General features: G+C 32.0%; 3 protein-coding genes across 4 annotated transcripts in view; all 3 read left to right on the top strand.

The window, feature by feature from the left end:
* The first annotated feature begins 16,476 nt into the window (after positions 1-16,476).
* Positions 16,477-47,515, top strand: LOC108905507 (glutamate receptor ionotropic, kainate 2-like). 2 transcript variants are annotated; one of them, XM_018708387.1, is made up of 12 exons: positions 16,477-16,628; positions 20,065-20,560; positions 27,446-27,644; positions 30,470-30,721; positions 31,044-31,271; positions 36,795-36,998; positions 39,019-39,103; positions 39,670-39,946; positions 40,023-40,230; positions 42,400-42,628; positions 43,519-43,634; positions 47,024-47,515. In XM_018708387.1, the coding sequence occupies exons 1-12, from the start codon at positions 16,538-16,540 to the stop codon at positions 47,438-47,440; spliced, it is 2,802 nt and encodes a 933-aa protein (XP_018563903.1). In that variant the 5' UTR covers positions 16,477-16,537; the 3' UTR covers positions 47,441-47,515. The 2 variants fall into 2 exon arrangements, with proteins under 2 accessions (XP_018563903.1, XP_018563904.1); XM_018708388.1 differs by lacking the exons at positions 16,477-16,628; positions 20,065-20,560 and adding an exon at positions 20,875-21,357.
* Positions 47,516-50,397: 2,882 nt separating this feature from the next.
* On the top strand, positions 50,398-66,961 carry LOC108905508 (glutamate receptor ionotropic, kainate 2-like). The gene is made up of 12 exons (XM_018708389.1): positions 50,398-50,547; positions 52,223-52,724; positions 53,321-53,519; positions 56,664-56,933; positions 58,604-58,822; positions 58,972-59,181; positions 64,502-64,586; positions 65,184-65,460; positions 65,689-65,896; positions 66,000-66,222; positions 66,294-66,409; positions 66,471-66,961. Exons 1-12 carry the CDS (start codon positions 50,481-50,483, stop codon positions 66,903-66,905), a joined length of 2,811 nt encoding a protein of 936 aa, XP_018563905.1. The 5' UTR covers positions 50,398-50,480; the 3' UTR covers positions 66,906-66,961.
* Positions 66,962-71,717: 4,756 nt separating this feature from the next.
* Positions 71,718-72,089, top strand: part of LOC108905503 (glutamate receptor ionotropic, kainate 2-like) — a 22,734-nt gene continuing 22,362 nt past the window's right edge. The window contains exon 1 of the mRNA XM_023454861.1: positions 71,718-71,983. Within this exon, the coding sequence (XP_023310629.1) occupies positions 71,893-71,983 (91 nt within the window). The 5' untranslated portion in view covers positions 71,718-71,892. The remainder of the gene's footprint in view (positions 71,984-72,089) is intronic.

Here is a 72,089-nt window from a genome sequence, read left to right as displayed (position 1 = left end):
ATAGGATTTTAAGAGAGCAAGTCCAAATCACATACAGGCTGAACAGCACCTTTTACCTATGGATACTGATCTAGGACTACGCTTTTGTCAGTTCATCAACGTCTGGTCATCACAAGATACAATTTTTCATACAATAATTTTGTTTACCAACGAGTGCGGTTAAACAAGAAGTGACATTATAAATGTTCGCTAATGATGCTCACGTAAACCCGCATGCAACAAAGGTTAAACACTATCAGCATACATTTAATATTAGTAGGTGGGCAGGCATAATTGACAATTTTATCCTTGGTCCTGTCAATCTACCGCTTTATTGAAATGGTCAACATTATCTAAAATACCTCCAAGACACTGTACCAGATTTAATGGACGAACTTCCTACAGCCATTCGCCACAATATGTGATTTATGAACGGAGCACCTCCACATTTTACTTTAAACGTCCATAACTGTTTAAATTTTATAAAGGAAATTAACCTCCTGCGGGTTGTCCACCACGCCCACCGGATCTAACACTGTTAGATTCTTGGAACTTTCTGTAATCTGTAAACACCATGGAAGAGTTGTAGGGGGAATACAAAAATGCTATTCATATTTAAGAATGGATGCAGAGATCATGAAAAGAGTTAGTTCAACTTTATTTCGACCAATTAACCTTTTAGAGAAAAATTTTTAGAATTAGTTTGGGCCAGTCCTGAGCCTGGATAAAATGGGAAGGTAGGCAATGCCGATTTTATGAAATAAAACCTTTAAATATAAATATCCAATAAACGGTTACCAAATGTATAGTTTTTTTAGAAATAACGTTGGACAATAAGATTTTTTTATTAAAAAAATACACCAGGCCAAAAAAATTACCTATGGCAATTTAAATGCACGTAAAGTACTGTATTCTACTCTAATAATTTACAGCAAATTCGAAAGCAGATTTCAATATCAGAAAACTTTCTATATCAAATTTTATAAGCACTTGCTACAAATTCATAATGAAGTTATTGAAGAAAAAGTAAAATAAAATTGTAACTCCAACACTAGGGTGGGTCAAAAAAATCGACTATTTTTTTTACCTTATACTCTGGAAAATAGGTTGCTAGGCACCTCTAGAAAATTCTCTCCAAACATGAGCTCTTAATTTTAATAGGAAGGTCCTCCGCTTTATAGTTATAGTATTAGAAAAAAAATTCATATCTCTCTATCAACTGTTCGTTAAAAATATTATTATACGTAGGAAATTGAACGCTACAAAAAAGGTTTCTTACAATTTTTTCGTAAACCTCACCGTTTAAAAGATATTAAAGGTTGAAGTTTGATTATTTTAAGACAAATTTCTGTTTTGCTTATGAATTGTATAACTCGTTAACAAAAATCATTATGAAATGCGCAATTCATAGTGTTGTAGGAAATTAACTGCTCTACAAAAATGGCCTCTTATGATTAGTCGATTAAATAAAGCGTTTAAAAGATATTCATCGTCAAACTTCAATGCACGCCAATTTCAACAGCTTTTGATTAATAATTCGAAAATTTTCAATTTACTTTATGAGTTTCAGGGAAATTTATACAAATTTGAGTTTCTATCGTAAAAGTAACCATTATAGAGAAGTCCTTTGTCGAAAATTTATTTGAAACTTTTATTCTGATATTTTTATAAATTTTGCCTCTAATAATTTAAAATCGCGATCGTGTTGTTATTTTTTTTGAAAGCGTGTGTTCAGAACGCATTTCAAAACTTTTTTCCACAAAATATACATACAATTTTTCGTTCTAGGGGATTTTTGTTTTGAATTTCATTACTTCTGTTTGTCTTGTGAAACTAACGCCATCGATGTGTTTTATTCTCAACTTATCTTTAGTATCAATACGTTTCGTACCGCATTTTCAGTGATTCTAAAACTCATGATCTCGTATACGTGATAAGATAGTTTATTACAAATAAGTCTTATAATCACTACATAAATTTATTTATTATTTATTAACCTATAATGGATAACGAAATTCGTTTGATCGGTGTACCTATGCAAAAAATTTTGGAACGTAAGTTACCAACAGTGAAAGAGGTTACGAGTGTGTTATTCTATCAACTGAAAGTCTTAAAGTGTTCAATCAAACAAAGTGCTAAAAATTCAGTTGACTAAGTTATTGAACTGAAGTCAAAAAAATTATTCGCTATCATACTCAATGGTTAAAATTACAACAGTTTAAAAAAAATCAGCACAAAACCAAAATGTTTGAAATTTTATAACTCACTTGATAATTAAATAAAAAAACTTTTTAATAACAAATTGAACATTTTTTTTCTTTAAGATTCAAGAATTAATGAATCATTGAGCCTCAGTCAGAAATAATGCACAAATTTTTTTCGATGTAACCAAACATGCTTACGACTGAAAAAAACTAGAAAAATAGTTTAAAACATTTCTCTGTTCATAGAAACTCAAATTTGTATAAATTTCCCTGAAACTCATAAACTAAATTGAAATATTCCGAATTATTAATCAAAAACTGTTAAAATTGGCGTGCATTGAAGTTTGACGATGAATATCTTTTAAACGCTTTANCCCTGAAACTCATAAACTAAATTGAAATATTCCGAATTATTAATCAAAAACTGTTAAAATTGGCGTGCATTGAAGTTCGACGATAAATATCTTTTAAACGCTTTATTTAATCGACTAATCATAAGAGACCATTTTTGTAGAGCAGTTAATTTCCTACAACACTATGAATTGCGCATTTCATAATGATTTTTTGTTAACGAAACAGAAATTTGTCTTAAAATAATCAAACTTCAACCTTTAATATCTTTTAAACGGTGAGGTTTACGAAAAAATTGTTAGAGGCCTTTTTTGTAGAGCGTTCAATTTTCTACAAGTATGAGAGGAGAGATATTTTTAACGAACGGTTGATAGAGAGATATGATTTTTTTTTTTCTAATACTGAGGAAAAAATGGAAAACTGTAAAGCGGAGGACCATCCTATTAAAATTAAGAGGTCATATTTGGAGAAAATTTTCTAGAGGTGTCTAGCAATCTATTTTTCAGGGTATAAAGTAAAAAAAAATTGTCGATTTTTTTGACCCGTCCTATTCAACACCCTGTATCTTGAAAGCTATCAAATTTTGGACTAGGGTGCTTGGATTGGATCTTCATATTTTGGTCCAGGATTATGTGGCAGAATTAGTCCAAAGCTTGCAAGGACACCTTGTACAATATTTTTTCTGGGAAATTGTATTTACTTCCTATTTCCAAAGTTTGTAATAAAGCTAGTGAATTATCCTGTATAAGTTAAAATTTTTTATGAATTCCGTGAAGACAACGTAAATTCAATACGTAATCACTTCACATTTCATTGAAGCGGATGTTTACTTGCCTCCGCTCAAAAAATGTATCGAAATTATTTTTACAGCGACTTGCGGCCGACCAACTTTCGTGCCAAATATTTGACTGTGAATGCCATGTTACCTGTCAGTACCGAGAATTGTTTTTTAATTTGATCTGCATATCGGACAAACAATAAGAGGTGTTCCATGTGCAGAGGAAAGGAAAATATATTAGTCAGCATAAATACGTATCATGGAATCGGCATTTCTGCGGGGCCATTCCACCTAAATCATAAAGGAATATTTAATAAGTCGTGGAACATCAAAGAGATAACCTATTTGGGACTTACGTGTATCTTTGTTGGTAATTAATGGGTGGAATTCTGAGATTCTCGTATGAATCAGAATAGAAAGCGCCTCCTCGGATTATTATCTAAATGACTAACCTTTCAGGTTCAATCTCCTCAATGAAACTTGATTTTTATTCATGAAATTGAGTTTTAATTATTTCCCTTTTCTTTATCTGCCGTATGTTCAATGAACTATAGAATGAATGAGAATTTTAAATTGACCATATGTCATCAAATTTAAATATAAAGCACAGTCCGTACAATATTTGTTTAGATAGAATTCCAAGAAAATTATCGGAACTACTGGAACAATTTACCACGGTAGGGGTGTGCCTTGAAATTTTCCGCCAATACCTTTCTCCTCGGGGGTCGAATGCGACTAATTCCAAAAAAGTTACGCAAGGGTCTTCTTGGAATTATTTCTCAACAAATTTTATACTGACTATAATTCGAGGTTGTTTTGATGTAGGAAAGTTGATCACACAACAAATAATTATGTTATGAAGGACCTTCTTCATTTAAATATATTTGAAATTCTAAGAAAGATTTGATTGAAAAAGTTTGACAGTACAATTTCATTCAAAGTGAGCGGTCATTACATTTAAAACGCATACTATTGCAATGTTTGTTGACTGGTTGTAGTAGTGTAACAACACTTTTGATTTATTATTGACGTAACGATGTAGATAAAAATATATCGTACAACCTTCTGACCATTTTTTAACTGCTTGTTAAATTTCATGAATTTGCAGAACGCTTATTATTAAAGACAACAATCGTTACATCATAAGAAAACCCATTACACCATGTTGGTTGACAATAACAAAATGAAAGTGAAGTTTTGCAGAACCCTACCCATAAAGTATCCTTAATTAAAATAATTGGTATTTTCATACGTGTACAGCAGTGTTTGGCAAAACAAGTCATTGGCACTGGGACAATGTAATATTAACGCAACGATTACTCTTCTAAACGGCGTATTTGTCACTTTCACCGGGGAAGTGCGATGGTGTCATCTTGTCACCATATTTTCGTACATCCGTATATATTCTAAAATAGTATTAAGTAATAGATAACAAAATTTGCAATATCGGTTTTAAATTCGAAATGTCTCGCGTCTTGCAGCCAATACAAGTAAGTAATTAGAAGAAATAATTTTCCATTACCAGACATTTTTTTTCACAAATCGACTACATATGTTATAGAACACCATTAATAATTTCCAGGAGCGTCCCATATAGTAACAAAATATGTTATTAATAATATAATTTAAGTTGCAAAAAATGCATTTTTATGTGTTCTTGAATATCTTGATTATATTGCGTTCTGCGAAGAAAATGTAAGAGATCTTCAGAATGCATTTTTGTTTTGAATGAAATTCTCTACTGGATAGTGTCATTACATTTTTTTTATTGCAAAAATAAATTTGCAATTTACAGGAAAAGGTAAAAGTAAATGTTCTTAAAATTATTGCCAATTTTCTAAAAATTAATTAGACCTTATGCAATTTTAGTANCTCCTCGGGGGTCGAATGCGACTAATTCCAAAAAAGTTACGCAAGGGTCTTCTTGGAATTATATCTCAACAAATTTTATACTGACTATAATTCGAGGTTGTTTTGATGTAGGAAAGTTGATCACACAACAAATAATTATGTTATGAAGGACCTTCTTCATTTAAATATATTTGAAATTCTAAGAAAGATTTGATTGAAAAAGTTTGACAGTACAATTTCATTCAAAGTGAGCGGTCATTACATTTAAAACGCATACTATTGCAATGTTTGTTGACTGGTTGTAGTAGTGTAACAACACTTTTGATTTATTATTGACGTAACGATGTAGATAAAAATATATCGTACAACCTTCTGACCATTTTTTAACTGCTTGTTAAATTTCATGAATTTGCAGAACGCTTATTATTAAAGACAACAATCGTTACATCATAAGAAAACCCATTACACCATGTTGGTTGACAATAACAAAATGAAAGTGAAGTTTTGCAGAACCCTACCCATAAAGTATCCTTAATTAAAATAATTGGTATTTTCATACGTGTACAGCAGTGTTTGGCAAAACAAGTCATTGGCACTGGGACAATGTAATATTAACGCAACGATTACTCTTCTAAACGGCGTATTTGTCACTTTCACCGGGGAAGTGCGATGGTGTCATCTTGTCACCATATTTTCGTACATCCGTATATATTCTAAAATAGTATTAAGTAATAGATAACAAAATTTGCAATATCGGTTTTAAATTCGAAATGTCTCGCGTCTTGCAGCCAATACAAGTAAGTAATTAGAAGAAATAATTTTCCATTACCAGACATTTTTTTTCACAAATCGACTACATATGTTATAGAACACCATTAATAATTTCCAGGAGCGTCCCATATAGTAACAAAATATGTTATTAATAATATAATTTAAGTTGCAAAAAATGCATTTTTATGTGTTCTTGAATATCTTGATTATATTGCGTTCTGCGAAGAAAATGTAAGAGATCTTCAGAATGCATTTTTGTTTTGAATGAAATTCTCTACTGGATAGTGTCATTACATTTTTTTTATTGCAAAAATAAATTTGCAATTTACAGGAAAAGGTAAAAGTAAATGTTCTTAAAATTATTGCCAATTTTCTAAAAATTAATTAGACCTTATGCAATTTTAGTAAAATGCTCTTCAATTCATATATAATAAGTAGACAACGGAAACTTTGTGGCGACTATTAAATAAATAAACAGTACTAATTTATATTAAGCTAGTAAGCGGCAATACGTATTGTATAGCAGAAGTAGAATATAATCTATGATCAAGGCGTATGCCGCTCTATACTCAAGATACACAATGCCGATTACATTAAAAATGAGATTCTTATTACTTACTTTGCTTAATCTCTATACTCAAGATACACAATGCCGATTACATTAAAAATGAGATTCTTATTACTTACTTTGCTTAATTTTTTAGTTTGTGCACAAATAGGCCAGTCATTATAGCTTTTTTTCGGGAAAAAATACTATTGGAAGTTTATCTGCGGAATATTGTTCAGAAACGTGTTATAAACAAAATATCAAAAAATCAACTAGAGATTAGTTGGGAAACTGTTAAAACAATGGTCAAAATTATGGAAAAGTGTTTTTTTGACTCGCGTAAAAAAAACTGTTATTCATAGAGAAAAACTGTTATTCATATACAAAAAAGGTAGGTATTAAATAAATCTGTAAAATAAGACAAGTCCGATTAAATTCCGATAATTTGTTTATGGGCAAGAACTCAAAAATGGTCGAAATTGTCCGCTATTTTCAATTGCTAATAATTAATGCAATTTTCATCGCAGACACTTGTAATTCAGGATTTTTGAGGCTTTTTGCACCCTTAATGAGTAGTAAAAATTTCAGCCCAAAAGCTTCATTAGCTTGGCGTTGGCGGAATTTGTTATCTAAGAAGATGCTATTTTCAATTCATTTTTCCCAAGCTCACATGCGTTGTAGGGTTTCGATCATTCGTTGTTTTTGTACCTAAATAGTTGTATTGACATATGCATTTACTGATAATTTAATTTTTCAATTTTAATTTGTTTAAAAATGACTGAAAAAATGTTAATATTTATTAAATTGTTAAGNTTAATTAAAATAATTGGTATTTTCATACGTGTACAGCAGTGTTTGGCAAAACAAGTCATTGGCACTGGGACAATGTAATATTAACGCAACGATTACTCTTCTAAACGGCGTATTTGTCACTTTCACCGGGGAAGTGCGATGGTGTCATCTTGTCACCATATTTTCGTACATCCGTATATATTTTAAAATAGTATTAAGTAATAGATAACAAAATTTGCAATATCGGTTTTAAATTCGAAATGTCTCGCGTCTTGCAGCCAATACAAGAAGTAATTTTCCATAACCAAACATTTTTTTTTTCACAAATCGACTACATATGTTATAGAACACCATTAATAATTTCCAGGAGCGTCCCATATAGTAACAAAATATGTTATTAATAATATAATTTAAGTTGCAAAAAATGCATTTTTATGTGTTCTTGAATATCTTGATTATATTGCGTTCTGCGAAGAAAATGTAAGAGATCTTCAGAATGCATTTTTGTTTTAAATGAAATTCTCTACTGGATAGTGTCATTACATTTTTTTTATTGCAAAAATAAATTTGCAATTAACAGAAAAAGGTAAAAGTAGATGTTCTTAAAATTATTGCCAATTTTCTAAAAATTAATTAGACCTTATGCAATTTTAGGAAAATGCTCCTCAATTCATATATAATAAGTAGGCAACGGAAACTTTGTGGCAACTATTAAATAAATAAACAGTAGTAATTTATATTAAGCTAGTAAGCGGCTATACGTGTTGTATAGCAGAAATAGAATATAATCTATGATAAAGGCCGCTCTATACTCACGATACACAATGCCGATTACATTAAAAATGAGATTCTTATTTCTTACTTTGCTTAATTTTTTAGTTTGTGCACAAACTAGTTTTATAATGAACTGAGAAAACAATGCATTTACTATTTCCGAACGTGTCGATTTGGTGTTAGTTTATAGTGCAGCCGGAGGAAATGCACTCGCGGCGACTAGGTTGTACCGGGAGCGATGGCCACAATGCCACCCCATGTGCAATGCCATCCTACAGTGCGTTCAGCGGCTTCGAGATACGGGAAGTGTTATTCCTCGAAGAAAAGGACGTGGTCAGCAAGTGAACCTTAATGTTGAAGATGCAGTATTGGAAAATCTTGACGAAGATCTCACAATAATTAGTACTCGACGACTATATGTTTTATCAATATTATACACCCTGTATACATATATTCTATATTGAACCCAGTCATTAAAATTTGAAATATGGTTGGTGATTTAAAAAAAAAGAATTGCTTTTTCGCATACCTAGATTTGGGGGCAAAAAAGATGTATGATTTTTTTTAAAGCTGATTCGAATTAGCCTTTAAAGAAAAGTGAATGCACCAAAGCTAATATTAAACACGAAAAATATGTAGGTACATAGAATTAAAGAACTGCAATTATGGCATGAGTAAAGAAAAACAAAGCATTAACTTTAATAGAAAGTGTTGGTAAAAAATTGATTAAGGATCGGTTTTTCCACTTTCTAGTATATGTACCTATTTGTCAATAAAATTTATGCCTGTTACTTCCTGCCACATGTTTTTGTGAACCAATTATAGATTTATTTGGTAAATAAATCTATTTATAAGGCGGAAAAATAACGGTCCAAATCTTTTACAGATCCTAGTTGAGTGTAAATTTTGTAAATAACTTTGCTTAAATTTTAGAAAAATAAATAAATTAGTATTAATTCGAATTATCTTACTTTTAAGATAAACTACAAGAGCTAATGATAAAAAAATGCATATTATTTTTACAAATATATTTAATATTTTAATATTTTACTTTGTAAATAAAATTTTATTTCGAAATGTATTAGTATGTCTCAGTTTCCTTGCTTTTCTATATCATATACTTCATTTCTGTCTCTGTGTGCGCCTTCAAGAACTTTTTTAAATTAAAAAAATGGTCAGATACATAAATATATTCCTCTATTCGCTCGACCTCACCCTCTTTAAAACAGTAATTTTTTCCTGCCAACAAATCTTCAAGGTCACTGATTTGACTACATAAATGTTATGTATATAAAAAGTCCATTACATCCAGTAACTTGAGATTAAGTTTCGCTCTTTAATTTTTTCAGCTTTAACTGATTTAACTAACATAGGTAATATGGACAAATATAATATAAAGCCACCCATGGCAAAGAAATTTAGGTTCCATCAATTAATAGACGTATATTAATATGTATTACATTTGAAGTGTTGTTGTGGCTGATATTTTTTACGGTTCTTACCTTTTACTTTCATATAAGTGATGCATTATTTATGACTGGTACTTGCTATGGCTAGGTAAATAAAGGAACCATTAAAATTGACATACTTTTTGTAAACACTGTGCTCAATTTTAATTGTACTTATTAAATAATCATCTTTTATGCATCAGAGGAAAACCAGCTTTTTTATTTTTTATGTTCAATAAAACTTAATTTCAAGTGAGTAGATGTTTCATATTCTTTATTTTATGTATCACATTTTTCAGAATTTATAAAGGTTCACGCACGAAGTAATTTTGACAAAAAACACAGGTTTTTAATTAAAAATTGTAAATTTTTTATTGGTTTATGAAGTATACAGTATAGGGTGATGTATGGAATAGGACATCAGGTAAATGGCCTCCATGGCTTTGCTGCCATATACACACTCTTTTGTCGAATTTTTCCATGATCGTTTTGCATAAATGCGGCAGAATTTAGTCGATACAACTCTCAATTTCCTCCTTCAAGGTGTGGGTGGTCGTGGACTTGTTAGCATAAACTTTAAACTTCAAAAAACTTCAAAGGCGTTAAATCGCATGATCTAGGTAGCCAATCAATAAAACGGGAAATTACACAACCAGGAAATGACTCATGCAGTAGTAGAATTGTTTCTGGAGCTGTATGGAACCGTTTTCTTGAAACCATATGTCGTCTACATCCATATGTTGCAATATGGACACAAAAAGTGGATTGTCACGTCGCGATAGCGAGTACCATTAACTGTTATTGCCTGTATATTCGAAGAAGAATTTTCCAATCATACCTCCAGCTCAAAATCCGCACCAAACAGTCACACGTTGTACATGCATTTATTTCTCAACAATCGTTCGTGGATTTTCTGAACTTCAAATGGGATAATTTTATCGATTAGCGAAGCCATCAACATGAAAATGAGCATCACTCTGTAGAGAGCTTCTCGAATTGTCCAATTCTTGACAACGGTCCCGAATTCTCAGCAATACTCTCACGAACATTATTAATTAATTTATTTACACGCGACAGCGTACTGAGAATCATAGCAAAATTTGGAAAAAACTTTATCCAATACTAAATTTAATTAATTAGCCCGAAACTCTAAAACTAAGTCGACTGCTCAATGTGGAACCTAAGGAAGAACTGACTTTTTCTCATAGAGCTCTCTTGAATTTGACACTTCGCTTCGACACGCCCATTTCTTGGGTCCAGACGTTTCTGTTCTTATCTTACTGGCGGGAATCCTGGATATCGGGACGCTTTGGCATAACTATGCCATGTTAATAATTACCTAATTGACTGGACTTACATTTATATAAATAATTTTGAGACTAAACTTACAAATAATCCTAGCCTTCCTCTAGTGACTCCGTGTAGCGATACGGGACGGATTAGTCCATTTCATTTAATTTATTCTTATAGCTTGGAAAATCCGTCAAAAAAACAGCTATTTTACTTATTACTTTCTTTTCCTCTCAACATTCTAACAACTTATTATTGGAATTCCTACGTTCTTTGGAATGCATTTTGCGCGTTATTTGAAATATCGATTTTTCTCTTTATACCTGCTCAACACATGGCCCAAACAGTTTAAGTGAACTTGTTAAAAAAATATTGCTAAATTTCTCCGAAGGACGACGCTAACCTACTTGAGAGCCCTTAACTTTGGATAATTTGTGTTGACTGAAATATTTTACTTTTTGGCCCATCCGTTCCCAGAACTAACAAATAAATTACTACGCGTTCCGGCTTTTGTTACAGAACTATAGCTGTCAAACCTTCATTATTTTTAATATTGCTCAGCAACGAAAGCGCGCTGTTCCTTTGTGTAGTGCTCCAATTTTAATAACTCTGAACTGTCAGCTGTCCCGCTGTCTTTTTTCCGTTGGCAATACTATAGCGTACAAATGGCGTAAAATTCAAATCCTGCCTGAATTTTGGGACACCTGATAAATTCACGATAAATATAGATCTGTTTTTAATGATGAAAACAAAAATATGGATTCCATTGTTGAATAACAAAAATATATTTTAATAACTTGAATCAGTTTATTTGACATGTGAACTTAGCTGACGTTAATAGGGTAAAAGTAAAAATTTTATATTTCATGTCTATATCCAGTTGAACTTTTCGGATACAATATTTAGTTGGAACGTTAAATTTTTAAAATATTTTTTTCAAAACAGTGCTGTTCGAATTTTTGAATGTCGCATGTTGTGGCATTTCGCCAGACATTGCCTTCGAGTATTTCGCTTAATGAATGATATATTTACACTTTTGAATCATTCCCAGACAAAACAGAATAAAAAATATGTGTAAAATAAGTATGCACACAGACGTTAAACACGTTTTACGATCAAATTTAATAATCTGTTCCTCGTGGCCCCATTGAAGGTACTTGAATAAATGTTCTACATGTACATTACAATTATTTTGATAAAAATATGTGTGACCCAATATTAAAGCTTCCGGAAAAATTATTTTATTTAACTTAAAATTTGAGCCAACTTAGCACATCAGCACACTGAAAATTCATAGTTTTCAACAAATCGTTATTTGGAGAGAAAGTAATATGACAATGCGGCAATTATTTCACATATTCCTGCAGAATTTGTAACAGCAAACAGTTTTGTTTGTGATTTGGGACAGTTGCCATATACAGACAAACACGAAAACGTTAAATAAATAACGTTAAAATTATTGTCAATAGGGTGACAAGAACTTTCTTCCGTGTCTATTTAAAAAATATACACTGTATTGAATGTCATTTTCTTAATATGGTAAAGTAAAATTAAGTAAATAAGTGCGGTTTCCACTTTTTAATTGCATTAAGTACAAGAACGTGTAAAATGTTTAGTTAACAAGATTTCATCATTTTTTATTTTAATTTGCGAATTCGAAAGACTATACAGGGTGTTAATTAACTTATGTCAAAAATTTAAAGGGGTGAAAAAGGAGCAAAAACTGAGTTAACTGATGTCACAAACTTGTATCGGAAGTTTAAGGTGAGAAAAAAGCTAATTAAAAATGTATTTAAAACTGTTGTGGAACTGCTGAAATACATGTATCATATCGCCGCGAGGACTTACACAAAAGTCTGTACCACTTCTTACATGTTTGTAGATTTCTTATAAAGCGGACTGTATTCGAAAGTTAGTTTGTAACACATTGTTGTAGTGATTGCTGTGCTGTTTTTCGAGAATACATTTAACTCTACGAGATTCAAATTTAAATTTAATTAAAATTAATTTTAATTAAAAGTTAATCATAGGGAGTCGTATAACACAGAGTTTGTTGGGTGAAACTAATATTAATTATTAGGCCAGGGCGGGCTTAGGGTTCTGATAGCAGTAGCAGTTCTGCCCCCACAGAGAATAACCCGAGAATAACATGGGCAAGTTAGAGATTCCTAAGTAGGCCAGTCAGTATAGGTTTTTTGTGTGACTTATGCCATTATTTAAAAGACAGTCCGTAGATATCTTCTGATATGTTTTCGAATCTCATTGATTAATTTGTTATTTGTTATTATTTGTTATTATTGTTATTTGTTATTATTGTTATGTTTATTAATTTATTAACATTTTAGTGCAAAAAACGCGCTTTTTTTAGTTTTTTGCTTATAAAACCAAAACTACTAGAGCAATCTCAATTCCGTGAAAGGGGAAGTTGTAGAAAATTAAATTTCGAAGAAAATGATTCGATCGGTCGATTAGAAAATCCGGAAAAACCGGAAAATTCCGCATTTTCTTAAAAAATTCATAACTTTGTCACTTATGAAGATTAAGAGCTGAAATTTGGCACAGAAGTAGATAATTATATCAACTTTAAGTATGCAAAAGGCAGGCGGTGTCGGACCATTAGTTTTTGCGTAATTGCAATTTCAAATAAATTTTTATGCATTTTTTTGTCGGGAGTTTGCTTGCGTTAAAAGTAGTCTGATTTTAATTCTAATACCGGCTTTCAAAATTAGAAGTAAAATACGATAAAATGTATATTTCAAGTTTTTGTTAAAATGCAGCGAAATGGATGAAACGTGCACCTGAACATCGGTATAAACGGCCGAGGGCGCGTGAGCGCGCGAGTAGTGGGGGAAGGAGGGGAAGCGCTAAGTATAACTGCTCCCATACTTTAGTCTGTGCTTTAGTGTTCAAACTAGTAATAAATAGTGTCATGTCACCCGTATATTATTTCGGTGCAGACAAACCAACTCCAATGTCTTCGACATAAATAAAAAAATCGTCGACCTTTTTTTAATTTTAGAGCCTAACCTAGACTGAAATCAAATTTAGTTATAATAGAATAAAAATTGTTTTCTTAGTAATTCTTTCGTGCTAAAATGTGAAAACGTTTTCATTTCAAATAAGAGGTATAATTCAAAAAAAACTAAATGAAAAGTGAAGTACAGGTACACTCGACGCAAGATAAAGGTTTCCAATCTGAATCGTATTTTGTTTGAAATATGACGGCTTAACCGCCTGTCTATATGGGGCGTTCCCATTAAACTCGTGTGACAATATCTTACCGTCATATCTGACATTTTACGAGTTTTGTACAAAAATGCTTTCCTGGTGGATTGGCATTTTTAAAATGGGACTAATCGGCAAACTCTTATAGTAGACCCCGTATGCATTTTTTATTATCTTGTTTCTATTAAAAGAGTTGCATTTACATTACAATAGAAAAATCGATTCATCCTAGTTAATAAATCTTGCGAAACATCTACTATCTACTTACGAATAGTTAGATTGAATGGATTTAAGAAAATAAAAAATTTTATTTTTTTTTTAATTTTGAAAACCCTGCAACTCGGAAACGGAGGCCTTAAGAGCCTACGTGTGTGTAACAAAATTTACTTAATTTTTGCCACATAATGGGCCTCTGGTTTTTCTGTACGCCATTAATGAACACTGCATAGGTGCCCGCAATGAAATCGGTTGAATTTCTTAAAAGTTGTAAAGCATACAATTCTACATAAAAATGGCCTCTTGACTTTTTCTTGTACTATTAAAATTAACAGAATTAGGGAGGCTGGAAGTTAAGGGACGATTTCAGAAATTTAAAAAAAATCATAACAAACAGAAAAATGATTGAATTTTGTAATTTTTTTTTTTCAATCTGCTCTAAAATATGTAACTTTTCTTTTCAGAGAAATAGATATATTTTTTAATTTTTAATAAGAAAGTTATAACAAAAAATCAAATTTTTAATCGTTAATTTTAATGATATAACAAAACTAAAACAATTTCTTTTCTATACTATTCGATTGATTATTTAAAATAATGAAAAGTTGCCTTCCAATTTTTTTACGTTTGTTTTTTAGACAGATACAAATTATTTACCTTTTTATATTTTGAATTTTATTTAGCTCCTACGACACTGCCAGGACAAAGATAAAAAATCACGTTCGCTCTGTCGCACTCATGGTAGCGAAGTTGTGAACAACTCGTATGCTTATAACAAAGATAGATTATTTCGTTCGCTATTGTCAATGCGCGTGCCGTCAGTAAACGAGTGTTTCTTAAAAATATTGTATGCTCAATATTCATTGTTAATCCCAAAAAGGTAAATACATATTAATAACGACTAATATTTTTTCTTTTAGCCTAAAACGGATGCAAACTAACCCTCATGTTCACCCCCAAAAAAAATATTTCCGTGATAACTCGTTTTGTTTTTTCATTGTTTATAAGATGATGTCACAATAAGTAAATAAGTTCATAACATTATGGGCCCGGAAATGCTTCCTTTCTGATAGATGTAAAGTTAAAAATAGTCCTGTTTTTCTAAATATTTAGAAAAAGATTTAAGATATTACACTGAGCTTTGGTGTATAGTACACTGGCAATGTAATATCTTAAATAGTTTTCGAGATACTTAGAAAAAACCGGATTTTAAATTTCTTTCGACATCTATCTCAGAAAGGAAACATTTCCGGACCCATAATGTCATGAACTTATTTACTTATTTTCACTTCCAGAACACGTCCTTAAAATATTTCCCTTTGCTCCCGAAACTGTATAAGTTATAATAAAACTGTAGTTTACAATATTTTTTGATTTTGTTGCCTTCATGACCTACCTACCTACTTTCTGCAGAATATGACACAAATTCTTATTTCAAAATAGTTATTAATTTTTTCAGGGACAAGAAAAATAATGTGGCAAGACAAAATAATTTCAAAACCTGTATACTCTTCTCTTTTTATAATGCATATACTTCAAGCCTGCAATTTTTTGTTATGTGTCGTTACACACGTGCCTACACAAAAAAAAATAATATGACACGCCCCTAATTATTGATGCCTCTCAAAATTCCTATTAATAGTCCACCGACTCGCCCCTATAAAAGTAGTATGCCTTTTAGGTCAGAAACCTTTATCTTGCGTCGACATACAGGACTGGACATCAAAAACATTTTTGTAGGTTATAGTCAACTGTTCTAATGTTTGCTTTATAAAATCCAGTTTTTACTTTAATCCTAATCTATCTAGCAGCGAAGTGGTTTCAAAAATGAATATAACCTTGTAACTCGATATTTAACAATTAAATTTGTGAGCCTCGAGAACATCCCGTATTTTTTTCTCATTTTTCAAAGCCATCAATTTGATTCCTTGCATACGTCTTTTAAAAATAGATAATACATTTTTGGATGAAAATAATTTTCTCAAATTTTATTAAAACGGTTTATTTAGATCTAGATAGTCCATTTAATATGTATTACATTCCCTGTTAACACATTTGAAAGTAGGTGATGCTGCAGCGGAATACCTTCTCGAAGAATCATCCAGACAAATTCGTTTGTCTGTGCCCAATCCGCAGCGGTTAAAATACTCCTGGAAATATAATGGAGCATTTTTGTCCCCAAAATAGCTCTCAACAACTAACGCGCCCGACTTCTACACATCGTTGATGCTGCGACAAACCATACGTTACACATCGGTCTCCTCCTTACCTAAGCCGCGAGCTGTGTTAAAAAGTCAATCATTAAATTAGCATGAAAATGCCATCAAACAGTGCATCTCTTGTGTCTGTGCTGCTTGTTTATCTTTCCTTTGGATACTGTCATGCAAACGTCTTTAAGATAGGTGAGGAAGTCTGTTTTCAAAGATTAGCGGTGTGTAAAAGTAAAAATAGATCCGTAGGTATAATTATTTTGACTACTGAGCTTGTATCAGAGAAAAGTGAATTTTGTTAGGTCTTGCCAACTTGCCTTAGGCATTTTTAATTGCTATAATTAATTGTTATTCATGTTTTGCCAAATGTCGATTAAAAGCGTGCGAAGAACATTGAGTGCTCGTTAAAAGTAAATAAAATGTCTGTCAAATTTAGTTTGTTGAAATTATTTATTATTATATTCCCAGAAGATTGCAAAGTCTTAGGTATATACGCAGTTAAAATTAGGAAGGAGTCAGTAGTGTAAAGATGTTAGGAAAATATTCAGTCGTAATGCCATTAATTTTAACCGCGTATTCGGTAGGTCTAATAAAGACCAATAAAGAAAGAAAACAATTTTACTCAATATTTAAAAAAAAGCAAATTAGTCCTTTACTCCCGTTAATTCGACGCCCTACTTCGCAACAGAGAACGCGTCGGCGGACTATAGAGCATCCGAACATTGTAGTGAAACAGCTGATTTCCCCAGTCGTTTTGAATTTTGCAATTGGCTTCAAAATTAAAGTGCAATGGATCCCAACTCTATTAACAAAATGATATGGAAAGATGATTGAGTGTTTTTTAGTCGTACTGTAATTTTATATAGGTAGGTCCGTACTACTCTTTGAAAAGCAATGTATTACACAATAAGGCATACATACGTACTTCAAACTGAGTAATTAATTGAAAATAATACTAAAAATTCATATTCAATTATAAAACGTGAAAACGGTAACAATATTAACAACAAAAACAATCCTCACACATCTGTTTTTATTAACAAATAAATAATACCTAAATTTTAAAATGTATAAACATATCTTTTTCATTCATGTCTCTAGGTAAAAAGCTCTTTTTATTTTTCATCGTTCAATACGGATTAAAAATGCATTGAAAGCTAGATTGGTGACAAAATATTACGGTAGGTCAAGATTCACTCTCGATAAACCTTTGTGGGTCAGCTGTCAGTAGTGGTCCGGAGAGAGCTTTAAATGATTTAAAAGTATTTTTTAGCGTGAAACATGCATTTTAGAATTTTTTTAATACGTATTCTACTCATTTTTCTCTCTGTTCCCTAAATATTAATGACGTTATGACTGAATCATCCTATACATATATGTATATAGAGGAGTATAAACTTTCAAGGTGTAACAAATGTACGGTAGCAACCGCTGGGAGCTTGGAGTGATTCTGGTGTCGTTGTGTAACATCGACCTTTCTGCATCAGATAGAAGCGGTCCGGACATTCCACAATTACAGAGGTACCAATGGAGGGGAAGATGGTGAACCTCTGTATTTTATCTATTTTTATAAAACTGTGTCATGTTTAAGTACACGATAAATATGAAAACCAAGTTTTCCAAGACACATAATGCGAAAGGATTTTGTGTGCAAGTCAATATATGATTTGCAAACGCAAAAAAAGAGGAAATCTGTAACAATGACTTGGTAGCTGTAGAGTTTTCGGCGGTTTTCAGAGTTGTTTTGTTATTCTTGGGTAAATATATTTTATCGTTTTATGGTGGCATTCGTATATTTTTTATGAATTTTACCAATTTCTTCAAAAGTAATGAACATTTCATATGATAAACAACCTGGATATATTAATTTTTAACTATGTTTTACAAGGAGTAAAACAGGGAAATATTGTACTAGTCCCGAATGACTTTTTTTCGTTTCTTTTTTCTTCCGGTTTTCATATTTAGAACATGTTGATATTTACACGTTTTCGAGACAAAGTTGCTGCTCGTTGAAGAAATGGAACACAGCCAACCCATTTTTGCTATTAGTAATAATTCTGAATGAATTTTCTACAGACCCGTAAAAATATTTGGCACTGGCACGCAGATGTTTGGCAGTAAAAATAGAAAATTTAATATACGAGATTATTCTAACTATCAACAAATTAAGCTTGACGTCATAAAGTCAATTAGTGAAAGTATTTCAGGGCATGGGCTTCAAATGGCTGTTGTATTTGTAAAATGACCAGTCGAAGTGCCCAATATGATTTATCTTTTCTTTTCATATGAGTTTTATTACCGTACCAACGAAGTGCCAATCAAGTTGTAATTTTATTTTATTCTATCTTATTTCCCCACTTTTAAGAAAAAAGAAAATAAAATTTAGTTCTGAGTCTGGTACTGAAAATAATTGCTATACGAAAAATCTAACAAAATTATAAGCACTGTTGACTATAATTTATACAGGGTGTTTTTAAAATAGGGTTCTGCTGCGTTTATAACTCATTAAAATAAGCCAAAAAGTTCCTATTAACATGTGCCCTAAAACGCACCCTTAGGAAGTTATATGCCATTAAAAGGGCTCAAACAAAACTGTTTTTTTTTTTGTTATTGACAAAACGATCGCAAATAAATATAAAAAAAATTATGGGTCTTACATAACTTTTTACGTTATTTAACATAGACTACTCCGTTTTTCGACATCATCGACCATCATCTCCATCAAGCAATTTATGATTAAACACTGGATTGAATGGATAGATTTTGTTGTAGACTAAATTTCTTTGAACATGAGATCTGCTAATATCTATGTTTTCTGACCTTTTTCTTCGTAACATCTTTGGATTATCTTGTACAGAGTCCGTAACTGCAACAGTAGCAGCATCGTTATCACTGTATTCTTTTCTTATCTTTCTAATATTCGTTACATCACCAGTGGTATTGAATTTTATAATTCTTCGAACTGCTCTATGAGTTACAGTTACATTAGGTTACTCTTCATTAAAAATTTGTATTGCATGTCAATATGAAACATTACCGATTCCGTAACATTTTACAAGATAAATGCGTTGTTCCAGGGTTAGCATTATTAATAAAATTTAATCGGTGGATCGGTGGGCAGTTAATAAAAGTATATATGTTGTCTTTGACATTGATATGAAATATCCATGGTAATTGTGTGGTGTGTAAGATAGTTAAAAATTGGGGCGTCATTTTACTCAGTGTTTAAACATTTCTTGAGTTCTCAAACAACTTTGATAAATATAGTTTTTAACTATCAATAAAACAAAAATTAAATGCACTTTATTAGGGAAAATTTCACATTTTGACACACCTGTATGTTTTATTTATTATTGTCCATGGCTTATCACTACACAACTATTTCAATAGAACTTAGATATTTCTTTTGGTTCTTGAAATATCAGGGTGGAGAGGTTTAAACACAACATCCTGTAGAAACCGAATTAGATAGATCCATGGCACATTTCAGATCTCTCATTTAAAATGACTCGTTTAGGTTATAATAAAAAAAACTGTGAGTGACAGAAAAGTTGTTCAACGAAACTATTTAAATCATTAAATTTTGATGACGTATTAAGTATCGTATAGTGTAATAACTCTTTTTCAGGTGCAATTTTTGAAGAAGTGAAAAGTGGAGATGGAGCACTTATGCTAAAAGAGGCGTTTACCACGGCAATAAGTGATATCAACAACTCTGAGGATTATGACTTCAAGTTTCTGCCGATCATAGAAATCATAGGCGACAATCCTTATGAGGCCATGAACACTACTTGCACCCTCTTAGAAAAAGGAGTAATAGCAATTTTCGGTCCCTCCCTAGAAGACAGCTCAAACGTGGTTCAGTCCATTACCGACGCGAAAGAAATACCGCACATTGAGGTGAGGTGGGATGATCATCCTCAAAACGGCACAATAGTTAATATTCATCCTTATCCCGATGTTTTAACTAGAACTTACTTGGATATAATCGAGGCGTGGGGATGGAGGGATTTTGTAATTTTATATGAAAACAATGAAAGCTTACAAAGGGTTGGAGAACTTTTGAAGATGTTTAACCCGTCAAAACATAGGATTGTTGTAAGGCAACTTAAAGATGAGTTCAGGTAACTACGAAAGTAGCACANTATTATTGTCCATGGCTTATCACTACACAACTATTTCAATAGAACTTAGATATTTCTTTTGGTTCTTGAAATATCAGGGTGGAGAGGTTTAAACACAACATCCTGTAGAAACCGAATTAGATACATCCATGGCACATTTCAGATCTCTCATTTAAAATGACTCGTTTAGGTTATAATAAAAAAAACTGTGAGTGACAGAAAAGTTGTTCAACGAAACTATTTAAATCATTAAATTTTGATGACGTATTAAGTATCGTATAGTGTAATAACTCTTTTTCAGGTGCAATTTTTGAAGAAGTGAAAAGTGGAGATGGAGCACTTATGCTAAAAGAGGCGTTTACCACGGCAATAAGTGATATCAACAACTCTGAGGATTATGACTTCAAGTTTCTGCCGATCATAGAAATCATAGGCGACAATCCTTATGAGGCCATGAACACTACTTGCACCCTCTTAGAAAAAGGAGTAATAGCAATTTTCGGTCCCTCCCTAGAAGACAGCTCAAACGTGGTTCAGTCCATTACCGACGCGAAAGAAATACCTCACATTGAGGTGAGGTGGGATGATCATCCTCAAAACGGCACAATAGTTAATATTCATCCTTATCCCGATGTTTTAACTAGAACTTACTTGGATATAATCGAGGCGTGGGGATGGAGGGATTTTGTAATTTTATATGAAAACAATGAAAGCTTACAAAGGGTTGGAGAACTTTTGAAGATGTTTAACCCGTCAAAACATAGGATTGTTGTAAGGCAACTTAAAGATGAGTTCAGGTAACTACGAAAGTAGCACATATGTATATTTATTTTATTTTTTTAAAGGTGTTTGAATGTCAGTTGATTGTATAAATTTTAAAACTTCGTAAATACTTAGTCCCGCAATTAGTGTGCGATTTTTAACCTAAGCATTCTATGGTTAAAAATGAAAAAGTTTTTGAACTAGACAGAGAAATGCTTTTCAAAGAATCTACAGCCCATCAAAGGATGTGAGTCCTTTCTTTTCCAAAATGAATGAAATGCAACATAACCGTTTTCAAATTACAAATAAATACTGTAAATAATGCCTTTAATATTTTGTATCTCATTTTCTGGTCGAGTTTTTGATAATATTGTCCGTAACATATTACTAGTTCGGAAAACCGTCATAAAATTAAACCTATTTCCAATTTGTGAGCTAAACCTTGAATATGCGGTATTTTTTTCTGTAAGTATATATAACATTTTGTTGTTGTATATGAGAGTTATTTTTATTTTCAAGGTTTTAAAAAATTTCATCAACAACTTTTTCTGGAAATATTTTTCTAGTACTATATTTTCTACGCATTCTATAGGTATTATTTTTGAAAATTTGGTACACCTAAAAGCCTCTATCGTTTATGTTTACATGACGATTTGAAAGAAATTTAAATACCTATTAAGTACTTGCTGACTTTTTATAAACACTTGTTTCAATCTGTCATTATTGTATATAGTTAAAACGGTTAAAACGTCTAAGAAAGGTAATGTGTCTTTTACTTTATTTCGAAGGTATTAATTCCAACAATTTTAAAAACTCTTCCAATGAAGTCAATCCATGTTCTTCACTACCAAAAATCAAGCTATCCAAGATTCCTAACTGCTGATATTGCAGCTACCTTATGGGCTACAAACCCCAAATAGCATCCAATTATACCAGCAATAACTAGTAAACAGCTAGTAATAAATAATTATCCAAAATTAAAAAAAAAGTAAAATTGATATATATTATACAAAAACACATATATTGAAACTCTTAGATAACGTAATCATTCAAAGAAATATCTAATTTTTTATACTAAAATCATCATCAACATCGTTGACAAAGACCAATCACTTAAAAAAAAAACAGCTACTGCAAAGACATGTTTTTATTTCCACGTTTTACTTTAATTGTTTCATCAGATAGCCTCCCTTCTCATGGAAATATTTTATATACGAGGTTTGATCAAAAAGTAACGGAAACTCAAATTGCGCGTGTTATATCTTGTCTATCGAGTTGATTCTTTTTTGTGTATTAGCAGCACTGAGTAGCGAATGAGTAAAACTTACCTCGGTGCTTTTTGGCGATTTTTTGTGTGGTGAAATGTCGGATCAGAGAGTGTGTCTCATATTTTGTTTCAAATTGTTAAAGAAGGCCTTTAATGACGATATTATGACTCAGCCACGAGTTTGGCAATGGTACAAATGTCTTCAAGTAGGCCAAGGAGACATCGAAGATGAGGCAATATCTGATCACATGTGAAGATCCTTCTAACCGTTTACTTCGACTAGTATCGAATAGTTCATCACGAATTTTTATTGCCCGGTCATACGATTAACAAGGAGTACTACCTATAAGTTTTGCGTAATTTGCATAATGAGAAAATGATAAGAACACAACAAGATTTTGCACCACGACAACGCACCGGCGTATGCCGCTTTGTTTATCCAACAGTTCTTGGCGAAACACAACAGCGTTGTGATGCTGCAACCACCCTGTTATCCGGACATGATCCCGGTGACTTTTTCCTATTTCCCAAACTCAAAAGGATACACAAAGGACAACGTTTTTCAACAATAGATGAGAAGGGGATGGGACAAAAATTGAAGATTAAATAAATACTTTCTGAGAAGAGTATAAGTTCCCGTTACTTTTTGATCAAACCTCGTATAAACACCAAACTTTTAGGCAAAATGACATTTGACAAATGGCAATGTAAAAAGCGTTGAATATGACTAGATTGATATAAATTGCTTCATTTATCCAACAATATTTGCTATTTTTATTACATTTCTTTGAATTAGTACATTATTTAACAATTTCAATAGGTATATGAGTTTATGTGTTGTATACTTAGTAATACCATTTTTAATTTGGTTTGGATGATTAATTACTAACTGTTTATTATGTACTGTTGGTAAAATTCTGATATATTCCAAATGATTATTTAAATCATCAAAATCATAAGGCTAACTCACGTATCAGCGTATCTCCATCAAATGGTAGGTTTTTTGTTTAAATTATTAGTAGTTCTTTTTCTATAGCCATTTCGGAAATACCACAATTAAATGATTATAAAAATTGTTAGTATCTCTTGAAACCAATTTTCAGCTTATAAGTGGGCATAGTGCGGCGCGGAATTTAACAGGACCGTAGTCAGATTACGAATGAAAATATTAATATGTTTAAAAAAATATGTCGCAATAGTACTATTACCAAAGAGCAAGGCTAAGTAGAGGATAAAATACCTGTATTTTAAACGACACTTACCCGATAAACCTTAGTGTTCATACAAGGTTTCCGTGGCATATTGGAAGGAGTTAGAACAAAAATGACCGTGCAACGTCTACTATTGACAATGGACAGTATGATAAATTGTTGAGGCATGAAGTATATGTATTAATATGTTTGGGGTAACTCCTGATATATACCAGAAAAAACTTTACATATGTTTTCCAAAATGGTGTATCCTGGATTTTTGCATTTTCTCTTTTATCGTACTNCACTTAAAATCGTATAAAAATTTTAATTATTATTATAGCACCACCAAATTTGTATAAAATTGTTACTATGGATATTCTGGATATAAAACTAGTAATGATCAATGATATTACATATTATAAAAAATAATAATATTTTAATTTTATTCTCAAGTACAGAATAAATTTTCATAAAATGCATGACGTCGACACTTGTTAGTACTCAGTATATAGAGAAAAACGAATCTAAACCTAGAGTGACTTTCGAATGAAAGTTTAAAGTCTATAGATTAATCTGGTATACATATCGTTGGAAGACTAGTAAACTTAAAGAAGTTATCTCAATCCAACATAAACCATAACATGAGAATTTTCATCAATTGTCAAATTTTATAATAAATGTCACAAAAGTCAAAGCTAAAGGTGGCTTTGTAAGAATACCCGGAGATGACATTAAAACATAAAATAAAGAATATTTTATTAATTAATTTATAGAATTGTATATAAAAATAAAAGGACATTTGTTAAAAATGTGTTAGTTATAAGTAGTGTTGTTAAAAAGTGATTGAAAAGGACATCCAAAGACTGAAATATTCTGTGTATGGACCTTAAGCAAAGCTAGGGACAGAATATTCAGGAAGGATGAGAAAAACAAAAAAATTATTGATTAGTTACGGCTTGGGTTTTGCAAGATGTACAGCACAGAGTGCCTCTCTGTGCTGTACATCCGAAAATTAAAAATAAAGCAAGAAAAAACAGCCCAAGAAAGAAAATTAAACACTCACCAGTTAAATCCACAGTTTGCCAGAGTCCAGAGAAAGTTATTTTGTCATCCCATGAAAATTTTCCCCTGCCCCTGTCTAATAGGCAACAAATAATATAAGGAGACGTACTCAGTATTACATAGATCAAATAAAGTTAATAGTTGATTTTTTTATAATTATTCCTTATATTTTTGTAAGCTGAACCGAAAATAAATTTCGTTATTAAACTATTCTTTGTTGTGGAAAAAATATTACATATAAAAAGGTATTCCTAATTTGAGTTTATAAAGTTTTCAAGTATAAAGTCATATAACAAATTTTTGAATAAACAGTATTGAATTTAAAACTCTACTCATTCCAAAGTGTATTGCATTGTACTAGTTTGTGTGTAAATATAGAACCGACCTGAGATTTTCTGATAATGTCTGATATGTAACAAGTGTCTACCAACAGCTGGCCAGGGATAAGAAAGTACAAGGTAAGACATAAAAGATAGTAGAGGTTTGTATGGAACAATTTACAGCTTAATTAAAAATTAAAATTAAAATCAACACACACACACATTGAAATTATATTTCAATATTTAATATATTTGCGGTTAACTCCTGATATATACCAGAAAAAACTTTACATATGTTTTCCAAAATGGGGTATCCTGGATTTTTTTGCATTTTTTTCTTTTATCGTACTACTGACTGGGCGTATATTATTGGCTTCGTATATATTTTGTACATCATTCATTATATCAAATTGTTCATTTAGGAATAGTCCATATAATTACAATTTACGGAATTACGGAACTTGGGGGTTCCCCAGTTTGTTTAATGTAATATTGCTTGAAAGAAGGCGTCTGTAAGTTCACAGAAAAATACAGTCTTCAGCGCTGGACGAGGCATGGCTCTTCAAATGTTTTGTCACTTTAGATTTGTAACAAGAATTTATAATGCGTTCACACACAGTACAAAACAGGTCATTTCCTTTAATGCGTATGTCCCTGTAACCTTCGGGATCACTGTCAAACCACATTTGAAATAATTCCCGTCTATTTCATTTCTCTTTTGGCATTTCACTTCACTTTTCCCCCCAACTAATAGTTGTTAATGTATAATACGTTACTATTTATAAATAGTTATTTACACGGCGAATGCAATTTACAGCAGACGTAAAAAAGAAAGGTATCGACGCGNATTATTAGTAGTTCTTTTTCTATAGCCATTTCGGAAATACCACAATTAAATGATTATAAAAATTGTTAGTATCTCTTGAAACCAATTTTCAGCTTATAAGTGGGCATAGTGCGGCGCGGAATTTAACAGGACCGTAGTCAGATTACGAATGAAAATATTAATATGTTTAAAAAAATATGTCGCAATAGTACTATTACCAAAGAGCAAGGCTAAGTAGAGGATAAAATACCTGTATTTTAAACGACACTTACCCGATAAACCTTAGTGTTCATACAAGGTTTCCGTGGCATATTGGAAGGAGTTAGAACAAAAATGACCGTGCAACGTCTACTATTGACAATGGACAGTATGATAAATTGTTGAGGCATGAAGTATATGTATTAATATGTTTGGGGTAACTCCTGATATATACCAGAAAAAACTTTACATATGTTTTCCAAAATGGTGTATCCTGGATTTTTGCATTTTCTCTTTTATCGTACTACTGACTGGGCGTATATAATTGGCATCGTATATATTTTTTGTATATCACCCATTATATCATATTGTTCATTTAGGGTTAGGGATAGTCCATATGATTCCAATTTACGAAATTACGGAACTTGGGGGTTCCCCAGTTTGTTTAATGTAATATTGCTTGAAAGAAGGCTAGACGAGGTATGGCTCTTCAAATGTTTTGTCACTTTAGATTTGTAACAAGAATTTATAATGCGTTCACACATAGTACAAAACAGGTCATTTCCTTTAATGCGTATGTCCCTGTAACCTTCGGGACAACTGTCAAACCACATTTGAAATAATTCCCGTCTATTTCTTTTCTCTTTTGGCATTTCACTTTACTTTTCCCCCCAACTAATAGTTGTTAATTTATAATACGTTACTATTTATAAATAGTTATTTACACGGCGAATGCAATTTACAGCAGACGTAAAAAAGAAAGGTATCGCCGCGATACCAACTACTACAAGGTCTGTAAATAACCGAACAGTTCAAAACGCGAGTCAGCTGTGAAACCTACCGACCCCCGCACCGGCTCTGTTAGAGTCTGCACGTGCACTAAGCCTACTTATAACGATTTTTATAAAAGAGTTCACGCACCAACAAAATGATAAAAAATCATGTATCAATGATGATTTTTTTTTTTAGTGTAAAAACCCCATAGTTTAACAATTTTCAAATTTTATTAACGTCAATTTTCGCATTTTCATGTCCAAAATGTACTGTATTTCCAGTGTTCTATTCAATTGAGGCTGCTCCATCAGTATGTTTTAATTGGCCGTTTTAAAGATAAAGACGCCTTCCAAGCTTCTATGCATTCAAACCGCATAGAAGGGAAGTCTCTGATTCCGTATAAAATGATTTCGAACGCTGCATTAGCGTGATGCACGTCTAATAAGCCGCACATGTTTTATTTATGTTTTGCTTTTAATTCAGAACCGTTCTGAAGGAGCTGTGGAGATCTGGAGCAACACATTTCGTGTTAGATTGTACCACTGATATACTGCCAGAAGTTCTCAACAAAGCACAACAAGTAGGTCTGATGACCAACAAAGAGCACTACATTATAACTAATCTCGATTTTCACACACTTGAGTTAACGCAATATCGATACAGTGAAACCAACATTACCGGGGTAAGTAGGCATTTTAAACAGTGCATTGTACGTACCCACTAATTAGTAGAAGTGTAATTAATAATAAGACAGATCGTTCAACAATGCTTCACACGCCATATTAATGATCAGGGTGTCCCATTAAGAACAGGACACAGACCAGCTGTAGGTAGAGGATGTGAAAATAAAACAAATGAGCAAGACATACCCTAGTAAAATGTCAATCCTTACACGTTTTTTTTTTTTCTAAAATTTTTCTATCAATTTCTTGCGATTACGTAAGAACCGTTAGAGATATTTAAATAAATATTTAGGAAAATTCGTTTCAAAACACCGTAAATTACGAGATCTTAATTGTTTTCTAATAACTAGTCATCGTAAATTACAATATTGAATTCAAAATAGTAACTTTATGGTTATTTTTATTAAACATTAAGACGTAAAAAATCATTAAAAAAAAGATATACAGGACGTTGCATAATTCTACCGACACAAAGCAGGCACATGTGCCGTTGACGAGATATTGGCCTCTGAAGATGAGAGCTAAATTTTGAAAGAAATATTTCAACAATGCCTTAACATAGAGCAACCAAATTTGATACATGAATTTATGATTATTGTTATCTTTAATAGGTAAAAATATGAACTTGTTGGAAGCCCAATAAGGGCCAGACTAGGGGTAGGGCGTCCTTAAAATGATATCGATTTTTTTTATCTGTATGCCAATTATTAAATAGTTTTGCCAGTATTACAGGAAATTTAATTTTAAAAAATTTTATACCCTTACAAATTTTACGAAGAAATAACGGTTTTTGAGAAAATCGGGATTCTGTGAAACAGCGTCATTACTAATTGTATCGGAGAAAAAGTAAAGTATGCAGTTTTACGACTATTTAGTAGGCTATGATTTCATGTGTCATTTTTGACGTTTACAAATATTGTACATTACCACGTACTATTCCATCGTCTTGAAAAATGCCTGAAAAATTTTCATTTCGTGAAAAAGTTGCACGTTGTTAGTACTGGAGTTTTGTGAAGGTAATTGTCGACGAAGTGTACAGGAGTACCTACCGAAGAAGATTTCCTGATCATGCAGTAAACGCTCGAAACGAGATACGACTTTCAAGAAGTATTGAAAATGACCCTCAAATCAGCACTAGGCGATTATATAGACAATTTAATATACCACACCTACGGTCCATCGAATTATAAGACGAATCTGCTTCATCCTTATCAGATCCAAAATATTCAACAACTGTTACCCAAGATTTAGGCCAAAGACTAACTCTTTGTAATTTCATTTTGCGTCGGGGTCTTAGATTTCATGAGAAGATTCTTTTTACGAACGAAGCCTGTTTCACTCGAAGAGGAATCACAAATTTGCATAATTTCCATCAATATTCGAATGAAAATCCGCATGCAATAATTCCTTGCCATTTTCAAAATGAATTTAAAATAAACGTGTGGGCTGGTATTGTTGGACGTTATTTGGTTGGACAAGTTATTCTACCAAACCGGCTAAATAGCGAAAATTATTTATTTTTTTTACAAAATACTTTTTCTGGGCTACTCGAGGATTTACCTTTGAAATGAAAATATCAAATGTGGTTAGTACTAATGTATGAGACTTCTTGAACCAACAGTTCCCGTACAGATGGATAGGACGAGGAAACAATTGTCCAAAAAATTTGTCACCAAGATGGCCAGATATGAATAAATGTAATTTCTTTCTCTGGGAAACTTTAAAAGAATTTGTTTATTTTACACCGGTTGTATCTAAAGCAGATATATAGAATCGTATATTATATAATAAATGCAACGTCATAAAAAATAATCCACAATTATTGCACAGAGTGGACTTTAATTTTCAGCAGAGGGTAAATTTATGTATTAGAGAAAATGGTTGCTATTTTCAATAGTTATTGTTGTACTATTAAACGATATCGGTAGTTCATATGATTAAAGTTGAATTTGTTAACGTTTTGTTTATAAGATTCCTCTTTTTTAATGTTAAAAACAAAATAGAGAATCTAATTTAATGAAATTGTTTTTTCTTCGTCAAAAATCACATATGAAATCATAGCCTACTAAAACTACATACTTTATACTTTTTGTCCGATTCAATTAGTAATGACGCTGTTTCACAAAATCCCGATTTTTCTCAGGGACCGTTATTTTTTCGTCAAATTTGGAAGGATACAAAATTTTTTTAAATTAAATTTCCTGTAATCCTGGTAAAACTATTTAATAATTGGCATATTGATAAAAGAATTTTAAGGGCACCCTATCCCTAGTCCAGCCCTTATTGGTCTTCCAACAACAGAAAATGTTTCTCTATGAACCACACGATTAGGAAATCTCCTACGATATTCTTCCACACTTCTTCTACAGTTTTCTTCGCAGAAACCCATGACAAGTAGCATATCAACTTGTTCGCTAAATATAAATTTTCCAGCAATTTTCAACAACAATCAGAGACAATTGCTGAAATAAAATAATTTTATTACTAACTGACAAGTTTGAAAGATAAATTCATTGCCTAGTACTGACTTTTTGATTATTTTCTAATGTTAAAATTAATATTACTATTTTTCAATTCGGTCAATAAAAAAAAAGTTCTGAACAATTTTATGGGTGAATCGTCCCCAATGAAAACCGTGTAGTGATTCAATTAATTTTAAATAATAGTTGACCTTATCAAAAAATCTAGACCCATATTTCCTTGTCCTATTCCGACTATACATAAACTATTTGAAGGACAAGAAACTTTCTTGATTTTATTTAAACTTATTTAAAATCGAAATCATTCAACTAGATATCCGAATAAATCTAATTGGTAAATACAGATGCTTTTTGTTGACCCTGATGACAAAAGATTAATAAAAGCAGCAGCTAAGATTTATAATATGGAAGAAGGGATGGAGTTTGCAGCCGGATGGAAGCTTCGTTTGGAAGAAGCCCTACTGTACGACGCAGTCAAAATGTTCGCAATAGCTGTCAAAGAGGCACCACAGCTCAAAGAATACCCCGTCGATGTAAGCTGTCATAATAACCAGATGTTTTCAGAAGGAACGACTATAATAAATTACATGAAAAACGTAAGTGTTCTTAATACTTGTTTAGAGCAACCATTTGTACTTATCAATCGGTTCAACTGAAAACTAACAACGTTTTTATAGCTATTAGTGCCTAAAAGTTTACTTTTCTACGGAAATCTAGAGAAGTTTTACTTTTTTTGAAAGTGATATTACAGTTATTAGAAACAAGATGAATAGATACTTTCTAGAAGAGTTTGCAACATTATTTGATAAATATTTAGGTTAATATTTTTGAATATTCTCTAAAGAGAACTAATTTTATTTAGAAGGTACCTATAGGTATAATTCTTCAGGAGAAATTCACCCACTTCGTATTTTTCAGTTCGATTATACAGGCCTTACAGGAAGAATAAATAAATTCGACAATGAAGGTTTCCGCAAAAATTTTGCGTTGGATGTAATAGAACTTATGGAGGGAGGGATAACCAAAGTTGGTGTTTGGAATTATTCGAGCCATGTGCAACCTCTAACCATTACAAGAATAGTTAACGAATCTACGGAAGATTTCAGTGATATCCGCAATCGTACATTCATCGTTGCTATCACTTTGGTAAGATAAATCAAACGATTAATAGCGTAGTTCTAACAACTATCATTAAGATATTACTTACTTTTTTACATGTCGGTTACAAACGATTTTTTGAGAATTGTTCGAAGACAAAAAAAGCCACTCTTTTTCAAAAAGCACTTTTTTGGGTTTAAAAAAAGCACGTCAAGAAACTAAAAAGATATAATTTTTATATATTTTTTTATAAAACTACATCTTAAAAGGAACAAAATGAAAAAAGTTTATGATACCTTTGCCAACTTACAGGTTTTTGCCAAATTACGGGTATTTGAAAAATTTTTACCCAAAATGTCCTAATGCTTATAACTTCTTGAAGAGTTGAAATAAAAATTAGAAAAAATTCATGAAAGATACTCTAAATGGGTTCTAAATAATACCAATAAATCAGGAAAATATAGATGACCCGGTTACGACCTCAATGATTTGGCATGAAATTCCCCATATGTACCCATGTGGTTTTGTAAGTAAAAATCTTTATAAAATTTTATAAAGGTATTTTAAATACAAAATTCGGGGTATTGATCTTCTCTATTTTAAATACTAAATTAAAATACAGATTTGCAGTTTACTATAGGTGGAAGATGAGGATTCCGTTTTTGTCAGTATACAGTCTGTTTTATTATAAAGGTCCCGAACTCGGTTACCCATTTTTGGACACTCTGTTACAAATTCGCTTCTCACTACAGGGATCTCGGAAACGGTAAGATATACAAACTAGCTTAAATAGGGGCAAAGTTCTGTAATCGGGGGGCCAACATTATGCCTCTAAAAAATCAAGGCTAACGTGATTAGTTTTCGAAATATTTGAAAAAAACCGAAATTTTGGAAATGCGTTTTTGTTTAATTTCAGCCTTGTTTGAGGTGATATTGAAAAAAATAAGAACACTTTCTCATGGCCACTTTTTGCCCTCTATAGAATAACATAATCAATTTTTATATGTAACGTTTCGTCTCTCCAGGTCCATCATCAACTTCATTTTTTTAAATACGACCCTGGAAATTCTATTACATTTTTTGCAAGCCTTCATGACCCCCAATACCGTACTGCTTAAGCCCGAACCAGATTCAGGCGTTTTGTCTCGAAAAATTCATCTTCAGTGTATTCGTTCCAAATTTATCCACATTTTTTATTTAGATTTCTTTGTTTATTGAATTATCGTACACTGTAAGTGTCGTTAGACCCTGTGAAATCCATCTAGTTATTTAAACTATTACCACCATGCATTAAAATAAAACATTATTAGAATTTTATTCCCGTGTCAATAGTTATTTCTAGGCTTCTCGAGTGCTTAAAATTCAAACAAATTCCGACCTATTTTTTTCAGGATATGCATACAAATACATCTGATATGCTCTTTCACAGTTGCGGTTACAGATATAATAAATTCCGATAATATTATGCTGATCTTCATTCTCAACCTTTGCCAAAACGAAAATGTTTTTGAACATTTACTGAAATTTTTTAAAGAATAATATTCGGTTGACTCTTTGGTTGTTCATATGCATTTTTAAGAATTAATTTGTCATAATAAAATTTGAATTGTAATAATGTTTTAATTTTGACAACTACTTATTGAGTTATGTATGACAAAGTGATGGTAATAGTTAATAATAATAAATGTTTTATTGTAACGCATGCTGGTAATAGTTTAAATAACTAGATGGATTTCACAAGTTCTAACGACACTTACAGTGTATGATAATTCAATAAACAAAGAAATCTAAATAAAAATTTTAGAGAAATTTGGAACGAATACACTGAAGATGAATTTTTCGAGACAAAACGTCTGAATCTGGTTCGGGCTGAGGCAGTACAGTATTGGGGGTCATGAAGGCTTGCAAAAAATTTAATAAAATTTCTAAGGTCGTATTTAAAAAAATTAAGTTGATGATGATCCTGGAGAGACAAAACGTTACATATAAAAATTGATTATGTTATTCGATAGAGGGCAAAAAGTGGTCATGAGAAAGTGATCTTCTTTTTTCAATATCACCTCAAACAAGGCTGAAATGAAACAAAAAAATAATAACTTTGTAATTATATCAACAACGTTATCCTAATAGAATTTCCCCTAACAGAGGAAAGTTGAGTAAACTCGAAGCAAATCTAAGACAGTTTCCTTACAAGGTGAATTTGGTTCAACATGTTCATGAAAATGACTGAACAAATAATACAGTTTTGTCGCTGGTACTTAAATAATGCAAATAATAATTCCAACTTTCCAAATATGATTTTATGGACAGATGAAATTAATTTTTCTAACAATGTTTAACCACAATACATCACACCATTGGAGCCACGATAATCCTAGAATTAGGATAAAAGAAGGAAATTTTCAAAATCTATTTCATGTTATGTGTGTGGTACCTATGCTAGATTAAAAAATATTAGACATACTTCTTTGATGGTTCAGTATAACAATTTTTTGAGAGATTGGTTACCTACAAGAGTTTTTGGGAAGAATTAACAGTTAATGAGTATGTCCATATTATTTTCCAAGAAGACAGCGCACCTCCACACAATGCCCAAATAAACATAAATTATTGGTACAAGAGGACTCATACATTGGCCGCCATGATCCCCAGATATTAATGCATTGGGTTTCGTAAAAAACGAATTTTATCTAGCACCACCTAATAATATTATCAGTTGAAAAACAGAATAAATAATATTCCACATAACGTTAAATTAAATGCAGTTAGAAGTGTAATTAGAAGATGTACATTATATATCGAAAGAACTGGACAACAGTTTGAACAGTACTTTTAAATTTGACTATTCATTTCACATTTTTTGTTTGCATTCAATATTGTATTGTACAATTTTTTGTTTATTAATATTACTAAGTTATTGTTAGTTCTATACCTTAACTGTCTTAGATTTGTTTCAAGTTTACTAAATTTTCCTCTCTGTTAGGAAAAATTCTATTAGGATGACGTTGTTGTAAAACAACGCTATCCTCAGCTGTTTCTTCTACATTCATAATAAACGTGCAGTATATCAACTAATTCGTTAAAATCACTCATTTTGTTATAAGTTAAAAGGTGACAGCAATTACAAACAAACGGATATGTGACAGATAGCGGTATGCAAAATTGTCCAGAGCCTTCTATTTGATATGATTTAGAAACCTTGCACCGTAAACGTCAATGCTAAAAGTTTTCTGATTTTCTCTCAAAAATTTCTTTATTCAAAGGTACACAAATTTCATATGCTTGGAAAGAGAATAAAAAAATCTAGCAAAACATGCAGAAATATACAGGGTGTCCTATTAATATTGCGGAAAAATTCAGGGGCAGTTTCCTTGACCAAGAGAAAGAAGGTTCCTATAAATCTATGTCCGAAAATACTTCGTTTCGGATATACAGGGTGTTGAAATTTAGAGAAAATACAAGGTTTTTACTAATATCTGGAGAACCCTAATTCCGATTTTTTTGAAATTTGGTATGTTTGTTTACAAAAACGGTAGACGTTTCTGACGTACCTAATTTGATTTATTTTATCTATTGCAGCGGCATCCGGGGACTCACTCCTGTTGATATTAATAACTAAACATATGAGAGGTCACTGCTTTTTCTTAGGTGTCATATGTTTTCCTAATTATGCGATAAAAAATACAACTTTTTTGCCTCTTTACTTTTTTTGATTATCTTGCTTCGTTTTCGAGCAAAAAATTAATAGTTTGTTTAAGTGTGTGATTTTAATAAGTACTTGAACTGTGTAGTTGTCAATTCCTGCCAAAATGAATACTCAAATAGTGAAATGTGCGATATACATTTTCTTTATGGCCTTGCCAACGGTAATGCATTAGCCGCCAGTCGCCTCTATCAGTAGAAATACCCTAATCGTATAATTCCTCATCATACTATCTTCACCCGTCTTCATCAACGTCTTAGTGAAACTGTTTTCGAAAACTTACAGCAGGAAACGGGCGACCCCTCACAGCAATAACCTTACAATTGGTGGAAAATGTACTTCATGAAATTGAGGACACTCCAACAACACATACCAGACAATTTGCTAGAAACTTAAATGCAAGTCGTTCTACAATTTTCAGGATTTTAAAAAATAATCTTTTATATCACATGCAACCGGTTCAGGCACTTTTACCAACTGATTTTCCGTTATGATTAGATTTGTGTCGATGGATGAGGCGAATTTTTCTAGAAAAGCCACAATGAACTTCCAAAATAATCATGTATGGGCGGACGAGAACCCAAATGCAATATTAGCAGGCCGTCATCAACACCAGTTTTCACTTAATGTATGGGTCGGATTTGTGGGAGACCACTTAATAGGCCCATTTTGGCCCCGTTGGATTTTTTCCTTTGGGGTCACCTCAAACATTTGGTTTATACGACTCCAGTGCAAACCATAGACGATTTAAGAAACCGCATTGTCGCATCAGGTGAAACAATTAGACACACAGCCGGATTATTTTGAACGTGTTCGCCAATCAATGTGTCGTAGTATAGATGCCTGTATTAGAGTTGAAGGTGCACATTTTTAACAACTGTTGTAATGCCTGTGTATGTAAAGTATTTTTCATATCATTGCTGTTTGTTAAATATTTTTTCTTATGTTTCTGTTAATATTATTTAAAAAATATATTATTTAATGAGTTATTGTTTCTCAGCTTGTTACATTGTTTTTCCTTCAAATGTATTGTTAAAGTTGATTAGTAAATAACTAAAATTTCTATTTTTGTTTTCTACTTCCCTTAAGAATGTGTATATGAAAGGATATTAATATTTTGCTCGAAAACGAAGCAAGATATCAAAAAAAGTAAAGAGACAAAAAGTTGTATTTTTAATAGCATAATTAGAAAAAAATTTGACACCTAAGAAAAAGCAGTGACGGCTCATATGTTTACTTATTAATGTCAACAGGAGTGAGTCCCCGGACGCCACTGGAATAGATAAAATAAATCAAATTACGTCAGAACACGTCTACCGTTTTTGGAAACAAACAAACCAAATTTCAAAAAAATCGGAATTAGGGTTCTCCACGTTGGTAAAAACCTTGTATTTTCTCTCAATTTCAACACCCTGTATCTCCGAAACGAAGCATTCTCGAACATAGGTTTATAGGAACTTTCTTTCTTATTTTTGATCAAAGAAACTCCCCCTGAATTTTTTCGCAATATTAATTGAACACCCTGTATATCTATACAGGTTTTTTTTTATCAAACAGACTGTATATACTATACTAAAATATCAACTAGTTTGGCCAATATTACCTCGTTACAGTCGTCTGAACAAGGTACTATATAAATAATATTGCTCTCAAGTTGCAGTTGTTTTTTCTTAATTTTGATAGTTTACTTTTAATAGTATTGTCGTTACTAAAAGTTATATGAATTGAATTATTATGGAATGTTTTAGACATTTTGTTGAGACTGATAATTGACTTTATTGTTACAACATCCATTTTGCTATATGTTACAAAATTATATTACAATGAAAACAGTGATTGCTCTCCTTTTAAAGTGTTATTTTTCTCAGACACCACCGTATGGCATGGAGAAAGAATCCACTGAAAATTTGCAAGGGAACGATCGTTACGAGGGCTTTGCAGTGGATCTCATTCAGGCGCTGGCAGCAATGAGGGGTTTTAATTATACTATTGTGGTAAAGGATGGAAAGGTTGGAAAATTCAACAACGCCACTGGAAAGTATACGGGCCTTATAGGAGATTTACATGACAGGGTAATTTCTTTCATTACTCATTTTTTCAAATAACATATTTTCAAAACTTATAAGTAATGGAAATGCCATTTAAAATCCTTCAAATTTATCCCTGTTAATAACCTTATAATATTCAGTTTCCATACTAATAGCTGGATGTTTAAGAAATAGTTTGGAATTAGTTAAACTATACAGGGTGTCTCACAGGGAACTGCGTCGGCCGATATCTAGGAAAGTACTGCTCCGAAAATTTTGAAAATCTGGCAACAGTGCAATGCCCCTTGTTCGAACACATCTAAAATATCTAGAACTCTCCAGCACTTATACCGGAAGTCGACACCAAATTCGTTATTTTAAATGGGACACCCTATATATTCTTTTATATTCTGCGTTAAATTTGAGGGCACTTTATTAAATATTTCATATACCTAGGAGTTATAGATTTTGAGATATTAATTTTTAAAGATAAAATTTGACAGATGCCAGGGTTCGTGAAGATGCTAGTAGCTCTTTTCAGGAGCGTGATGTCAAGTGGATTTTTGATGCCTGTAAAGGGCATAGGTAGCACTACATTTATAGTATACCAACAAATTAAAACCTTTAATACTAGGTGTCTCATTTTTGCTGTAACATTTTGATAATTTCAAACAGCTATAACTTTGTTAATTTAAATGGAACATCTTGCAATTTTTTACTTGTATGCAGATTGATATATTAGATATTTGCAATTTTCTATTTTCTGGACTGTATTTCTCGTATCGGACCTGTTTGTCAAACTGGACATGACCAGACACATTCCAAAAACAACTGAAATAACATTATATTTGTCAAGTTAGTTGTCAAATTATTGTTGTGCCTGAATAGTTTTTTTTAATAAAAATGCCTGGGGTTCGATTAAATTATACGAATGAGGATATCTTAATTTGTTTGTTATTTATGGAAAATGTGACAAAGTAATTTCAAGAATATGTAGAGAATCTGCTGCTTTTTTCCATAAATAACAAACAAATTGAAATAATCCTCATAAGTATAATTGAAACGATCCTCAGACAATTTTATTTAAATTTTCAGCAAAAACTATTACTGACATAACAATAATTTGACAACTAACTTGACAATGTCCAGGAACATTGCCATGTTGCCATATTTTTCGGAGCAGTACTTTCCTAGATATCGATCGACGCAGTTCCCGGGGGGACACCCTGTATAGTGCAGCATAATTCACACAAGGCGTGACGCCTCATAAAAGTAGTGGTGATTTGGGATTTAAACAATACGGTGCAAAAATTTAGGTCTTTAAAATGATTCAAATTCATTGCGCAATTAGTAGATTTGTTTCAAAAGGATCGAGAAATAATGACTGAAGTCCACTGAAAGGTGGACTTGCCGGAAGATCTAGGCAAGCTAGAATATTACAGATCGAAGATGTTTTAGATACCGTTGAAGCAAATCTGACAACTAGTGCCAGATATATTGAACAAGTCGTCACGTACTAAGGTGACAAGTATTTTATTAGAAAATCAACTTAATAATTTCTGAAACAGTTATGTGACTCCAAAATCCTCAAACTAATCTATTTGGGCTGATATTAACTTATTGACCCTTTTGTACTGCTAGTCAGGCTAGGACCATCTACATTTCCTGCATAATAACCACTACAATAATATCTATGTACTGGAGTGCTCCATCTCAATTTAAAAGAGAAGGATAGGATTGGATTATCTATATAATTTATTTTCTAAGAGGTGGATATACAGCAATAGACCATTATCATGGTCTCCACGATCGCCAGATTGTATTTCATGTGATTTTTAAGAGGTAAACGCCCTATTTTAACATCATGCACTAAATGAAGGTGTGAACAATGGTGGTTAATTTCGAACCTCCGAACATATTCTTTAGGCTTCTTTATTTACATTAATATGTATTCTTTTACTTTTATTTCTAAAAAATATTCTTACTTGTATCCTATGTTGCGCTCAAAGGAAAAGTCCAACTTACAAAACACCTTTATAATTCACGAAAGTTATATTTTTTTCAGAAAATTGATTTGGTCGTAACAGATCTCACCATTACTTATGAAAGGGAAGAAGCTGTTGATTTTACGTCCCCATTTATGATGTTAGGTAAGAAAATTCCTTTAAAAATTGAATTCTATTGTTTATTCATACGCAGAATATCTAATTCAAGATATAGATATTGTGAAGTTTCGAAAGATTCACAGATGCGTCAGTGTTAAAAATGTTATCATCGAACAAAAAAGCCTTTCTGTACGCATTTTTAGAAATTAATTATAAAAACCTACTTTATAAAACATGTCTCATTTTAATCGATACACATGAATATTTCATCAGTGAAACCTTCGATCCAAAAATGACCTAAATGAAAGTTGTTTAGTTCATTACGCGAAAGCGGTTTCTACCCTTGAATTTGACCTTAACCATTACCTTGAAGGTCAATTGAATTTCAACTTCATAATTTTTACCCTGGGAATCGATTCGGCAGAAAATTTTACATCCAGATGTGATCTTAACTTTGACCTTGCGTAAAGTACCACTTTCCCTCAATGAACTGAGCAACTTTCATTTAGATCAATTTTGGATCGGAGGCTTCACTATTGGCCAACTACCTGTTGTCTACAAATAAATAGCTTGTATAAGATTACGTCCTTTTCATTAAAGCAAAATTTCAGGCATAAGCATTCTGTATCAGAAACCGACAAAAGCACCGCCTGGCTTCTTCTCTTTCGCTGATCCTTTTGCTTTCGAAGTGTGGAGATTGCTGGTGCTGGCCTGTGTCGGAGTTTCTTTTGTCCTATTCGTGGTTGGGAGGATATCGTCTTCAGAATGGGAAAATCCCTATCCATGTATTGAGGAACCAGAGTATTTAGTTAACCAACTCGACTTGAGGAACTGCGCCTGGTTTGTGACTGGTTCCATTATGCAGCAAGGATCAGAAATTGAGTTAAAGTTAGTACAGTATTATATTTTCCCAACTATTCATAAACAGAAACATGGTTTGATTAACGCAACCTAATTGTTGCAGATCTGTAGCTACTAGAATGGTTGCAGGAATGTGGTGGTTCTTCACTTTGTTGATGGTTTCGAGCTATACCGCGAATTTGGCTGCTTTTTTAACCACGGAAAGCCCAGATCCTCATTTTAACAACCTTAGAGAACTCGTAAATAACGCAGAAGAAAAGGGCATCAAATACGGAGCTAAATTAGATGGAGCCACAGCAAACTTTATCAGGGTAAATTCGGTCTAGTGTAATAATACTAACATTCTAAACATTCTAAACATTCAGTGGCGGAAGTTCAAAATTTGGACTCCCTTGCAAAATTCGATTCGGGCTACTTCCACAACCTACGGTTGAATTGGGTTGACTTTTTTTATTAAAAATAAAAATCATTGTAGCAAAAATTTGCTGTAGTAGGTGCAACCCCAAAAAATGCGAAATTTCTTATATCTGATTTTTCCCAATTTTGTTTGAATTTCGAATCCCTAACATTGTAGTTAAAAATCACATTTCTAGAAAAAATCATTGTCGCAGATTAATGACTTTGTTGGCATTTTTTTTATTTACATTTCTAATAAAACTTCATTTCTGAAAAAAGAGTTCTAAAGTTATTTTAAGTGATGTTAAGTGCTTGATATACAGGTTGCCCAATATTGTGACAAAGTTCAATATCTCCCTTATTATAAAAATTTGAAAAAAAAATGTATGGGAGTGATGTACTTAAAAAAGTTTACATTTTAAAAATATTTTGAATTATACAGGGCGATCCATTAGGGCGGAGCATCTTTAAGGTGGTTTTTCTTAAATGGAACACTCTGTACATTTTTACAAATTTATATTCTACAGAAAATTCTCTTTCCAGCGATGTCTATGTTTTTTGTATTCGATGCGGCGGTCAAGTTATTTGAAAAATGAAATAATTTTTTCTGGAACAGGGTCTGTAAATCTATCCACTGTGCAGGTACTACCAGTAATTAAGAAAAAATATTTTGTAGGCATGCGGACCAAAGATGTGGACAAACAAAAAAATAGCAAAATTTTTATAATTTTGTACAGGGTGTTCTAGACATAAGGTCCAGTTTAGCGAATTTCGAAGGACATTTTCTCGATTTTTTAAATGAAACACCCGGTATATTATTTTATTTTTGGATTAATATGTTAATTACCTACAAATTTTGTAAATAATACCATATGCCTAAAATCACTATTTTCCGAAATATTGGCGCTTTTCTAGCAAAACCCCTTTAATTTTGCAAATTTTACATTTTATTTTCAAATTAAAAAAATTTCAATTTTAATTATTTGAATCAGGCTTCTAATTAGCAACATATGCAAAAAGCAGCTATATTTACTAGTCATTTATACAATATGAAATTACTCCATCTTTTTCTAATTAAAAAAATTTAGCCACCTTGNTTATAAAAATTTGAAAAAAAAATGTATGGGAGTGATGTACTTAAAAAAGTTCACATTTTAAAAATATTTTGAATTATACAGGGCGATCCATTAGGGCGGAGCATCTTTAAGGTGGTTTTTCTTAAATGGAACACTCTGTACATTTTTACAAATTCATATTCTACAGAAAATTCTCTTTCCAGCGATGTCTATGTTTTTTGTATTCGATGCGGCGGTCAAGTTATTTGAAAAATGAAATATTTTTTTCTGGAACAGGGTTCTGTAAATCTATCCACTGTGCAGGTACTACCAGTAATTAAAAAAAAATATTTTGTTGCATGCGGATCAAAGATGTGGACAAACAACAAAATAACTAAATTTTTATAATTTTGTACAGTGTTCTAGACATAAGCTCCAGTTTAGCGAATTTCGAAGGACATTTTCTCGATTTTTTAAATGAAACACTCGGTATATTATTTTTATTTTTAATATGTTAATTACCTACAAATTTTGTAAATAATATCCTATGTCTAAAATCACTATTTTCGGAAATATTGGCAAATTTCTAGCCAATAAAACCCCTTTAATTTTGCAAATTTTACATTTTATTACTCCAGGAGAGTTCTAGATATTTTAGATGTGTTCGCTCCAGAGACATTGCCATGTTGCCAAATTTTCAAATTTTTCGGAGCAGTTCCTTTGGCTTTGCCTTGAACTTATTTTTATTCTTCTGGACTTCTATTAGTTCTCTCTAGAAGTTTTGCTGAAATTTTCTGTCTCTCTCCTTTTCTTTCACTCTCACCTGAAATTTTAGTAGGGTGAAAGGGAAGCGAGAAGGAACACTCTGGCCAAGACTCAGAGAAACTATAGGAAGCAGAACAAGATTCCTACAATTTATAATTATCTGAATATGGAAGTGAGTTCCTTCTGAGGAAAGATCAATATCAATACTACGTTTACTATAACTAACAATCGTTCAAAGGTAATCCGCTATATCATGTTTTCCAGGACAAAGCTGATTCGGACAAAGATTACGCTAAAGCCTGGGAATTTATAAAAAAACATGACGATGTACTGGTTAACGAAACTAAAGATGGCGTTGACAGGGCTGCAACAGAAAAATACGCATTCTTCATGGAAAGCAGTTCTATTGAGTATGAGATTCAAAGAAGATGTAATTTAAATCAAGTAAATGGTCTACTGGATGAAAAAGGATATGGCATTGCTATGAGGAAAAGTATGCATATTTCTAAGCAGTTCTATATTCGCAGCAACTTGTTTTGGCATTTTCCCAAATATATTAATTGGTTATAAGTTCTACCATTTGAATATAAAAAAAAATCAGTTACTATCTATTTGTGCAAGCCTCACGCTACTATATTTCCGACATACCTATGTCTAAATATTCGTTTACAATAAAGGACCTCTCTTTCTTTGATTTTATAGTTGACAGAGTGATCAGCAATTTATTTCCCATATCTTCTCCAATTTCTCCAATTTTTATTTGTAGTAATTCATAACATCGGCACGCCCCAGATATAAATATTTTCTTTAAATTACCTTTGTACCGAAATACGTATCATTAGGGGCCTCCATTAGAAATTTTTTAACTTGTAATTTTCTAAAACATGTGATTTTTTAGAACGATATCCATCCGATTAGCGTTTCAAGAATTCTTTTAACTTTAGATACTTTTTAATATCGATGTTATTATTGTAGACATTAAAGCAGCTCCGAGCATCGCATATATTGACCATAATGAAGATTTCATACTTTTGCTTAATTCAGAAAAATAATATCTACTAATAGTGATTTTCTGAAAAAGACAAGATGTCATTCTCAGCCCGGTAATCAATCAATTTTTTATAATGTTTGCTGATATCTCTTCTTCGATTTTTCTGATAATAAATTACACTCTACTTATTTGCTTTGCTGATTCAATAATTTCTGGCGGAATTATATAGCAACCACAAACGACCTATTGATTATTATTATTCATGAAAGAAATACCATATAATTTTCATGAAATGAAACAAATAGCTTTGTTTGCTATAATGATAAAATTAAAATTGATCGTAGAAAAAATTATGTGTTTAACTTAATACCAGCCACGGCACTTTATTTCAGATGAAAGCTACAGAAACAGTTTAAGCACTGGTATTTTAATATTACAAAATTCTGGAAAATTAGAAGAAATTAAAAGGACGTGGTGGGAGCAAAGGAAAGGTGGAGGACAATGTTTGGTAAGCGTTTGCAAGAAAATATTAAATTTTAACATTTAGGGAACTTGATATTAAAAACGTTTACTCAGTTCGAAGTACAATCTTGAAATAATAAATGTTTTTTTTCAAATTTAGAAAGACGTTTTTATGCAGCTTACTTACAACACTGAAATATTAACAATTAATTTTTTTAAAGTATGTTTTTAAAATAGGTGTATTATAGCTATATCTTGATTACTGTCAAAATTATTTTTTTTTATGTATCTATACGGATAATCCTGATACAATAATTTACTAATGCAATCTACATCTAAATATAAAAAAGATTCTATATGAACACAGATGGAGAAATATAATCTAAGGAGTCTGCAACCTCTCAAATGTGAACCTGTGAAAGCTGATTTTTTTCCAGATAACTCCGAAGCCGTTTGAGATAAAACAATGAAATTTGGAATTAAATATTGTTATTAGGTTTTAATCATCATTTTAATTCTAGATTAAGAGATTGTGGAAATATTTTTGTATGCGAATTTTTCAACAATTTCATCTAAAAACTAGAAAATTTTAGTCAATTCATAAGAATGCATAGTTTAATTAATCAAACATTTCTTGACCTTAAAGCATAGAAGTGGAAAGAAAGAAAATCATGGGAACATCATTTGAAAAACCTCGAAAAAGTGCTACATAGAAAGATAAGGCTAAGAAAAACCAGCAAATCAAATATACTAGAAAACAGTATTTAATTTTCCTAATTAGTGGAGTAAAGGTAGCTTAAAAATATGCATTATTTCGGAATAATTAGCAGAGCCATTGTTTAAACAATAAAAAATGGTTTTTCAAAGATTATTTTAAATAAATCAAAAAATATCAAACCAATTTTAATCAAATTGATATTATAGGGGTTTTCGAGGTCACTGAATAAGAATATAATGTTAAAAAATATAAATTCAAAATGGCTGATCCAATATGGGCGACTTTTTTTAAACAATTTATTTAAAAATGACGATTTTCAAAGCAATTTTAATCAAATTGATATTGTAGAGGTTTTTGAAGTCGCTGAACAAGAATATTATATCAGAGAATAAAAATTCAAAATGGCTGATCCAATATGGCCGACTTTTTTAAAAAATTTATTTAAAAATAATAAATTTCAAAGCAATTTTACTCATATTGATATTTTTCGGATTTTTCAGATCATTGAACAAATATAAAATGAAAGCAACTCGTTAAATTTTAAAGAAATTTGGGTATGATGTTTAGGGTTCTGCAAAAAGTCAATTAATCAACAAATTTATTAAATATGAAAAAAATAACAATATTCAATGTTCATTCTCTTGAATCTCGTTCTTCTTCGAAAAATGCGTGGCAATTGAGACAATCAGTTCCGGAACAATTAGAGCATGCTATGGTGCAAAGTAGATCCGCCTTCCCGCAACCGCAATTATTAGCACAGCCACTTTTGCATCCGCAAAAAATCATTTTGAGAAGTTCACTTGGTGATAAATCTTGAGTCATAAAAGTTAAAGTCATACCCGAATCCTCTCGTTTCCAAGCCAGTCTTCTGTTTGCAATTTTTTGTCAAGCCAAGCCTGCACTTGGAGCAGATGTTCTCTCTATCTCTTTCTAATATTCAAAAAGATAATTCTCGAATCACGAGAATGAATTTACCAGACAAATTTCTACAACACAATTTCATCATGAAAGGAGATAGGTAAAACTGAATCTCGCGACAATTTATTGAAAAACAGAATTTTTTCGTATATTATACAATATCATAGTAACAAAAAAATTTTTTTCATAGATCGTTTTTAGCCCAAAAAATGCATGTTTTTGAGCCATTTTTAGTTTTATCAAAAAATGATCATAAGCAAAAATGAAGGTAAATAAATAAAGAGATTGCTTTTTTTATTTTTGTAGATGGTGTAGAACCCGAGTTATGACTCCCAGAAGTTGAAGTCAATTTCGAAGATAGCTACAATCGAAACGTTCAACGTCCTGTAGCGAAAAAATTAAAGGTTTTTCGAGGAACACTTATATAACACCTATTAAAGTTCTTGAAAAGACCTTTAAATTGAATGAAGGTAGAAGTCATTAGCATGAAAACTAATGAAGTTACAATCAAAATAAAATGATTGTCTTGATTTTTGAGAAAAAAAAATCGATATTAAAATTAATGACGACGTAAAAAAAAATAAACGTATTCCTTCTGCAATTTACTTTATTTATGTATTAACAGTAGATTCTGGGAATTTGAACGATTTTAGAAGCCTAAATTAAAAAAAAATTCATTTACTTTTGAATATATTTTTTCAATTATTTAAAAAATCACCTTTTTTCAAAATATTTCAAAAAGTAATAAAGTTATTAAAAAAAATTATAGAATAAGAAATTGTAGGTTTTTTCTTACTGGACAATTTGCTTTTTTAAAAAGTTTTGTAGGACAAAATTTGACTGAGTTATGACGGTTAGAAAATCAAAACTAAGCTCAAAGACTGCCTTTCCTGAGCCCTTTTAGCTTACAAATCTTTTTTTTTCTATAAGGGGTAGGGTTTTTTATGTGTTTTTTGGGTGGCTGAAAAGTTGCAAAATATCATAGATCATTTGAAAACCAATAAAAAGTTTATAATTCAACATATTCATACCATTAAAACATCTAAAGCTTTCGATAATATTTTATTTTATTATAAGGGATGGTTTTTAAGAGTTGTAACTTTGTAATGAGTCGTAAGCTTTCTGATGAATAACAAAAGAAATGCAATATATTGTTAATGCACCAAAAGAATATTTTAAACTGTTAAAAACTTTTTTTTATTTTTTTGGCTATGGAAGGTTAGTTTTTAAGGATTTTTAAGGGTTGAAAAGTAATTAAATTACATAAATTATATTAAAAATCTCGAAAGGAACTTTATCCAACATATTTGAACATGAATTGAATCTTTAAAATACATAAATCTGCTATTTTCGCATTTTTTTCGTACAAGGGTAGTTTTCACTCCCAAACAGAAAAAAGCACATATCTAGACAATATAACTTTTGAAGTGGTGGGGTCAGATGAGCTTGTATGCAAATTTTCAGGAAAATCCATGCTATCCGAAAAAATTAGGAGCTTTTACTTTATTTTCGCCTTCAATGACTGGACTATTTATCTCAAACGATTTCGAAGATATCTGAAGCGAGTTAAATTTGAAATAATTTGGAAGCAAAAAATTGAGAGCGCAAGTTATTAAGTCCTACCTAAATGCACGCTGCTGTATGTATTATTTCAAACTTTAACATCCCGTATTTTGAAAGTGATTTTTTTTGTATTGCATTTTAATTATCATATAGAATGTGCACGTAAATTGTTGCAGGATGTTTTCATGACATAGACTTTCTAATCGAATCTTTAACATTTTTTTTTTTTTTTTCAGGACAAAAGCAGTGATGCGGAAGCCACCTCACTGAATCTAGTAAACGTTGGTGGTGTCTTCGGCGTAACAATAGCCGGCACCATTTTAGCTCTCTTTATGGCCATGCTGGAAACCGTCCTGCATGCGGGCAAAAAATCAGTCAAAACCAAAACCCCATTCGGAACCGTTCTAATGCAAGAAATCAAGTTTTACTTTAGGTTTAGCGAAGTGGTGAAACCGGTATACCAAGGTAACTCCTTAGGGGGCAGCAACCAAAGCCACAAGTTTCAGTCTGAAGAGAAAGAATTGCCCTACAACCTGGTGAATAAACAGATCAGCGTCGAGACACTGGAGAGTTACACAAACAGCCACAAAAGCAAAGGAACTAAAAAGGAACTGAAACCGTATAGTAAACAAATGAGTATCAATACTTGTTAAATTTAATGGCTTTTAGATACCAAAATGTACAGTAGAGCAAACAAAATGAATACTGTAATATAGTTTTTGTTAATTCGTGTTACTTTTCTTCGATTGCATTTGATGTGGTTTTCCATTTAGGATACTTTTACTTTTTTTGCAAATTATTAGAAGATAATTCAAATAAATTCCTCTAACCTAGTAGACCCAACTTCCCTCAGCAAAAAAACCTGCATTGTTAACCGGCACGCCAGGCCGACAGGGCACGCATGAGGGCGTCGCAACATACGAATCGAATAAATTGATTGATGAGAAGCTTCAGATCAGTGGCAGACATGTACACGTTATTACATAATGACGCGGACAGCTAGTAATTAATAATTGTCTAAAATAAAAATTATAAATGATACTTCTGAATACTTTAGTAGAAAAGTACATACTTGACAATGAAAAAATTTCTTCTACCCTTGTTGATTTGACCTTACCTTCGACAAACCACCAACACCAACATGTCTTATATGTACATAGCCTGGATAGAATGATCTTAACTATTTCCGCATTTTGAGGATTGTTTTGTCAAGAGACCTTCTTGCAAACAGAATTAATAAACAATAGTTAATGAAACAAAATTATATTTATACAGGGTGATCCATTAACGGTACGGAGCGGCTTTATACAGAGTGTTAGTAAATAAGTGCGACAAATTTCAGGGGGTGATTCTGTTTGAGAAAATAATGGCAGTTTGCTTATTAAACGTATGTCCGCAAATGATTCGTTTTCCGAGACATTTGACACCCCGTATCTAAAGATACGTGGTGTCAAATTTTTCTTAAAAACTGACGATTTAATTTATTGCTCTGAAACCGGTCGAATGTGCAAATGAAATTTGGTGGGTATTAAGAGGTACCTAGTTATTGCGCATTTTTTGACACGCAATTAAGAATTTTTTACACTCTGTATATTATTGTTCTGTTTTATTCACATATCAGTCCACTTCAACTTTTATTAAGCATATTCTACATTTAAAATTGTTAGGTTTTAAGATATAGCAACATTTCTGGAAAAACTTAATTTTTATTATTTTATAGAATAACACAAATAAATGTTAACTAATAAAATTACCTCAAAATGCAATGATAAATTATGAACTGACAAGTTGACACAATGTGACAATTTTTTCCAAAGCCATTTGGTGCGACCGAAAATAATAAAAAATAGGTTTTCCAGAAATGTTGCTATATCTTAAAAACTAACAACTTTAGGTGTAGAACATATTTAATAAAAGTTGAAGTGGACTAATATGCGAATAAAATAGAACAATAAAATACAGGGTGTTCCATTTGAAAAACTATAGAAAATCAAGTTTGAACTTGCTTAAAATTATCGTATTATAAAAAATGTCCTGTATAAAATATCGCTATTAGCTAATATAGGAGTCTTTGCCTAACGTCATGTCAAACTATGTCAAATATTTTTGCTCCAAGTGTTAGTAGTTGAAAGTTAATACAACTTCTTCGAGGTCATGTTTTTCCAAAATTCAAAGAATTTTCTACATAACTTGGCAACCTCGCACTAAAATATTATACTAAACTAAATTTTCTCAGAAATCCATATTTTAGAAAATATACAGGGTGTTCCATTTAAGAAATGTAATATTTGGCGTGTCCCGTTTTTATTCATCGCCCTGTGTGTTTCAAATTAATTTTGTCCTTTAGGTCTTTTGATATAAACTTTTTTCTGTATTATGAATACCAAGGGAGTTATTTCACTTTCTCACACTAATGGCGCACCCTGTATACCTATAAGGGTAAATTTGAGGTAGAAATTCTGCAATATATGCAACGTGACAATATGTTTTTATTAAATTACATATCGGAATTATTTATACAAAACTAAAAAAAAGAAAAATTGGTAGTACTGTTTTCCATATTAGAAATAAAGGTAATATGAAAACTATGCCGTATTCTTTTTTTATGCTCAAAATTGATTACAAATGGCAAACAGAACTAAATCTAAGTGGAAATTCCAATACAAAACAAGCACTGGATTAATTTTCTTTACTAATTTCTAGAACAGTTTTCTGCAACAGAGACATTTTGCGTCATTTTCATGATTCTAATAATTTCATGAAAAACTATTCTCATTGTCATTGTTGACACTAAGTGGTAAAAACAATATATATATATATATATTTCATTTAGTATAAATAACCACCATTCTTTTAATATGCACTCGTGAAAACACATCAAAATGATCTTTGTTAATGACATTGTTAGAAATAACTACTCTGTGGACTAATACCCCAGCAAGAATTGAATCCATAATGTCTAATAAACAATTAAGATAATTCGTCAGTAGAACCTCCTGAATGCCTGTCAAATTAGTAGAAAGTGACCTGCTAATCGGCAGGAACTATGAAAACAAAAACAGTAATATTTTGTATATTATATCTCATCCATACATCAAGCAGTTATCAAAACTAAAATTCCATACATTTTATGGACATAAATATACATCGATGTATGTATTTACTACCTTGAAGACAGCGTACGTATCGTATGCAATCTGTCTCGTCCATTTATAGCAATGGTGCCTATTTTTACTACACACATCGTGTGAGTTTCAACATGTCCAGTGAACGCAGTGCATAGCACAATTTGATGCGTATGTTTTTTACTGGACTCACCAGACGCTCATGTGTTAACAAAATTATGATATTGATTGGATTTTCATCAAATTCAATGCACTAAAAATTATTCTTATATTTAAATTTCTTAAGGGACATTTAATTTTTGATTCGTCTGAGACTCTTGTATTTATAAGTCTACTGTCTAGACAATTAATTATGTTCCACGTCATTTAATAGATTTAAAAAATCGAAATTAATTTTAGCGAGCGACAATATTCCCGTTGCCAAAAAATAGATGTCAGAACTAGAGAAGTTCACTGAAAATAGATACTAATTACAAGCGGTAGAATACTGCTATTATTATTCTATACAACACCAAGTGATTATCGTTATGTAGCCAGATAGTTTGCCCTAACCGCCATTGTGGAAAAAATGTTTTTGAATTGGACACTAATTTCTGTGTTAATTGGATACGTGTTTAGTGAAAGCGTTAACTTCGGTAAGTAAAAAAAATAAATAATAATTTACGTAAAGTTTTGTTACTCGAAGCTGTTTTAATTATTCAAAATTATCTATCGAGAATTTCGCAATTTCTGTGCCAGGAAGTTTTTATTTAAGAAGAAACTTTCAAAGTTTAATCTGAAATATTTTTTTTATAATAAATTAATAGTTAGCTACAATTAATTATTTAAAAATATAGGTATTAAACATTAAAAACTGAAGAATTATAAAAATTTTAAAAATATAAAAAAAAATTGATGCGACTCCTGTAAATTTGGAGCATAAAAAATTGCTTAAATAAATACGCTGGAATTTATCAGTTTAAAATAAAGTGATAGATATAAAGGGTGATTCAGAACTTATTACAAAAAAAAATTCTGAATGTACAAGGGACCCATACAAATACAATTTTGTAAAGGAAAAATCAAAAAGGGCAGTTCGAAAATGATTTAAAAATACACTTCTGCACGACACTGGAAACTGGTCCTCTGTAAAAACTGACCTCGCACAATGCGACCAGCACGAACTAACACAAATGATGTCTTGCTTCACCATAACACAAATGCTTCACCACAATACAATTGTTGTCTTCTTGCTTCACCATAAATTAAAACGATATCCATCAACTCTGAGTTGCTATACACGCTAACCATTTTTGACACTAACTACTAAAAAACTGTTGTAAACACCACAGATAACAGATAAACAGTATCGCAACGACGGATTTCAGTATTCGGAGTCGCTAAGGCCACGTGGCTCTCCACGCGTATTGCGAATGACGTAGAGACTACAGTTGTCCAGCTATGTAGTGGTTGAAGGTACTATAACTTCAATAATTTTTTCTCGAAAACTAAGGATTTTACAAAAATTTTTTTTACGATATTGACTACATTTCTCATGCCGCATCTATTCCCAAATTTTTTTGGATAAGTTGTGAATCACCCTGTATAATAATTTGCCATCACTTGAAGCTAATTTTGTTTTTTTCTAACAAATATCATTTCTAATCAGGACTTATTTCAGAAAATATTTATTTCGTGCAAAATATTGGTGGCAAATACTTGGTTTTTTAAAATATATTAATTTTGTAAATATAATCAAACTAATCCCGAATTTCAATACCTTGATACTAGTTTTAGAATACAATACAGAATCTGAATTTAAAATATACTACTCTCATATAGTTTAAAAGTAATATATACTACAAGCCCATCGGAAATTTTCAAGGGGTCATTTGACCCAGCATGAATTACTTATAAATCAATACTACCACATATAACAATAAATTTAGAAACTATGCCGTCAATTCTTGTTGGTACAATTGAGTACACAGATAAGCTAAATTTGTCCGCCAAGGGGGGTGGTTTTCGGCAAAACATTTTTGTACGGCATGTTTAAAGTATATAGGTTATACAAAAAAAATGATCCTCGACCTAATGCCATACAAAAATAGGAATACCGCAAGCCAGGAACATTTTTGTTTTTCCGAAAATTTTGACCCGGGTTTTGGTGATTTACTACAGTACGGCATTTATACTGCAAGTTTCGGATTGAAGCGTAGATAACTTTTTTAGTGACGCCGTACGTATCTGCTGATACAGGGATAGACTAAGACCTATACTCCAAACTTAAATTTTAACAGTATTGTTAGTAACATTTTTTTTAACCAAAAGCTGGCCTTTTCGATCAAAACGAATCTCACGAAAAAGCCTTTCGCTATGCCGTTGAAAGAGTCAACAGGAATGTCCAAGAAGGTGAGTTCACCCTGGTGCCCCTGGTGACCAGTAGTGTATCAGAAGACCAGCCTTTTCCAACCCAGCAACATGCCTGCTTCCTCTTGAGCCAAGGAGTGGTTAGCATTTTTGGTCCCAGACATCCTGTCGATATAGAGGCAGTACAGTCTGTGTGCGACGCCAAAGAAATACCCCATATCATCACCAGGTGGAACTATTTTCCTTTGAGAGATAGCACGGAAATCAATTTTTATCCCCACCCTTCTATGCTCTCCACCGCGTACTTTGATATTATTATGGCTTTGGAATGGAAAACTTTCACTGTGTTATATGAAGATGATGAAGGGCTGCTGAGGGTACTGGATTTGATCAAGATGGCCAAGGACGAAGGTTTATTGGTTACTGTTATACAGTTGGATAGGTATCATTCAGGAAATTATAGGTAAATTTTCAATTTTGAATTAATTATTTTAAAAGGGCGTAGTGATATTTCCTTTAGTCATATTCGTTTATTGGCATTCCTAAGCTTCATTTATTGAATATTTATGCGATATTTACAACGCTTGTCGGTTTAGAATTCTCGACGATTCGGAGGACTTACCACTCTCTTCTTCAGAAGAAACTTTAAACCTAGAGATTAGGCCCTCTGTCCGGTATTTATATGTGCTGTTTGCATTGCTCCATGGGGTTCCAGTGTATGATTTGAAGTCGCTGACTTATGCCGTTTCACCCCTTGATTACGAGCCTTCCAAATTCCAGGTAGTTCCTAGACCTCGATAAACTACCTACAATTTAGAAACATGTAAAAAACGTGGTCCGGAATAACACCAGTAATTTTGAACTGTAAACCACAACTCTGTAACCCAGCACACGTAGCAAATATAAATAACAACCGGAGGACTTAATCCCCAGTTTCAAAGTTTCTGTTGAAGCAATGTGAATAAATCTACACCAAATTTATGGCAACAAACGAGGAACGTTAATTTAATCATTTACTGTTTATATACAAACCAAACTAACAATGTTTGTTTTCCTTAGAACAGTTTTGAAGGATGTGAAACTAAGTGGGCAGAAATATTTTGTCGTAGACTGTGAAATAGAGCATCTGAAAGAAGTTTTGCTACAATTTCAGCAAGTTGGACTTATGAATCAGGACTATCATTACTTCATTACAAATCTAGATGCACATACGGAAGATCTAATGCCTTTTCTATATGCAGAAAGCAATATTACTGGGGTAAATATTTATACTAATACTTTCAATAGTTAAAATAATTTAAAATTAATTATTAATTCTTAAATAGAGTTATAACCGTTCCTTTTTATGTTGTTTTGTAAATGTTTTTCCACTAAAAGTTTTCCTTTGTGTTTTACAATAGTTCTTATTTTTGTCTGGTCCAGAGCACTTTTATACGTTTCATTAGATTCCAGGCAAATTTTATCTTTTTGGATAGTTCCACTTCCATTACTTTTTAAATTTTAATTCTGGCCATCTATACCAACCATCGTTCTTAAAACTACTGTTAATGGTGTTTTCTTTTCTTCCTCAGACCAGTTGTTTACCATGGCAGGTGATTAAAGCCGTTTTAGGTAGGTGATTTATGATACATTTCCATCAAATGCTGACGGCTTAGTTATTGACCACTGAAGCAATTTCAGTTTTAACAAATACTTTTCTAATGTATGCTACCTTCCTTCCTAAATTTATGTATTCACCCTATAACTATTACTACATTTTCTTCCACGATTTGTATTATATCTCGCATCTCACTTCTAAATTGAATAATTTATTTTTCAACGGTTTCTTCAAAATCTTTATAGTTTATCTTTAATTAGTTCTTCTAACTTGTTATTCTCTTTTAAACTGTTCTTCATTTCGTTTTTCAAATCTTCTCTTACATCTTTCGTCCTTTTTTTTATTAACTGTCATTTGTTTTCTACTACACCATGCGCCAAGTATTACAAGATTTGTAAAACTGCTTCAAGAAGCATATAAGATTGATCAGTAACAACTCCAAATGGTATCATCGAACTTGTTTTTGAGTAATGTCGGTGCAATTTTAATAAGAGAATCATTCTTAAGAAATAATTTTCGATGTTCTAGACCTAATTCATATATAGGGTGTTTATTAAGCACTTGTACAAACTTTAACGGGTGAATCTTGACTAATTTTAAGATAAAAAGTTCATATGATCATGGGTCAACAACGGTTTGTTTCTTGACATCTAAGTTTGTCACATCGCAATACAGTCAATAAAAGACACATTTTTTCACTTGTATTTTAAAAACTCTTATTCAACTTAAAAAACTCCAACGCAAGTTTAACTTTAAACCCCTTTATTTACAAAACGGTTGCTTTGAGCGACAAATATTAAGAGTATCTTATGTACGTAAAACTGAAAGAAGAATAGGTATGTTTAGTAAAAATGACATACTGTGCCACACAAAAGTTATGGTTATTTAAATTCAGGTCACTCTATATGGCGCCCTCTAACTTTAAATATTTGAGTTTCACATCATCAATACTACCAGTTTCCAGAATTTCGTCAAATTGCCATGTTATTGAACAAAAATATAATCAAAAACTAAACAAAAGTTTTTTTGGCCGCTTTGTATCTCAAGAACCAAGCTCTGCGAATATGAATTTTTATATTAAAATTAGTCAAAGATTCACCCTTTAAAGTTTGTACAAGTACATACTTAATAAACACCCTTTATACCTGTACTAATGTAAGTTGCAGAAACAAAGTATTAAAAATATGTACTTCTTTTTTTTTTAATCTAACAATCGTATTGCTGTTTTCTAAACTAAAAATGTAGTATGACGCTCGGTAGATTAGATATCTAAATAGAGGAACAGCGCTTAACATTTTGGCAGCTATTCATAATAAATAACAAACATTATCGTACCTGGATTTTAAGATACAAAAGAGTTAAGCAACAGTAGCAAATAAGTTGTGATTTATAGTTAATTGAAACTGCACAATATTATTGGTTCGATACAAATAATAAAAAAAAAAATCCGTAGCTAGTTTTTTATTAAAATATTTACAAAACGTTATTAATTAATAGAATTATTTATAATGCAGTTTTAATTTCTTGATCAACTGCCAATTTATGAGATCAAAAATAATCATTACCTTTTCTTTTTCTGCCTTCTTAGAAGCGTAAACGTATCATGAAAAATGCACCTTACATTTATTTAAAACGCATAATGCTCCTGGATATGAATTAATATAATATTAATAATTAAAATATGGGGTGGTCCAGATTTAAATAGACAAACTTCGGGAAACTACTAAACAACAAAAATTAACATCACTTTGCTCTATGAACATAGGCGCAGAAAGCCACCGTTTATGAGATACAGGGCGTTGAAATTAACAAAAAAAAACAATTTTTTAAATATCTGGAAAACGGCTTTATCAAATTTATCCAAATTTGGTACACATTTTTTTTCAAATATTTCCCCTAGTTTTGTATGCACATAGTCCAAATTCAAAGACCAGTGGCGGAGAAACAAGGATGTCGTTTATTTATTTAAAGTAAAACTTCTACGCCACTGAATTAATTGGTAATATGATGATTCTTTTATTTTTATCGAAAAGTGAATGGTTTACGAGTTATGAGACATATTATTCAAGTAAACAAAGCGTTGAAATAGGGAAAATAAAACAAATTTGGGTGGTCCGGATTTTAATAGACAAACTTCGGGAAAGTTTTAAATAACAAAAATTAACACCAATTTGCTCTATGAACATAGACGCAGGAAACTACCGTTTATGAGATGCATGGCGTTGAAATTAACAAAAATAAACTAATTTTTTTAAATATCTCGAAAACCGCATCATAATATGTCTCATAACTCTTAAACTATTCACTTTTCGACAAAAATAAAATAGTGTTTTTATTCATCCGGAATATTTCAGACCTTTATAAAATGTATTCATATTACCAATTAATTCAGTGGCGTAGAAGTTTTACTCTAGATAAGGAAACAACGTCCTTGTTTCTCCGCCACTGGTTTTTGGATTTGGACTGTGTGCACACAGAACTAGGAGAAATATTCGAAAAAAAATGTGTACCAAATTTGGATAAATTTGATGAATCGGTTTTCCAGATATTTAAAAAAATTGTTTTATTTTTGATAATTTCAACGCCCTGTATCTCATAAACGGTGGCTTTCTGCCCCTATGTTCATAGAGCAAAGTGATGTTAGTTTTTGTTGTTTAGTACTTTCCCGAAGTTTGTCTATTAAAAACTGGACCACCATGTATATAATTAATTACTTTTGGAGGGATTAATAAAATTAATTAACCAAACAATTTTTAAAATATACAGAACGATCTAGAGATACTATAGTCTTGTTCTTTTCTTTAGATTAGAATCATAAACCCCGACAAGGAACTGATACAGAAAATCAGCCAAGAACTATTCGCTGACGACGAAAATGCCATTCCTGAAATTGTGGCGTGGAATTTGAAGACTGAAACAGCTTTGATTATAGATGCCGTTCATATGTTTTCAACTGTCTTGAGTGACGTAAAGAAACAAAGTTCTATGCCAATAATCAACAATAATAATATTCTACAATGCAATGATACTAGCAGTTGGGAGCAAGGTTACACTATTGTTAACTTATTGAAAACTGTAAGTAACTGAACTCAAACTAAGTTATACAGGGTATTTCAGAAAGACCTCCCGTAAATAAGATTTTTTTGTTTTATGAACTCTATGTCTATCTCCCCTCTTGTTTTTGATATACAGAGCGACAAAATAAAAATTTTTAAATAAAATTTTTACGAAAATTTCCAAACGATGCAAAATACTCTTATGAACTTTGGTATTCCGGTTTTTTAAAGGATGCCAAATATGCTGGTCTAATTATTTTTTGTATATTTCATAGAGGATGCTAGTTATGCTACACTCCTATTACATTTTAAGTTTCAATTTTTTTAAGGTTAGGTTTTTTACTATTTACCCTCCAATTTCTAATATACAATTTTATTTTCTAAAAATTATATACTTTTGTTAGAACTTCCTAATGTGGACGGTTTTCGAGAAAAAAAACTTTTAATTGAATACATTAGAAATTGGAGCCCGAATGATAAAAAACCTAACCTTAAAAAAACTAGAACTTAAAATGTAATAGGAATGTAGCATAACTAGTGCCCTATATGAAATATACAAAAAATAATTAGACCAGCGTATTTGGCATCTTAAAAACCCCGGAATACCAAATTTCATAAGAAGATTTCGCACCGTTTAGAAGTTTTCGTAAAAATTTTATTAAAAAAATTTAATTTTGTGGCTTTGTATCTCGAAAACAAGAGAAGATAGACATATAGTTAGTAAAACAAAAAATTCTTATTTTTTGTAGTACTATCACCCCTGTATTTATAGGAGGTCTTTCTGAAACACCCTGTATAGTGTTTACTATACAAGTTCTTAATGAAATACCCTGCAAACATTAATTGTGAAAACGTCATAAATTAACCAAAAAGTTTCTATCAATATAACGTGGTGAAAAAAATATCATTTTTATTCAGATGCTTGACGTGGACTGAAGAAAGTGCAGAACTTTTTGTTCCTTCATTAGTAAAGTCATTAGCCCGCGTTAAATAAATCCTCATCGACCATTTTAAGAAATATTTAAATAAGTGTGATATACAGGATGTTTACTGAAGATTGGGCCATACTTTAAGGCTTAGCTTTCTTGTATGAAAGAAAGGTGAATTTAAACAACTTACTTTAGTACCATCTTGCTTCCTTAAGAAGTTATACGCCCGAGAAAGTAATTTTTTATTTCACTTTTTTACGATGTTTATTTATTATTTGGGTAATTTTACTAAAATTTTGGAAATGTTGTTTTTTTGTCTTATAAACATCTGCTTGTTCTTTGCGATAAATATAAAAGGCGTTCTAAGCGTGCTTGCCACTACATTGTTTAACTTAACTTTAAGCGTTATTTCTGTAAAACGGTGCATTTTTAAAGAAAAATACTTTTCCAAAATTTTAATAAAATGACCCAAATAATAAATAAATTACCGTAAAAAAGTGAAATAAAAACCTACCTTCTCGGGGCTATAACTTCTTAAAGGAACAATATAGTACTGGGGTAAGTTGATTTAACTTTATTTTCATCCAAGGAAGCTGACACTAAAGTATGGTCTATTCTTTAGTAAACACCCTGTAATTTTTTAATTCCAAAATGTTACAAGTAATTTTTTTATGTTTTGGATGCATAATTCACCTTTAAAGTTTGGCAAAGTATATCATTGAATAGTTCTTTGCGTATTGCACATATTTATTTGACACAGAGTTCCCATGAAGGTCTGACGGGTTTGATCAAATTCAACACAGAAGGGTTCCGAAGCGATTTCCAGTTAGACTTATTCGAATTAAGGGAAGGAGGGATAACAGACATCGGCACGTGGAATACGTCTAATGGTCTTTCAGTTACCAAAAAATCAGTAGAGCAACCAGTACCTGATGGTGATAGTTTGAAGAATAAAACTTTTATAGTTATTACAACATTAGTAAGTATATTTGAAAACACTTTTTGGAAAAAATAAACTTCTAACGTTTGATTCTTATTTATAATGTAAAAAAATGATCGTGTTTTCCTTTACTATTATTTTCGAAAATTGGTACAACAAATTTAAACTGAAGGTTGATAAAATTCCAGACAGATCCTTATGGGATGCTCAAGGAAACCTACGAAACTCTAACAGGAAATGACAGATTTGAGGGTTTTGGTATCGACCTAATTAAAAAATTATCTGAAATGGAGGGCTTTAATTACACCTTCATATTGAGAGAAGACAAACAGAACGGAGCAAAAGATCCGAAACCACCACACCGATGGTCTGGAATGATTGGAGACCTTCTCGAATATGTAAGTCGAGATTCTTTGTTAGAAATACAATTTAAACATTCTAATCTTTCGGTGGGCTAGAAATTTAAGACGTTTGTTTTGGAATCGTTGCTGTTGAGGCCATGAGTTCGAGTTGTACTACATAGATGAGAGTAAATAAACACCCTCTATGCAGCTATTGTACAATGGAAGAATTTTGGGTTGGGTCAGTGCGGGAGGTTATTACCAATCGCTTAACAACAAATTTTAGGTTTCATCTACTTAAACTTCTTTTTATTGGCATCAGTGCTTCCTTATTATAGGGCTATAATAATATAGTTTATTCTATGTTTATTACAGAATCTGAATTCAAATTTCTTAGATTGGAATATTGAGTACGTATTCTAGTCAGTAACTGACATATACTTGACACCTCTGTTAAGTGTCATAAATAGTAATTTTCTCATGGCACAATTTGATACATTTATTTTCAGCAAGAATTTTTGAACACGTAATGAATTATTAAAATTAAAATGCTATTAAAATCTAACAAGAACCTTTTTTATGCAAAATATGATAAATTTTCATAATTTCGGTTCAGGAAGTAAAAAAAAATGCGGACAAAAAAAAATTGTAAAATTTGCCCCATGGTCCCCTATATTCTTACGCCCCTGTGGCAAATTTTGATTTGTATATTATGCCGATTATTAAGCATATAAATACACTGCTCAAAATAATTAGAGGAACACTTATTTAAATCTCAATAACTTTTTTATTTGTAATACTATATAAATCTAATAATGCATATCTTAAAGACTAACATTTTGTTCGAATAAATTTGCGAAAATAAAACAAATTTACATAATCACTCTTGAGACAAAAGCGCCAATTCAAAAAAACTACAAGAAATAAAGTGAAGAATCTGTGATCCTGTCTGTATAACATAAAGATCCTGGTGAGATTTGGTTCACTAATATCGTGTATGTCTTCCATTAGCACGAATTACTGCTTGACACCTCCGAGGTAAGCTTCGGATGAGCCTACGAATGTCTTCTTGTGGTATATCCTCCCATTCTTCGATTAGGGCATTTGTTAACTGTTGGAGAGTCTGAGGTGGGTCTGGGCGCCTCCAAACACGCCTATCTAACAAATCCCAAAGATTTTCGATGGGGTTTAGATCAGGACTTAGCGGAGGCCAATCCATGGATTGAATCCCGTGATGTTGAATGTGATGGTGATAATCGCAGTATGTGGCCTTGCGTTATCTTGCATAAACAGAAAATTTGGACCTATACCATAAGCGGCTGGTATAACATGATCTTCTAGAATGAGATGATCAATGTACCTTCAGCGGTTAGAGTCTCTGGATCTATGACATGATCGGTTCTTTCATCAAGACTAGTTCCGCCCCAAACCATCACTGACCCATCACCAATTCTTTCGACTTCTTGTATGGTAGCAGAAGAATGGCGTTCATGTGGACGTCGGTATACACGTACTCGACCATCACAACCACTTATACGAAATTGTTACTCATCTGTGAAGAGTACTGGTCCTTACCTTATGTGATACGGAGTTAAAATAGGTTTTTGCACGGGTCTTCTTGGTCTCAAGTTTGCTTCTCTCAGTCTATTCCTAACTGTCTCATCGGAAATTTCCAACCCATGAGTAGTTCTGAGCCTACTTTGAAGGTCTTTTGCTGTGGATGTACGAGAACGCAAGGAGGATATGACTAAAAACCTATCCTGAATTCGGTTTGTTTTCCTCTTAGGACCTTGTCCAATGCGTCTTTTATATCTTCCGGTTTCTAATTAACGATTCCACTCGCGATGGATGACAGAAGGGCTTACATTAAAATCTCTTGCAACCTGTCGAATACTGGTGCCATACTCTATACTAGCAACAACACGAACGACTTCAACTTCACATAGATGCCTCATTTTTTACAATTTATGCTGAACTGTCAACGTTGTTTACTATTCCAAGGCGCAGCATATTTCTAAATTGAAATTTTGATTGTATGTTTCACTTTATTTTTTGTAGTTTTTTTGAATTGGTACTATTGTCTCAAGAATGATTATGTAAATTTGTTTTATTCGAACAAAATGTTAGTCTTTAAGATATGCATTATTAGATTTATATAGTGTTACAAATAAAAAAGTTAATGAGATTTAAATAAGTGTTCCTCTAGTTATTTTGAGCAGTGTAGTAATACAACCCCAAAATTTCGTGATATAATATTAAACCGTTTTGAAGTTATGCAATAAAAATTGTTTCCTGAGTTACCCCTTCAAGGGGCTGAATCTCCCTTAGGGTCCGCCATTGACAAAAACTCTACTAAGGTTTTCATCATATTTCGACATGTTTGACATACTCTCCAATTTTGAGTACTTATTTCGTTAACACCTTGTATACAGTACGCGCCTAAAGTATGGAATAAATTCAGTAAAAAACAAATTTTTTTTGGGAAAAATCCTCGAACAGGTCGATTTTTAATTTAAAAAATACATATTTTAGCATAAAAGGCGATTTTCAACCGTCATTTGTTTTCGAGTAATGACGTCATCGACATTCTTTTTAAATAGCAACCCCCTATTTTTTTATTGATTCTGAAAGATCGTGTCATTGTCGATTCCACAGTATTAAAATGTTGCCATTTTACATAGGAAAGTTTTCGAGTAAATGACGATTGAATGTTAGAAAACCCAAATCAATTAAAATAAAGCAAAAACGTTATCAAATTTAGTTTTTCGAAATTTCTGAAGTTTTTTACGGATCACATAGGTGTAAATCTTTACAAAGTGTCACTGTCATACTGACTTTCTAAGTATTGTAAGCGATATAAAAATTATTGTTGAATTTAAAGTATTAAGGCACATTTAACTGTCACACAGAGTTGAAATTTTAATTCTTATCGGATGCGGGGATAAGACTAGAACGCAGCAGGAAGTTTGCGATTTATTTAATGAAAAACATCCAGATAGCCGTATCAGCAAATCAACAGTCAATAAGATGGAATCTAAATTTAGAGAAACTGGCAATGTTGTAGATATTCCAAAACCTGGACGTCCAAGCGTTAGTGAAGATCATAAACAGAACATTTTGATAAGTATGGTAAATAACCCTCATAATACTTCACGATTGGTTGCATTAAACCATGAAATTAGTCAGGCCACAGTGCTACATATCCTGAGGAAGGAAAAATATCATCCTTACAAAATTCAACTTGTGCAGGAACTCAATGAAGACGATCATGACCGCCGCTTACACTTTTGTAAAATTATGATGGATTTGTCAAGTAAATAGAGATTTACACCGGCAAATACTTTTTTCAGACGAAGTCACGTTTTGTCTCAATGGTACAGTGAACCGTCAAACTTGCAGGTATTGGAGTCGGGAAAATCCTCATTGGATAGCAGACACATACCCAACACCCACAGAAATTAAATATATGAGCTGGAATAGTTGACAACAGAATAGTAGGGCCTTTCTTCTTTGAAGGAACCCTTACAAGAGAAAGATATTTAGAGTTTTTCAAAATGACCTTGTTCCATCGCTTGCAGTAATGTTTCCTAACAATAATGATCCTGATATTCCTGATGACACCATATGGTTTCAGCAAGACGGTGCACCTCCGCACTATGAGGGCCCTGTTCGAAATTTTCTGGACAATTGTTTTCCTAGGAGGTGTATCGGCAGACGAGGACCTATAGAATGGCCCGCGAGATCCCCAGATCTTACACCCCTGGAATATTTCTTATGGGGCTACTTAAAGTCCAAAGTGTACGTTAATAGACCACATAATTTAGAAGAACTCCAAAATTGTATTATATATGAAATACACAGAGTTACCCCAGAAATAATTCATAATGTGCAAGAAGAATTTCTACACAGACTTGCGTATTGTCAAGAAGTCGGTGGGTGACAATTCGAACACTTAATTTAGATAGAAAACTTAATGAATTGTATTTGCTTGACATAGGAATTGTTATTTTTTTAATGAAAAAAGTTTACGTTTTCTAATATTCAATCGTCATTTACTCGAAAACTTTCCTATGTAAGATGGCAACATTTTAATACCGTCGGATCGACAATGAAACGATCTTTCAGAATCAAGAAAAAAATAAGGGGTAGCTATTTAAAAAAAATGTCGATGACGTCATTACTCGAAAACAAATGACGGCTGAAAATCGCCTTTTATGCTAAAATATGTATTTTTTAATTTAAAAATCGACCTGTTCGAGGATTTTTCCCAAAAAAAAATTGTTTCGTTTTTACTGAATTTATTCCATACTTTAGGCGCGTACTGTATTTTCTCCCTTAATAAATTGTTAGATCGCTTGTGTATCTTTTTAAATTTTTTTATTGTCAGAATCCCTCGTAGAAAGAACTACAAAAATCTATCAAAAACATTTTTTTCTTAATGAAATATTTAAAGATCTGTTTAATGAATTTAATAGCGGAAAAGCAGAAATATGTACTGTTTCCATAACAATATTGACTTTATCCGATGTGAAGGGTCAGTAAATAAATCAAAATATTGTATAAACACAAGGTATTAAATTTAAAAAAAAATGTTTAAATTTAAAATTCGATAAAATTCATATCAAGCAATGTGACAACGGCGCGGCGGCTAACACGAGGTACTAAGCTGTCCAGCAATACGCAATTCAGTTGGTATTGGTATCTGGAATTCGACTCTGTCTTAGTGTTTCTTGCGTACCACTATTTCCTTTTCTTGAGGTGTTTTCCAGTGAGTGCCCGAAAATTGGATTAAAAATTGTCGTGAGTGCATCGAAAATGGTGGTGGACATTTTGAGCATATATTGTAGTTTGTTTTGCTTTTTGGTAAGTATTTAAATTATTTTTACTACGTATGATTATTTGGACGATGTGAATCTTTGGGTACTTGAATAACATATTTTTCAAATTCATAATTTGATTAAAAGTTAAGTTCCTGTTTTAATAGGTTCACAATTACTAAAATTCGAGCTAAAATTTAAGCACAACACTATCTTCGTACTACAAAATCTATACGTTTTATTTTATTTATTTAAAAACTGGAAAACGATTGTCTTGAATTTTACTAAATATTTGACAGTAATAGTTGTTTACATTTTTTCCGTAGGACAGTCTGCCGCGTGCACACGTGGTATGCATCAGATGTGTAGCGTTAGGTTAAGCGCTGTTGTCACATTGTGATATTAATACTCGCTGTATTTTGAAAACTGTTCGCTTACGCCCCTCTAATATACAACTTTTTTGTTCATTTATGATTACTCTATCTCATGCTGAAGTAATGACAGTCAAACTTCTTACACCCTGTATTGAAACTGCAAATACTTTATATTTTCTATTTCAGAGAGCGGATCTGGCCATAACAGATTTCACTATTACCTCTGACAGGGAGGAAGCCGTAGATTTCACAGTACCTTTCATGAACTTGGGTATGTATCAAAACGTAAAGTCATCTAGAATCCACTGTTGAAATTGGATCACATAAAAAAATATCATAGTGTAAATTCTATGATATTTATAAAAGATATTAATGTTATAGTATCGAATTTTGAATGAATTTAAGATTTTAGAAAAGAAATTATGAACACAATTTTTAGTTAGAACTAAAATATGGGAGAATGTAGAACAAATGGTGTAAAAATCTGTACAAACACATACCTACACCTACTCGCAGTTTCATCAAAAAACAAATACATTTACTTGGTTAGTTAGGAATTGGATAAAACTCTTTAACCTCAGTGTATACTTATTAACATTTCTGTCTTCTTTTAATATTACATTAGACAAAAATTTTTATGATCGTATTGTGTCAATTAGAAATTTGAAGGACTGTGAAATTTAAAGAAATAAATAAATAAATTGCTTTGTTGTCACATATATATGTGCTAAACATTCTGCTAATTACTAGAATTAAAATCGTATCATTATTCTTAGTATGTTTCAAGTGGTTTTCTAGTGGTCACTAGTTGTTAACGCATTCAAGCACTATTAACTAATCTCTATTAAAAAGGCTGTCTATTTTTTAGGAATAAGCGTCCTCTTCAGGAAACCTTTCACCGCACCACCAAGTTTCTTCTCCTTCGCCGACCCTTTCGCGCTGGATGTGTGGGTAGCCTTGGCCGGCGTTTTCTTTTTGGTAAGCTTTTCCCTCTTCGTCATTGGAAGGCTTTGTCCGGATGAATGGACCAACCCGTATCCTTGTGTGGAAGATCCACAATATCTGATAAACCAGTTCAGCATGTCGAACTCGATCTGGTTCGTCACTGGCAGTCTTATGTGTCAAGGCTCCGAAATTGCGCCAATGTAAGTATTCACAGAAAGTTCAAAATACAATAAGTAATATACTTTCTGCAATTCACAAAGGGAGAACACGTTGACTTTGCAGATTTTATAATTTTTATTAAGTGATTGTCAATTGAAGCATACTGGTCTGGATGTTTACAAATAGCGTTTCATATATTTGTGATTTAAGATTGCTTCTGTTGTTTGTCTGACAATCTAACTTCTGAATAATACATTCTTCTGTCTCAGAGCAGTTTCCACTAGAATGGTGGCAGGAGCGTGGTGGTTCTTCTGCCTGTTGATCGTGGCTTCCTATACCGCTAACCTTGCTGCTTTCTTAGCAACGGAAAATCCAGTAGAGTTGTTCAAAGACGTACATAGTCTATACGAAAATGCTCCCCTTCATAACATCAAATTTGGAGCCAAAAAGAACGGTGCAACTGAGAAATTTTTTATGGTATGTAAATAATAAGTAGCTGTTGAATTTACCAGTAACTGTATTCCTTCAAAGCTAATTTAATCTGCGATAATCTTAAGTTGTATTTTTTTTTCCGGTACAGAATGCAGAAGATGGCATCTTCCAAAAAATTGGACAGTACATGAAAGACCATCCAGAAGAACAAGTGAAGGAAAATGATGAGGGCGTGAGGAGAGCGGAAAAAGAATTATACGCTCTTTTCATGGAATCCACGTCTATTGAATACACCACCCAAAGACACTGCGACCTACAGCAGTATGGTGGACTACTCGACGATAAAGGATATGGAATTGCAATGCGAAAAGGTAGAAAAAAACACTCTTTTGTACAGAGATATACTGATCGAAATTGTATTTGACATGTTCTTTACCTTCAGAGTCTCCATACAGGAAACGTCTTAGTACCGCCATTCTGAAATTGCAAGCATCAGGTGTCATAGAGGATCTTAAGAGAAGATGGTGGGAAGAACGAAGAGGAGGCGGACAGTGTTCTGTAAGTATTTCGTCTTTATGACGTCTTTTTTTTAGTAGTAGTTACGTTGAATATATTACAGGGTACTACTGAGTCTGCCGAAGCCACCCCTCTGGGACTCAAAAACGTAGAAGGCTGCTTCTGGGTGACGATTTATGGAACAATTTTAGCATTCTTATTCGTTATTATCGAGCACTTGATTTACGTTCTGAAAGTCAGCAGAAAAGCCAAGATATCTTACTTTCAAGCGTTCACTCAAGAATTCAAGTTCTTCTTGGATTTCAATAGCAATGTGAAGCCTGTTCTTAGCAAGTCATCTTTGGATAAGTCAGAATCCGAGGATGCCAAAACAAAGTCGAAGTCCAGGTCCACATCTAGGTCTCCGCCTCCTTCGAAATCGAAGACGAAGTCTTTGAAAGAAAGTCTGAATTCCAAGAGTAATGGAACCATAAGGTCGGGATATCCATATGGGTTTATCGTACCGTCTTCTGGTGAAAGGTTGGATGAAACACAATAGAATTTTGTTGGTAATAATTGTCCAAAATGTGCGTTTGTTACATTCACAATAATAAGAAAAAAATCATTAATCTTTTACTTCCTTCCTTTCCCATAAAATGATAAGGGTTTTACAAGAGAGTCGTCATCTAGTGTATTAAATCCGACTGGTTGTCTAATCATATCATATACAGGGTGAGTCAGTTTTTTGTAGTAGGATTTTAACAGTTGATAGAAAATCATTTTTTAATAAGAAAAGTTCCTATAAACATAGGTCTTAGAACGCTTCGTTTGTGAGATATAGGGTGTAGAAAACAAACATTTTTAAGAATTTTTCTTAATATCTCTAAAAGACCAAATGGATTTAACCAAAAACCGTTCATTTTATAAAAAATTGAAAGAGAGCTGTTTTGTTCAGAATTGATTAAAAAAATTTAGAAATGATGTTATTTTCCAGAAAAATCCACGGGCGTACGAATTATTTTTTTAAAGGGGGCAGTAACCCACCCCAGGCACGTCACTGGTGTGTGAAATGGATAACAGATATCTTTGTTTTATTCACCATAACTAATGTGTTGTGAATACCAAATTTCAGTTCAATATACCTGTATGTTGGTCTTTTAGAGATATTAAGAAAAATTCTTAAAAAAAGTTTGTTTTCAACACCCTATATCTCACAAATGAAGCGTTTTAAGACCTATGTTTATAGGAACTTTTCTTATTAAAAAATTATTCTCTATCAACTATTAAAATCCTACAACAAAAAACCGACTCACCCTGTATATATATTTTTGAAAAGTATAAACAAGGATAGTACACATTCACAACTAAAACAACAACCAGCGAATAAACTTCGCGGAGGAACCTTTGATCTTTTAAACTTACATGTTTATATAATTTTAGAAATTTCTTGAGAGTAGTGACAGGACCGTAATATGTAATTTTATAACAGGATTTTCATAATTATCAGGAAAAACAAAACAATTAAGAAAATATATTCTATTGTTTTGCATTATTAATATCCCTCAAAAGAAAAACATACTTTTATCTCAAACAGTTTTAATATATTTTACAAATCAGATACTTGCAATACCGCTGTCAATATTGTAATTTCTTCAAAGTTAACTTTGTATCTGTTTCTAACCCAACTTTAAACTATTCAAACAAACGTCGGAAAATACTGCAGCAACTTGTAGTAATATTTTTTGCTAAGAACCCAATGTCTTCAAAATTTCAGTCACCAGAATAAAAAATGTTCCACGATGTTAAGAAATAGGCAATGATTGAACATATTTCAACATTGTTCTTGTTTCAATGAACACCAGAATAAAGCTAAATATAATATACAGTCTAGTAAAAAGTATAAAACAACAATATGGGAAAAATTTTCGTCCGTATTTAAACAATTTTGCAAATAAAAACAATGTAAGTCTTTTAGACATTTTATATAGGTATTCAGTTTTGGATACCTGTATAGTATTAATGGAAATTTCATGTCTTAGGGCCGTTTGCACCAATAAGATATAAACTAGGTTTTTTACATTGTATCATTTGAAAAACCACACTTATACTGGTCTAGGGTTCGAGTAGCCAAAATGATCTAACATAACTTTGGAAACATTACGTTCTGTGTTGAAGTGTTGTATCTTTGTTAAATGAAATATTTAAAATTGATTTTTGGAGTTTAATTCTTTCTTATTTTTCTTCGAATTAGAAAGAAATGGATTTTTTAGTTCATAAAGAATGTTATCATTTATTGGTAATAAAACTAGGTAGATAGAGAAAGGTCTTTCTTTATTTTTTGGAGAGCATCCCCAGTGTATCTTTTTAGAATTTTTCATGCACTGCAGTCTTTCTTTCAAAACTACAGTATCTCCATAGCAACAAAAGAAATGTCATTGAATTCGGTTTTCACATTTTCTCAGACTTATTTTTCTTTCTCGAAAATATTGTCTGTCTTTATTTGAAAATAATACTAAGGACATCTTCATTTTTTCGTTTAAAAAATTTGCAACACGAATCCTTTTTTTTCTTATTTTTAAATAATTTGGAATTTATTTTTATTTACAACTAGAAATTTCCATATTTAATAGTCAGAACAGAAATATAAAGCAGATCAGAAAAAATTTATGGTTAAAGTTATGGTTATAATATGAAATTTAATTAGACTGGTTCATTTTACTCGTTTAATAAGTTGTCTCATAATGCGGATGGTGCAATGTATCTTAAATATTGAAGGTAGCTTATCAAAGCCAGCATTATACAGGTTGATTCAAAAAACCGTTGACATGACTTCTAGGGTAGGTAATACATGAAAAATTAAGACGAAAAGTCTTTATAAACATAGGGTCGCAAATGCCTCCTTAACGAGAAACAGAGCGTCAAAGTTTCTGTAAAATTAAATTAAATATTGACTGCAATAATTCAAAAATGCCTGAACATTTCTATTTCAAATTTGCTATGCGTAGTTAGCACCTTAAGACCAATGTTTGGAGTACTGCTCAAAATGTTATGATCAGCAGTAAAGTGTTCAATTTTAACAACCATTTTTAAGAAAAACACGTTTGTAGAAAATTTGTGAATCCAATTTTATTTTCATTCATTTTAGTTTCGCATAGTAGGCTTGTGCCATTCAAAATAAAATTAAACATCGGCTGTCACTAATGTCAATAATAAGTGTACAAGTGAGTTAAGTAAACTAGCTTATAAGCTTCTTTTTGTTATTTTTAATAACATCAATGAGCGTATGAATTACGAATATTCATTTGAAGAGATGACAGATATGCATCTATGTTATGGGCTAACGAATTTTGTTTCCCGTGATGCAGTTAGGCGGTACAGAGAAATGTTTCCTGCATGAAGAACACCAAATCGGCAAATGTTTGATAATATCGATAGAAGATTAAGAGAAACGGGTAAATTAAAAGCAACAAAAATTAATTCTGGACGATGGCGTTATGCTAGAACTCCGGAATCTGAGGATGGTCCTGACAGCAATAGAAAATAATAATATGTTAAGTACCCGACAAATTTTTGGAAATTTAAACATATCTGTTTGGAGAACACTTCGCGAACAACAATTGCACCCTTATCACTTTCAACGTTTACTACCTCAAGATTACCCACCAAGACTAGAGCGATCACGATGGCTGCTTGGCAGACTTGCAGAGAATCCCAATTTTTCCGCAAATATCTTATTCACAGATGAAGCATCGTTTACGAGACAAGGAATAATTAACTTCCACAATAATCATTTATGGAGCGACGAAAATCCTCACGTCATTCGAATAACAAATTTTCAGCATGAGTTTTTAATTAACGTTCATACTGGCATTGTTGGTGACACGCTCATTGGTCCTTTTAGGCTACCAAATAGACTAGATGGCCAGTCTTACCTTCATGATTTAATGGATGATTTGAACAGCTTGTTAGATGAAGTACCACTGGATGTGCGGAGGAGCCTTTAGTTCCATTATGACGGGGCTGCGGGGCACATTCCGCTCGATAAGTAAGAGATTATTTAAATATGACATACCCTAGACGGTGGATTGAACGTGATGGTCCAATCCAGTGGCCCGCCCGTTCACCGGACTTAAATCTTCTGGATTTCCACACTTGTTGTCATGTTAAGGAGCTGATTTAGGTAATTTCAATAAATTCGATTGATGAATTATGGCAACGAATTCAACAAGCCTATCAAACAATTCGTAATACGCCCGGGATTTTTGAAAGAATAAGAAGATCCTTAGCTCGGAGGGTAGAAACGTGTGTCGAATCACACAGTGGTCACTTCTAGCACCTACTCTAATATTTTATTTATTTAATTATTTCCAGTTATACAATTTTTATCAGTACGTTTTCACCCTTAAATTTGTTGTTTATTGGTTATTTAATTCTGACAAAATTAGTTGAAACCTAAATTACTCAAAAACTGTAGTTTTAATCAAAATTTTGAAGGAGACTAATTCGATAGACAATTGAACACTTTACACAAAAATAGTGACAAAATTAGCAGTGGCGTAGAAAATATTCTTAAAAAGGATAACGTTAACCCCGTCTCTACGACACTGCTACTCATAAAATTTTGAGCAGTACATCAAACATTAGTCTTAAGGTGCTAACTACGCATAGCAAATTTGAAATAGAAATGTTCAGGCATTTTGAAATTATTGCAGACAATGTTTAATTTTACAGGAACTTTGACGCCCTGTATCTCGTTAGGAGGCATTTGCGCCCTATGTTTAATAAGACTTTTCGCCTTAAAGTTTAAAAATCGCACACTATTCATAGTACGCCAATGACACTTTCACACCACTACGCTTAGCTAACGCCACGCCAAAGTATTCTTTTCATTTCAAATAGCGACATGCGCGAAGATTTTAGCCGTTCCCGCCATTAGAGATAACCAGCTGATTGTTCTTCAAGCTGTGACACATCCTCGGATCTGGCGGTGTCGGCTACAGCGCCCTCTAGATATCAATGGCCCAAGATTAATTTGACCTAAACCTTTGTTTATATATCACTGATTCAGTCAACGTTTATACAAACATAATAACTAAACCTAAAAGGAAAGACAAATGTTAGGAATTCTCGTGCATCGTATATCAAAGCTGAAATACTCCATAATTTTTTCTAAGTGGATAGATATTTGCGCAATAATTAGCCTCCATTTACAGTTTACTACAAAAGCAAACTTATTCCAAATAAAATTATTCTCTTATAAGGCATCTACTATATTGGGGACGAATTCATACGAAAATCTGTTCGTATAAAACCGTAGCTTCGTACACACAATATGAAATTTTTATTTATATCTGTTCCAGTAGTATGTAGTTTGTAGAGATAGAATTCGACCTTTTAACTTAATTTTCATTAATAAAACATAAATTAGTTGTTCCGTCCAAAAACAATTTATATAAGGATTACTAGGAAGTTAAATTTAAAAATATTATGTTCACAAGTAACATACGCATAAAAGAATAACTATTTCTACTATCACAATTGCTGCTATGTTAAACATAATGGTTTTACTACTGTTCCTGGTGTGTTTATTGGCTCAAGATGCGTTTTGTAATAACATTACGTATCGTTACACTATCGGTAAGTACCTACATATAGTGCTTAGGTAGATTAATATGGCCTATTTTTTAAAATAATTATTCCCGTAAACTTTGTCCTAACCAGGGTGTGACAACGACACTGTTTT

Source organism: Anoplophora glabripennis, unplaced genomic scaffold (assembly GCF_000390285.2).
Source record: "Anoplophora glabripennis isolate ALB-LARVAE unplaced genomic scaffold, Agla_2.0 scaffold140, whole genome shotgun sequence".
Classification (NCBI taxonomy): domain Eukaryota; kingdom Metazoa; phylum Arthropoda; class Insecta; order Coleoptera; family Cerambycidae; genus Anoplophora; species Anoplophora glabripennis.
This window is presented reverse-complemented; position numbering and strand designations above follow the sequence as displayed.

What these genes read in the sequence shown, in the direction of transcription:
- LOC108905507 (XM_018708387.1), top strand. Translation starts at nt 16,538, where the DNA reads ATGAAAATGCCATCAAACAGTGCATCTCTTGTGTCTGTGCTGCTTGTT. An exon ending in TAATAAATTACATGAAAAAC is followed by an intron (nt 30,722 to 31,043) that starts GTAAGTGTTCTT and finishes CGTATTTTTCAG; the next exon opens with TTCGATTATACAGGCCTTAC. An exon ending in CCACAGCAAACTTTATCAGG is followed by an intron (nt 40,231 to 42,399) that starts GTAAATTCGGTC and finishes CATGTTTTCCAG; the next exon opens with GACAAAGCTGATTCGGACAA.
- LOC108905508 (XM_018708389.1), top strand. Translation starts at nt 50,481, where the DNA reads ATGTTTTTGAATTGGACACTAATTTCTGTGTTAATTGGATACGTGTTT. An exon ending in TATCATTCAGGAAATTATAG is followed by an intron (nt 52,725 to 53,320) that starts GTAAATTTTCAA and finishes TGTTTTCCTTAG; the next exon opens with AACAGTTTTGAAGGATGTGA. An exon ending in GGCTCCGAAATTGCGCCAAT is followed by an intron (nt 65,461 to 65,688) that starts GTAAGTATTCAC and finishes CTTCTGTCTCAG; the next exon opens with AGCAGTTTCCACTAGAATGG.